The 71,205-nt window shown below is 34.1% G+C and overlaps 8 protein-coding genes across 9 annotated transcripts in view; 5 read left to right on the top strand and 3 right to left on the bottom strand.

Moving 5' to 3' along the window:
- The window catches only part of LOC131603262 (probable serine/threonine-protein kinase At1g54610), a 3,305-nt gene extending 2,091 nt beyond the window's left edge, over window positions 1-1,214 (bottom strand). The window contains exons 1-2 of the mRNA XM_058875564.1: window positions 441-1,214; window positions 1-100 (exon numbers count right to left, since the gene is read on the bottom strand). The exon at window positions 1-100 is cut by the window's left edge and continues 185 nt beyond it. Of these exons, the coding sequence (XP_058731547.1) occupies window positions 1-100; window positions 441-767 (427 nt within the window). The 5' untranslated portion in view covers window positions 768-1,214. The remainder of the gene's footprint in view (window positions 101-440) is intronic.
- A 15,721-nt stretch (window positions 1,215-16,935) lies between these two features.
- Window positions 16,936-18,420, top strand: LOC131631831 (uncharacterized). Of its 2 annotated transcripts, none has more exons than XM_058902610.1 (4): window positions 16,936-17,131; window positions 17,247-17,342; window positions 17,539-17,787; window positions 17,924-18,420. In XM_058902610.1, the coding sequence occupies exons 1-4, from the start codon at window positions 17,060-17,062 to the stop codon at window positions 18,254-18,256; spliced, it is 750 nt and encodes a 249-aa protein (XP_058758593.1). In that variant the 5' UTR covers window positions 16,936-17,059; the 3' UTR covers window positions 18,257-18,420. The 2 variants fall into 2 exon arrangements, with proteins under 2 accessions (XP_058758593.1, XP_058758588.1); XM_058902605.1 differs by having other exon boundaries at window positions 16,938-17,131; window positions 17,211-17,342.
- A 1,119-nt stretch (window positions 18,421-19,539) lies between these two features.
- LOC131631844 (uncharacterized) lies at window positions 19,540-21,180 on the top strand. The gene is made up of 4 exons (XM_058902623.1): window positions 19,540-19,815; window positions 19,903-20,034; window positions 20,347-20,595; window positions 20,679-21,180. Exons 1-4 carry the CDS (start codon window positions 19,744-19,746, stop codon window positions 20,946-20,948), a joined length of 723 nt encoding a protein of 240 aa, XP_058758606.1. The 5' UTR covers window positions 19,540-19,743; the 3' UTR covers window positions 20,949-21,180.
- A 386-nt stretch (window positions 21,181-21,566) lies between these two features.
- On the bottom strand, window positions 21,567-23,071 carry LOC131631850 (CASP-like protein 1D2). Its single transcript, XM_058902626.1, has 3 exons — window positions 22,764-23,071; window positions 22,088-22,214; window positions 21,567-22,005 (listed from the first exon to the last, which is right to left on the bottom strand). The coding sequence occupies exons 1-3, from the start codon at window positions 22,976-22,978 to the stop codon at window positions 21,781-21,783; spliced, it is 567 nt and encodes a 188-aa protein (XP_058758609.1). The 5' UTR covers window positions 22,979-23,071; the 3' UTR covers window positions 21,567-21,780.
- A 14,772-nt stretch (window positions 23,072-37,843) lies between these two features.
- Window positions 37,844-40,395, top strand: LOC131603253 (uncharacterized). Its single transcript, XM_058875556.1, has 4 exons — window positions 37,844-38,013; window positions 38,100-38,378; window positions 38,466-38,567; window positions 39,701-40,395. The coding sequence occupies exons 2-4, from the start codon at window positions 38,136-38,138 to the stop codon at window positions 40,136-40,138; spliced, it is 783 nt and encodes a 260-aa protein (XP_058731539.1). The 5' UTR covers window positions 37,844-38,013; window positions 38,100-38,135; the 3' UTR covers window positions 40,139-40,395.
- Window positions 40,396-53,223: 12,828 nt separating this feature from the next.
- On the top strand, window positions 53,224-54,221 carry LOC131603242 (CASP-like protein 1E1). The gene is made up of 2 exons (XM_058875544.1): window positions 53,224-53,534; window positions 53,777-54,221. Exons 1-2 carry the CDS (start codon window positions 53,305-53,307, stop codon window positions 54,117-54,119), a joined length of 573 nt encoding a protein of 190 aa, XP_058731527.1. The 5' UTR covers window positions 53,224-53,304; the 3' UTR covers window positions 54,120-54,221.
- A 722-nt stretch (window positions 54,222-54,943) lies between these two features.
- Window positions 54,944-56,520, top strand: LOC131631822 (uncharacterized). The gene is made up of 2 exons (XM_058902597.1): window positions 54,944-55,735; window positions 55,829-56,520. The coding sequence occupies exons 1-2, from the start codon at window positions 55,556-55,558 to the stop codon at window positions 56,210-56,212; spliced, it is 564 nt and encodes a 187-aa protein (XP_058758580.1). The 5' UTR covers window positions 54,944-55,555; the 3' UTR covers window positions 56,213-56,520.
- A 1,531-nt stretch (window positions 56,521-58,051) lies between these two features.
- Window positions 58,052-62,506, bottom strand: LOC131631816 (uncharacterized). The gene is made up of 10 exons (XM_058902588.1): window positions 62,241-62,506; window positions 61,995-62,149; window positions 61,808-61,901; window positions 60,988-61,058; window positions 60,798-60,904; window positions 60,183-60,304; window positions 59,486-59,574; window positions 59,103-59,162; window positions 58,618-58,722; window positions 58,052-58,519 (listed from the first exon to the last, which is right to left on the bottom strand). Exons 1-10 carry the CDS (start codon window positions 62,395-62,397, stop codon window positions 58,403-58,405), a joined length of 1,077 nt encoding a protein of 358 aa, XP_058758571.1. The 5' UTR covers window positions 62,398-62,506; the 3' UTR covers window positions 58,052-58,402.
- Between the last annotated feature and the right edge of the window lie 8,699 nt (window positions 62,507-71,205).

The following is a 71,205-nucleotide window of genomic DNA, read 5'->3' as shown; positions in this document are numbered from 1 at the left end:
CCGGCTCTAAATTGTCGAAACGGACCTTCTTTAATGCAACAATTTTCCCAGTTAAAGTATCCTTAGCTTTGTAAACATTGCTATATGTACCTTGTCCAATCTAATTGAAAGTAGTACAAAAGTAAAAGATTCAATCTCAATCATAGTTTACAACAAAACATCATTAGAATCTCCATGTCTTAAATCCATATTACATAGCCCCGTTAAGCCAGCCCAGTCAATAGTTGTGCAGGGACATCCGACTACAGGCAGGTTCGAACCTGCGATATCCCACTTATTCGCCTTTAAGAGGTGAAATTTCAGCCACTAACTGACTATATACCAAAAAATTAAAAATCCATATTACTTATGGCCCCCCTCGGCATAACCAACAATAATAAACAATAAATTTTATAAAATTCAAATGAAGATAACAAAAACAAACCAAGGCATTGGCATACCTTATCAATCTTGTGAAAACTATCGGCCCTTCGAGGCATCAATCCATGTATAGCTTCTCCAGCAACCTTGGAGAGCCAAGAAGGCCACCCTGCAGCCACTTGCTCACCATGTATATAGTTAGGTGGATTGCTCAATCTCGGATTCGCCTTCAAAGATCGTCTCCTCTCCCTCCTTTCCCTTTGTCTCCTCCTCTTCTCCTCCTCCTCCTCTCCATTCTCACTCTCACCATTTTGAATTTGAACCTCACACACAACCTCCTCTACCTTACCAACTTCCACTTCCTCTTTCCTCCTCTGTGAAGCCTCTTTCCCAAACACACACCCCATTTCTCACAACACTCATTTACTCAACTTCTACCAACCACATTTTCCCTCATGCAATTGCAAACACCACCAGTCCAGCACCCCAATATCATAAATCTCAAAAAACCTAATAATAGCTTTTCCCACTGATTTTCAAAAGCTGAAAGTGGTAACATGAAATGGTAGTAGTAATTCAAAAGATCATAACTTTACCAGACAAAAGTGATAAAGCAATGATTTTGCAGACACCCAATAAACAGTGTGGTGCAGTGAAAGAAAATGAGTTAATATCAGTCACACAGAGAGATAAAAAAAAGAAAGCTGAAAACAAAAGCAGTAAAATAAGACTAGTTTTTTTTAACCCTTGTGATGTGAAGTTTCTTTTTGTTCTTGTTTTTGCTTTACTTTTGGAGTTCAATTCTGGAATGGGGATTTGTGTGTTTGTGAAGGAAGATCAAAGTTGAAAAAACAGTAATAGTACTTAGTACTTTGGAGCCACCGAAATCAAATGTTTGTGTAGCCAAAAACATTTAAAGTGGGTAATTCAAAAGTAAGTAAGTTTAAAACTCAATTTGTTATTATTATTTTTTTAATAGAAAATGTTTGGTGATAAATTGAATCTGTGTATGGAATTTAAGGGTGTCCAAATATAAAAGTTGTTTTGTAATAATAAAAACCAATTAAGTATTAAATAAAAACTCTAATGTAATTAATCGATATTAATAAACATTGTCATGAGCAAATCAACAACCCAATAAGATCGGGTCAATTTAAATACTCGATTTAATTATTAGCACTCACTCAACTGACGAAGAGGTACCGTATTAGAGCAAGATCTCGCTTGTGTCTCGCATTATATCCATCATTGATAGTTTTAATTCGTATCCGTATATAAGCGCAACTTTGCGTCACATTCAGGCATTATTCGTTTATACACTTGCAAGTCTCACCTCTCTCATTTTGTTGACTTGAGTATTAAAGTGTTAACCTTGCAAGTACGAACCTCCACCTCTTTGTGGTCAAAGACATCTACCACTAAGCCAAAAACCTTTCCACGGTGATCATCATCGATCGATCGACTACTCATTTTTCCCACTACGGAATAATGACACCCTATGTGAGAATCAACTTTTGATTCTCATGAATTACCATCACGTTCTCTCAATCTCCTTTGTTGTACCAGCACAACTATTTTCTGTTAGTCGTTTTAGGCACCATAACTATTTTTGTTACCAAGTTTCGATCACTATTAACCTCTCAAAAATCGTTTCCGATAATCATCTTCAATGGTATGATCCAAGAAAACTCGATCCACCACTCACTATAACACAATTCTCGCGCATGACATTTGATCAACTATTCAAAAGCTTCAATACACTATCATGTCATTTCTTACTCTTATAACACAAGAACCACATTCGTGCCAAGATGCTTCGATCTTGATCACTTCACTAGTCGTGTAATGCGCCAAAGTATAATTTCTCATATAGTTAGTCGACTCTCTAACCTTTGCTAATTTAGTATAATTTCTCATATGGTTAGTCGACTCTCTAACCCTTGCTAGTCTAGTAAAATATCTTGTTTCATCCTTTACAACAACCATTTTTACTCCACCACTCCATTCTTCTGAGCCAGATTTGTCACGAAGTCTCCAACAATTCCAAGTGACATTATGAATGAACGATGCAAACAAACTCGTGACAAATATCAACAACTTAGTGAAACAACAAGAGGTGAATCTCCTTAGTGAATTACTCTTTGTATAGAAAAGAATCAGCAGAAAATTCCTTCTCAAACTGTAACTCTTCTAAAGGTGATGCAACACGATCACTTCGGATTTTCCTTGAGGGACGTTCTTGTCGACGTCACGTCGCATCCAAAAATAGTGTCAAAGTTGTCTTAAAAATGTCATTTTTGCCACCACAATCATAATTCTTCTCCTTATGACTCTGGAGGCAACGATAACAACCATACTCCACCCGAGGAAGCCTCCATCATATCGTTCTAAGAGTGGAAATAGCCACGATGCTACTCATCATGCCTCTTCTCACCACAAAAAAAAAATCTATTCACCAAGCACATTATTGACTAGATAATTATGAAATTCTTAGAAAACCCACTGAAGTTGGACAATTACAAGGAAACTTGAGACCCTGATGAGCACATTGAGCATGTAGAAATTATGCTTGATTATCACCAAGCTAGGATTGTAATGAAGGGCAATTTGCTTGCATTGACTGATGTGGTTCACAACCTCGACAGACAGTTCCATTAACTCTTGGATGAAGAGTACAATAAATTTACTTCACAATTTACTACACAAATATATAAACCAAATACGGCGGCAGTCCTCAGTGGAATCCACCAATTACATGTCATTCACAGTGAAATTCAAGAAAAATTAGTCGAAACTATACAACAACAATTGCATGATCAAATAAATCACAATTTATATCCTTAAGGAAAATTTAAATCACTCAAGGTTATCAATATACCCAATCATTTTAAGTACATAGACCTACATGGTTTTATTCTTAGTGTTTGGTTTGGAAAAAGGTTTTAGAATCTTCAAACAAATCTTTCTTTTATTGTTATTCATAGATCATCTTAAGGTGTTTGGTCATATCAAACCCTTCTATGTTTCCAAGTTGCTCCTAATGGTCAAAGTTCATGGTAGCCAACTTGAAACCTCTAACTTTCAAGGCATCAACTCAATGCTTTTTATAAGCATTCCTTTTAGTCCTAGAAATGGAAGAAGGCGACGACTCTTTAGGAAAAACTTTTTGAGAATACACAACTTTTTTATTTGTTTGAGGACAATCCTTATGTTTCAATGTCAGTCTAAAATTTTGTTCTAGACAATTTATCCCTCTCAAATATTAATTAGAAAATATTATTCGAAGTGTTTGATGCCATGGTAACATACATTGTAAGAAATATGCATAAAATAAGTATCATGTAATAAACATAATTAATTAGATATTAAATTAAATACATTCCCACTATTTTATTTGAACCAATGATCATCAACATTTGATTTATAAAATCTCTTTGAAACACTCATACCTAGGCAACCCGTGAAGGTTCAATGAAACAGAAGAAAGAGGGAGATTTGAATTGGGTTTTAGGATTAAAACTTTTTTGAGCATCCAAACACAAACACAAAAATAAAAATGATAAAGGAACACAAGTATTTTTATCTGGGATTACCTCTCAACTAGGTTACCTTCAGTCCACCCGCCAAGGTGATTTTGCCTTCTCAACAAGGACTTAAACCAGTAATAAAAAAAATTAATTACAACCTCAAAGACCGCATTCAATGTCTTCTCAAGGATTTTGATTATACCCTAGTCCCTTAAGAAAATCAACAAAACAGGTTAAGATTACAAGGTTTTGTGTTTATAAAGTGCTTCTAAGAAAGCTGATAAACAAAGTTTCAATACAACAAGATTTCTTTACAAAGAATGAAAGATATAAAGCTTTTAGAATAACAACCACTTTCTTATTTACGTAGTGATTCTTAGAATATTTTTCTCAGTGCTTCTCATTTGATTTTTCTCTACATCGTTGCTTTTCCATACTTCAAATACTCCTTTAAATAGATGAAGAATAAATCCATTGGAGGGTGAAGTTGGAGTTTCATAATATCATAGCTGCATGAAGATGTTTATTTGCATAGTAGTAGAGTGACGCTTGAAGCATAAAGTGAGGAAGGATGAGACATGTTAAAAAAGTTGGTACAACAGTACAATTCTTTATCTTGTTTTACAGGGTAGTGGATAAGATATATGATTTTGTATTGTTATAATATTACCATAATATATTGCTTAATATTTAAACATATTAAATCAGAGACTTCGAATTTAAGTTGTTAAAGCTTGATCAGAGTTGGTATTCAAATCTTGAAAATGTTGAGACAACGTCATTCTGAATATATTTTTTCAAGAGTTTACTTGATACTTTCAGATGCAGATTGGCTTATAAACACATCTTTGTATTCTTACATGGTTCAGAGTTTGTTTGATGTTCGGAGTTCAGAGTTTCTCGTTCAGAGTCCAGAACTTCACTTATGCAAAGTCCAAAACTTACTAGCCCAGAGTCTAGAGTCTATATATTAGAATCCACACACTTAATAAACCATTAGAGTACAAACTTATTCTCTATATATTGTATACTTTGTTATCATTAAAGCTCAAGGATTAGTTGCAGAACCAAACTTGTTTCAACAACCCGCACATATCAAATTGGATACAGAAATTATTCTAGGCCGACTATAAGACCAAATACGAGAGACCCAAAATGAGCGCTATTGAGAACCACTCAATAGAAAGAATGATATTCTTACTCTCGAGCATAGGAAATCCTATTCTCTAGCTCATCACACACCACCTAGATCTATCATATAGTTCCAAACACAATATACTACACTTCACATGAAGCGGTTATAACCATGTTTACTATATAAAGAGAAGGTGCCATTTTACAATTAATTTAAATTCATATATACTATTCACTATTTCTCATTCTCTCACTGACTTAGACATTAGAGTGTTAATATTGCATACATACTAATAGAAAAACACTTAGAAAGGGGGGGGGGGGTTGAATAAGTGCAGCTTTAAAAACTAGTAAGATAAAAACTATTTGCACAATGATTTTTATCCTGGTTCGTTGTTAACTAAACTACTCCAGTCCACCCCCTTGGAGTGATTTACCTCACCTGAGGATTTAATCCACTAATCACACTTGATTACAATGGTTTTCCACTTAGCCAACTGCTAAGTCTTCTAGGGTATCCTGATCACAACCTGATCACTCTAGGAACAAACTGCTTAGACAACTTCTAAGACTTGCTAGAGTATACTGATCAACAACCTGATCACTCTAGAACTTACAAATTAATGTAAACAAATTCTTTTAAGAGTTACAATGCTTCTTATAAAGCTATTATCACAACTGTGATTTTCTCTTAAGTTTAAGCTTAAATCTCACTAAGATATTACAACAGCAATGTAGTGAGCTTGATGATGAAGTTTGAGAGCTTTTGAATTTGACAGTGTTTCAGTTTAATGCGCAAGTGTTGTATTTAGAATTCGTAACGTAGCTTCTCATCAGAACTTCATATTTATAGGCACTTGAGAAGATGACCGTTGGGAGCATTTAATGCTTTGCGTAATCCGTACAGCATTGCATTTAATGTTTCACTCTTTTGTCAACTACCTCGAGCCTTGTTTCCGCTGTGTCTACTGACGTTGCCTTTAATAGCTTCTAACGTTCCTTTTGTCAGTCAACGTAGCCTGCCAGTCTAGTACTTGCTTCTGATCTGATGTTTGTGTAAACAACGTTTGAATATCATCAGAGTCAAACAGCTTGGTGCAGAGCATCTTCTTGTCTTCTGACCTTGAAGAGCTTCTGAGCGTGATACCATGAGAACTTCAGTGCTTCTGCTTCTGATCTCAAGTTCTTCTGATACTTCCATAGACCCATGTTCTGATTCTACTTGACCATCTTCTGATGTCTTGCCAGACCATGTTCTGATGTTGCATGCTGAACCTTCTGAGTCAGTGCTTCTTGCGCTGATTTTGTGCATACTCTTTATATAATTCCTGAAACGGAAATTGCATAGTATTAGAGTACCACATTATCTCATACAAAATTCATATGCTTGTTATCATCAAAACTAAGAATATTGATCAGAACAAATCTTGTTCTAACAATCTCCCCCTTTTTGATGATGACAAAAACATACATAAATGATATGAATTTGCGATCTGAATATCAGACGGCTAAAGACAATTACACAGCTATATCATAAGCATATAAACATAGTGTGTGAATATGTCTCCCCCTGAGATTAACAATCTCCCCCTGAGATAAATAATCTCCCCCTGAAATAAATACTAGAAGAATTTTATAAATAAAAGACTTCCCTGTGTATTTCAGTTGAGACGTTCACATATGCTTAGATCTTCAGAACATTCGCAGCTTCTGATTCTTGCTTCCATAGGACAGCTTCAGAACTTGAATTTCCTAGATCTTCAGAATATTCATAGCTTCTGATTCTTGCTTCCATTGGACAGCTTCAGAGCTTGAATTTCTTCTTGAGTCATTGCATGCTAGATTGTATCAGAACATTGTTGAATGTACCAGAGCATCATCAGAGCATCGTTACATCCTGAAATGTTACAGAACAAACTAAACGACAAAAGTCAGCATGAATGAATCAGAACATAAAATATGTATCAGAACATATAATTATGTATCAGAGCACACAAACATAATGTTGCAGAGCATATTTTGTAACTAAAAACATGCATCAGAACATATAAGGAATAAGAACGAAAGCATATTCTATCATCAGAATATCAGAACATTCTTCTTTCTTGCTTCTGATTCTTGAGGCTTTATAGCACTCAGCTTGCTTCAGTTTCCATGAGCTTGATTCTTTATAGAATTGCTTTTCCCCATGTCTTTGCTTCTCATGTTGAGCTTTAAAGAGGATCTTCAATTCCTGCAAAACAACACTCAAAGACATAGAACTCTGCAAGTTCTGTTAGAAATGTGGAGCCTTTCTCCCAGCAACTGATAAAATAAATCAGATCATTTATCACATTTTTCTCCCCCTTTTTGTCATAACATCAAAAACATAAAAGATTCAGATGAAAAACAAGACAAACACATAGAATAAAAGGATAATTTTCATTAAGCACGGAGAAAAGGTTCAGAAGTACAATAGGGCAAGGAAAGATGCATAGAAAAACAGATGCAGCAAAGCAAAAGAAAACAATCAAAGACTCAATGACTAAGATGATCCTAGTTTTGACATGATCTTGGCCAGCATATCATGAATCCCATTGTTGCTCTCATTCTGCCTCTCCATGAAAGCACGAAACTCAGCGTTGATCGATCTCTGCTCATCCTGGTTCTTCTGAATCACTTCCAGAGTCCTTGCGAGACGAGAAGGTTCATCAGAAGAAGCTTCACAACTTCTTTCCAGAGGGATGGCATTCTGATCCGTAGCTTCCATAGTCAGATCATTTGCAGGATTTTCCTCAACAGGAATGGTTTCAGCAACATGATCTTCAACATCTGCTTCTTCCATAGAAGCATCTCCATACTCTGCAGCAGGAACCTCAGAATCTCCATTCTCAAGTGCCTGAAGAATGGCAGCAAGATTCCTAGGAGCAGAAGGACCTTCAACTTCTGGTGGGTCAACAACTTCTGGAATGACCAAGCTTGGATCTTCCTCAGAAGGGTCTTCCCTCAGAAATTCAAAGAGAGTCCTGAAACCTCCGAGCAGAATAGGATATTGAGGTCTCCAAACCACAATCTCCCTGCAAGGGTTAGCTTCCATTGCAGCAGCAATTCTTGCTTCTTCCAGCTCATCCACAAACCTCTTCTCCTCAACAGCAACCGTGTTTCTGAGGGGATGATAGTAGATACCATTATCACCCTCCAGAACATATCCAGCACAACCAGGGGCAGCAGCCACTAGTCTCTTCTGTACTCCCATAGCTCCTACTTGAAAATCCTAGCGAAAGCTTCTCCAGAGGTTTCTCGTAGAAACATCATCAAGACCATTGAAGAAAGCATCCTTTAGAAGGTCAAGCCTCCTAATCACTTCATTTCTGAACAGCTCCAGGTAGATATGGGGTTCAGGTTCAGGTGGGTTGAAGGTGAATTTGTAGTCAGGGTAGAGAAGGCAGTAAGGGTTGGATTTTCTGGTAGTTAGGGTATGGGATATAGAAGGTGGAGGTGCGGTGTTTGAGGAAGATGGGATATATGTGGGAATGATTGAGGATGAAGGGATATCTGTGATTGGAGTAGGTGAAGAAGGAATAATTATAATGGGGGTTGATGAGGATGGCTTATCAGAAGGAGTTGGAGGAAGAATATTTAGTGGTGTAGGGTTTAAGACAGGAGTAGAAAGAGAAGGTGGAAGAGGATTTGGTATAGTGAAGGTGTTTTGTGGTTCAGAAGGAGGTGGTTGGGTAGAAGATTGAGGTACAGAAGGAGGAGTAAAAACATGCCTGGAGACAATTGCAGAAGGAGCATTTGCAGATCTGGGAGTACGAAAGGAATCTCTAATTTTCTTCTGCCGATATTCTGGAGTGTTTACCTTGTTAGGATCATAGGTGATCCTCTGCTTCTTAGCTTGCTTGGCCTCATCTTCTTGAGCCTTTCTTTTTAGCCTAGCCTGTTGTTTCTTCTGATCATTCTTCTGAAGATCAGCTTTTGACAGAAGCACTCTACCACGGATCCACGCAGGATCAACTTCAGATTGTTTCCTAACAGAATCTTCCAAGTGGTGCTTGACAGCCTTGTGAAGTTCTAAATGAAACAAAGTGGCAAAACCTTCAACAGGAACTCTCCTGGACAGAATATCCGGAAAGCTTGTACCAACAGAAGATACCTTCTGGATGAGATCAAGTCTGAACAGATCAACGCCGTTGAAGATAGGTCCTTGAACAACTCCAAGAAATTGGGACGCTCCAAGGGTCCTAATAGAATCCAACAGATTACTTTCCGTCAGAATATCAGATATCATTCTGGTGAAAGGAATAGTGTTTCTTGGAATATGAGGACTCTTCGCCCTTTCTTCTTCTCTAGACTCAACAATGGAAGTCTTCAGATTCTCAAATAGAATGTGAGAGATGTTGAGTTCTATCTTTCTGCCAATGCAGAAGAGAGTGTACTTGTGATCAGGACTAATGTAGGCAGAGGAGGAGAATAACTGCTTCCTGTGGTGAAGAGAACCCAGGATAATCTCAGCCCACACTTGATAAAAACAGCCTTACCAGTTTTATGAGATTCAAGCCCAATAGCATGAGAGATTTGTGTTTTAACCTAATACCAGTTAACCCTTCCAGGTTGAGGACCGGTGCAACCTTCTTCATCATCCAGGTTGTAGAGCTTCCTGATGAGCTTTTCAGTAATAACCACTTCATGCCCTAGCACGAAGGAAATGATGGCAGTTGGGGTAACCGTGGCATGTACCCAGAAATCCTTCACCAGTTCAGGAGAAATTGCTCCAACCAATCTATCGAGATAGTTTGACCATCCCTGTGCTAAAATCCTTGCATCACATTGGAAGCCATTTGTTCTTAGATTGTTGAAGTCCACAGCGGACTCACAGAGAACTTCTAGTTCTTCAGTGGGAATCATGCAGGTTTTCAGAGGAGCATACCCATATTTGCGTAAAAGAATCTGAGTAGAAGAAAGTCTTTCTGCAGGGCTTGATGAACTTGAAGATGAATACATGATGATTATGCTTGGTTTCAGATCAGAAACTAGGGTTTGAAGGAAACGAATGCAAAGAGAGAGATACACAAATGGAGAGAGAGTGAAAAAGATGAAATGAAGATGAAGCGGGTTATTTAAACGGTTTGAAAAAGAAAATAAAATAAAGTAAAAAGAAAACTGTTTAAAAGAAATGATTACAAAAAAAATGACATCAATATGCATTTAATGAGAAATGACGTTAGGAGAGATAAAGTGACAAAATGAAATGATTTGCACAGTTACCTAGGGCGGCGTCTCCTCAACTGCACGCATGCTTGTCCAAAAATAGTGAACACGTGTTCATTTTCTGGAAAGACTGGTGACAGCTGTTTTATTATAAAAGAGCTTCTGAATCAACTTAGATAATGAAACGTTAGTAATAACAGAATCAGAACTTCTAATTGATCATTATCAGAACTTCTTATAGCTGCTTAGTCTTAACACATTTCAGAAGTTATTCATACACAGATCTTCTCATCTTCTCATTCTGGGCATAAGTCCATACTGATATTCTTCAGAATGAACTTAAACCTATCTTCAGCAAGGGGTTTTGTAAAGATATCAGCCCATTGATGGTCTGTATCCACAAAGTTCAAAGAAAGAACACCCTTCTGAACATAGTCCCTCATAAAATGATGTTTAATCTCAATATGTTTTAGCTTTGGAATGTAAGATAGGATTCTTAGATAAACATATAGCATAAGTATTACCACAGAAAATAGGAATGTTACTCTCATATATCTGATAATCTTCTAGCTGACTCTTCATCCAGAGCATTTGAGTGCTACACCCAGCAGCAACAACATATTCTGCTTCTGTAGTTGAGAGAGCTATGGTAGCTTGCTTCTTGCTGTACCAGGAGATCAAATGACTTCCAAGAAATGGACAACTTCCAGAAGTACTCTTCCTTTCAATTCTATCTCCAGCATAGTCAGCGTCACAGAATCCTACTAAGTTGTATTCTTTAGATCTTCTGTAGACTAAACCAACGTTAGTAGTACCTTTCAGATACCTCAGAATTCTCTTAACAACAGTTAAGTGAGATTCTCTAAGATCTGATTGGAATCTAGCACACAAACAAATACTGAATAGAATGTCAGGTCTAGAAGCAGTTAAGTATAGAAGAGATCCAATCATACCTCTGTACAACTTCTGATCTACCTTCTTACTTACCTCATCCTTACCTAGAACACATGTTGGATGCATAGGAGTTTTGGCTTCTTTGCTTTCAGAGAGATTAAAATTCTTCAGAAGTTCTTTCACATACTTCGTTTGATGAACATAAGTTCCATCAGAAGTTTGGTTGATTTGAATCCCAAGGAAATACTTAAGCTCACCCATCATACTCATTTCAAATTCAGCGTGCATAGACTTAGCAAACTCCTTTCCAAGTGAAGCATTAGATGTTCCAAAGATAATATCATCAACATAAATTTGACAAATTAAAATATCCTTCTTAGATGTTTTACAGAAAAGAGTCGTGTCCACTTGTCCTCTAGTGAAACCATTGTTCAGAAGGAAAGAACTTAATCTTTCATACCAAGCTCTGGGAGCTTGCTTCAACCCATACAATGATTTCTTAAGTTTGAAAACATGTTCTGGAGACTTAGAGTCTTCAAAACCTGGAGGTTGGTGGACATAGACTTCCTCATCTATATAGCCATTTAAGAAGGCACTCTTAACATCCATCTGATACAGAGTGATGTTATGTTGAGTGGCAAAAGAAATCAATAAGCGAATAGATTCTAACCTGGCCACTGGTGCAAAGGTTTCTGTATAGTCAATCCCTTCTTGCTGACTATATCCCTGAGCCACCAGTCTGGCTTTGTTTCTTACCACATCTCCCTTCTCACTGAGCTTGTTTCTGAACACCCACTTTGTACCAATGATGTTGAATCCTTTAGGTCTAGGAACCAAATCCCATACATCATTCCTTGTAAACTGATTTAGTTCTTCTTGCATGGCAATTATCCAGTCTGGATCTTCTAGAGCTTGATCAACAGAAGTTGGCTCGATCAAAGAAACAAGACCTAATTGACATTCTGCATTGTTCTTAAGGAATGCTTTTGTTCTGATGGGATCATCTTTCTTTCCAAGGATCACATCTTCTGAGTGAGCAGAGGTGAGTCTAGAAGATCTTCTGACTGTTGGCTCTTCAGAAATTCTGAGATTCTCTAAAGATGCAGCAACTTGATCTTCTGATTCTTTGCTTCTTAGACTTTCAGCTTCTGGAGCTTTGCTTCTTGGTTCTACAACTTCTGATATGTCAATATCTATATCTGCAAAATTCTCAAACTGCTTTGGTTTTTCAAGACCAAGCTTATCATCAAACCTGATATTGATTGATTCTTCTACAACCAATGTTTCAGTATTGTATACTCTGTAGCCTTTAGAGCGTTCAGAATATCCAAGAAGAAAACATTTTTGTGCCTTAGAATCAAACTTACCAAGATGATCTTTAGTATTCAGAATAAAACACACACATCCAAAAGGATGAAAATATGAAATGTTGGGCTTTCTGTTCTTCCACAATTCATAAGGAGTCTTATTTAGAATAGGTCTTATAGAGATTCTATTTTGAATATAACATGTAGTGTTTATTGCTTCTGCCCAGAAGTGCTTAGCCATATTGGTCTCATTGATCATGGTTCTGGCCATTTCTTGCAGAGTCCTATTCTTTCGCTCTACAACTCCATTTTACTGTGGAGTTCTAGGGCAAGAGAAATCATGGGCAATACCATTTTTTTGAAGAACTCCTCAAAGAATCTGTTCTCAAATTCGCCACCATGATCACTTCTGACCTTCATGATTTTGCATTCCTTCTCAGATTGGATCTGAGTGCAGAATTCAAAGAACACTGAATGTGACTCATCCTTGTGTTTTAAGAACTTTACCCATGTCCAACGGCTATAATCATCTACGATGACTAATCCATATTTCTTCCCTCTGACAGATGTTGTTTTGACTGGTCCAAACAGATCAATATGCAGAAGTTCTAACGGCCTTGAGGAAGAGACAACATTCTTAGATTTGAATGCAGGTTTGGAGAACTTGCCCTTCTGACATGCTTCACAGAGAGCATCTGATTTATATTTCAGATTTGGGAGACCTCTGACCAGATTTAGTTTGTTAATCTGAGAAATCTTTCTCAAACTAGCATGTCCTAATTTTCTGTGCCAGACCCATTGCTCTTCAGAAACAGACATAAGGCAAGTCACCTTCTACTTCTCAAGATCAGAAAGATCAATCTTATAAATGTTGTTCTTTCTCTTGCCTGTAAATAGGATTGAGCCATCCTTCTGACTTACAGCCTTGCAAGACTTTTGATTGAAGATTATGTCATAACCATTGTCACTTAATTGACTTATGGACAATAAGTTATGCGCTAATCCTTCTACAAGAAGTACATTAGTTATGGAAGGAGAGTTACCAATACTTATGGTTCCAGAGCCAATAATCTTGCCCTTCTGATCTCCTCCAAACTTGACTTCTCCACCAGATTTAAGCACCAGGTCTTGGAACGTAGACCTTCTTCCCGTCAGGTGTCGCGAGCACCCAGAGTCCAGGTACTATGACATTTTGTGCTTTGCCTTCTTTGCTGCTAAGGATATCTCTTCAGAATCTGATTCTGATGTAGATTCTGATCCATCATCCACTGTAGCCATCAGTGCAAAGTTGGCTTGCTTTCCTTCAGAGTCTGATTCTGATTCAGATTCAGAATCATCCCATGTTGCCATAAGACCTTTCTTCTTATGAAACTTCTTCTTAGGATTCTCCTTCTGAAGTTTTGGACATTCATTCTTGAAGTGTCCAGGCTCATTGCACTCATAGCAGACGACCTTCTTCTTGTCAGATCTTCTGCCACCAGAAGATTCTCCTCGTTCAAACTTCTTTGAACTTCTGAAGCTTTTGAACTTCCTTTGTTTGCTCTTCCAGAGTTGGTTTACCCTTCTGGAGATCATGGACAGTTCATCTTCTTCTTCTTCTTCTTCTGATTCTTCAGAATCTACTTCTTCAGCCTGAAAAGCGTTAGTGCATTTTTTAATATTAGATTTTAATGCAATAGACTTACCTTTCTTCTGAGGCTCATTTGCATCCAGCTCTATCTCATGGCTTCTCAAGGCACTGATTAGCTCTTCCAAAGAAACCTCATTCAAATTCTTTGCAATCTTGAATGCAGTCACCATTGGACCCCATCTTCTGGGCAAGCTTCTGATGATTTTCTTTACATGACCAGCCTTGGTGTAGCCTTTGTCCAGAACTCTCAATCCAGCAGTTAGTGTTTGAAATCTTGAGAACATCTTCTCAATATCTTCATCGTCCTCCATCTTGAAGGCTTCATATTTCTGGATTAGAGCAAGAGCTTTGGTCTCCTTGACTTGAGCATTTCCTTCATGGGTCATTTTCAATGACTCATATATATCATGGGCAGTTTCCCTGTTAGATATCTTCTCATACTCAGCATGAGAGATAACATTCAGCAAAACAGTCCTACATTTATGATGATTTTTGAAAAGCTTCTTTTGATCATCATTCATTTCTTGTCTTGTAAGCCTTACGACAGTAGCATTCACTGGATGTTCGTAACCATCCACCAGAAGATCCCATAAGTCACAATCTAGACCAAGGAAGTAACTTTCCAGTTTATCTTTCCAGTATTCAAAGTTTTCACCATCAAATACTGGTGGTCTAGTATAACCATTGTTACCATTTCCATTGTATTGCTCAGCAGAGCCATATGTAGATGTAGGTGTGTTTGTTGGAATTTCACCAGCCATCTTTTACTGAAGCGTTTTTCTCTTCCTGAATCTTTTCTAAACACGGTTAAGTGCTTGCACCTTAGAACCGACGCTCTGATACCAATTGAAGGATAGAAAAACACTTAGAAAGGGGGGGGGGGGGTTTGAATAAGTGTAGCTTTAAAAACTAGTAAGATAAAAACTATTTGCACAATGATTTTTATCCTGGTTCGTTGTTAACTAAACTACTCCAGTCCACCCCCTTGGAGTGATTTACCTCACCTGAGGATTTAATCCACTAATCACACTTGATTACAATGGTTTTCCACTTAGCCAACTGCTAAGTCTTCTAGAGTATCCTGATCACAACCTGATCACTCTAGGAACAAACTGCTTAGACAACTTCTAAGACTTGCTAGAGTATACTGATGAACAACCTGATCACTCTAGAACTTACAAATTAATGTAAACAAATTCTTTTAAGAGTTACAATGCTTCTTATAAAGCTATTATCACAACTGTGATTTTCTCTTAAGTTTAAGCTTAAATCTCACTAAGATATTACAACAGCAATATAGTGAGCTTGATGATGAAGTTTGAGAGCTTTTGAATTTGACAGTGTTTCAGTTTAATGCGCAAGTGTTGTATTCATAATTCGTAACGTAGCTTCTCATCAGAACTTCATATTTATAGGCACTTGAGAAGATGACCGTTGGGAGCATTTAATGCTTTGCGTAATCCGTACAGCATTGCATTTAATGTTTCACTCTTTTGTCAACTACCTCGAGCCTTGTTTCCGCTGTGTCTACTGACGTTGCCTTTAATAGCTTCTAACGTTCCTTTTGTCAGTCAGTGTAGCCTCCCAGTCTAGTACTTGCTTCTGATCTGATGTTTGTGTAAACAACGTTTGAATATCATCAGAGTCAAACAGCTTGGTGCAGAGCATCTTATTGAAAACTACACAAATTTCGATTTCCTTCAAACTAGACTATTTTGTCTAGGGGTGATCAAAACCAAACCAACCCAATAAAAAACCGCAAATCAAACCAAACCAAATCGAAACCGCAAAAAACCGCATTTGGTTCGGATTAGTTTGGGTCATCTTTTAACAAAACCGCACGGTTCGGTTCGGTTTGCGGTTTGTATTTTGTAAACCGAACCAAACCGAATCAAACCGCATTATGTTACAACCTAACTTTTACTTAATTCACATCCAACCCAAACTTAAATCTATTATACCTTAACCTTATGATTACGAATAATTTTCTCATCCTTACACATATGATTTTAGTCCTGATCTTCTCAAATCTCTAATAGCATTATCACACCTTCTTTGCCACATACATCTTCCTTCTTTTTCTATAATCTCTACTCTCTTATATTCTTTCTTTTTCACCTTCTCATTTTTATGCAAATGTTCCCTATTTCAATTTCATTTTTATCGCACATCTTCTTTTCTAATCTCTCAACTCTTTTGTTTTTTCTTTTTCACCTTCACTAATCTCTCGTCTCTTCTACTTTTTTGTTTCAGTCTAATAATTTTCATATTGTTTTATACTATTATTTTATGTTTATTATTCCACTTTTGAGTAATTTAATTTTTACATATTAAATAGAAAGTTGTTGTCAAAATATGACGAGTTTTTTTGTTATCTGATAGTGTATGAATGTCTAAATACAAAGTTATGTTATCATCTATATGTATATGTATGGTTCAATAAAATATTTGTAAAAAACCGAACCAACCGAACCGAACCAAACCGCATTAGTTTGGTTTGGTTTGGTTCGGATTTTTTTTAAAAGCCAACCGAACCAAACCAAACCGCACGATCTTTTCTCTTGCGGTTCGGATGATTTTTTTCGTCAAAACCGCCCAAACCGCACCGCGAACACCCCTAATTTTGGCATCAATCATTGAGACCATAGATGATATAAATGATTACATCGCAGAACTTCTCATATTAACGACTGCTTTAATGACCAAATTTTAAGTTTTTTCATTGTTAATTAGACGAAAATGACCAACAAGACACGTTTTGAAACTAATATGAAAATTTTGAAGTTAAGGGACTAAAATTAACAAATTTATTTTTAAATAAAACTTAAAAAAAAGACCATAAAACTTAAAATAATAGACAAAGAAACTAGTAATCAAAACATTGTCAACAGAAAATAGCAAAACATAAACACCAACACAACACTCAACTGAACCATCGCATGAGATAATCAAAGAAAAATAAACAACACTACAAATTCAACACAACACTCATCCTTTTTTCTTTCATTTGCAAAGATATGGTGAATTCTATTTCATTCTTCACCTCTCTTCCAGAAGATATCAACTTCAAAATTGCTTCACTTCTTCAGGTTCCAGTTTTTCTATATTTTCACTTTACCAATATCATCATCCTACAACTTTGATTTTACTTATTTTACGTTTTGTTAGGTGCGGGATTTGTGTGCTTTGGGTTGCAGTTCAAAGTTGTGGAGACAAGTCTGCTTCTCTGATTCCATTTGGCATGTTCTTCTCACTAACAGATGGCCCTTATTCCATTCTCCTCTCTCTCCCAATCTCAAGGTACTCACTCATTTTCTTATTTTGCCAAAGTTTGTCACTTTTTTCGAATTGGGATTCTGGGTATTTATCAAAACCCTATATTTATTCCTGTCAAAGAAGTTAATTGATATCATCCATTATCGGCAATATTGGGCCGGTTCGGTTTAAGAAGTGTTATTTAATGTTATGTGGTAATTATTTGGAATTTGGATTGCAGACATGGAGAAGATTGTATTTCGAGAGGCACATTGAGTTGGGACTTAGAGCAGGGTCTGTTGAAAGGTTTTTGAAAGCCTGTTCGCGTAAAGAATCACTAGAGGTTGGGGACTATCTGCAAGCCTTTGAGATCATTAATGGTGCAAGGTTTGGTTTTGAAGATATCCAAAGGTTCCTGTTTAAACCTGAAATGAATGTGTTGGTTAACTTGGTTGGTGTGCATTATTGCATAACAAACCTTGGGATTCAGGTATTCCATCCCTTTTCACACTCCTTTATGTACATTTTTAGAGAAGACAAAATGGAACATTATCGCATTGAGCTAACCTTTTGAAGAATTAGATGAGAGTGATATGTATTTCATATGCAAGTGTTTCTGTTTGCAGGGTGATAATCTTGTTGAAGTCCTGCGGACCTGTGAGATCTCAAATCGGCATGTATGCGTCAAGTGGTGGAAACTTGGTAGGTGGATCTATGGCTACCGCGGGAGAGATGAGCTACTTTTTCGTTGGGTCTCTCTGGCAGATTTGACAGCAGAAGAAAATGAGTTTGTTTTGGGAGTGCTTCGTCGAGGTACTGTTCTCGAGGTTTTACGTGTTCAGATCTCTGCTGTTGGTCATAAATCAATCAATACCTTGGTCCTATCGGGATGCCCAGTGATTGGAATAGCTGAAGGGAAATCAACTATACATGTTAATATCTATCAGCATCAACTATAAATGTCAATATTTATCAGCATGAGTATGTATATAATTATAGTATTTGTCAATATATATTACTATCTGTTAGTATGTGTATAATTGTAGTTTATAAAATTCTGCAGTAATAATACTGCTAACAAAGTCAGGGCAGTGATAAATAATAATGCTTATTATCTTCTTCACATGGCATGTTTGAAATTCATATCTCAACGTCTGTAGCTTACAGTTAACCGACTTAAATTTTGGTAACACCTTGTAAAATGAAGAGAAGGAATAAACATTTAGGTGATGTAACTTGTTAAGCACGTCTACTAGTTCTGTTGTTATATGTATACGCTTACACTGCTCTTAGATGTTTCTTGCGAATGAGATCATTGATCATCATTTCTTCAACATTTTCAACCCTTTAGCATATGAGAGATGTCCAAGGAGTGTTTAAGGTGTGCGTAGTTAGGGGGTGTAATCGGATTGTTTTGAACTGGTTTTTGGTAAAAAAAAAAAAGTTTGAACCAATAATATCTCTATTGATTTTGTTTGGTTTGGTTTTTAACATTTTTTTCAAAATGGAACCGAACCAAGGTTCGGTTTAGTTTGTTTCGGTTGATCAATATTTAATGGTTTTTCAAGTATTATATTTATCAATGTATTCTCCACTATCATATTTTTTGGTGTATTTTATGTTATTATTTTATAAAATAATACATTTCATGTCATTTATTTCTTGCTCTGTTTTTTCAAACAACTTATAAGTTACTCTTGATCCATATGAAACAATGACATGGTTTCATTGCATCATGAAATAAATTCATTATAAAATATAAAAGTTGAAACTGTATCAGAATGTTGAAAATATATTTGAAAGCTTAACAAATATAAACACAGAAAATCACACATCAATTATATTTTCAACATGCTGATACCAAGGGTGTGGCTGCTTAGTTCTCATACTGATACAAATTACCAGAAAGTTCTCTCTTCATCCATCATCCATGGTTTAATGCATTGCTCGTGTGGGGAAAACACTCATTTTATGGTTAAAATTTTTAAAGCTGTAATTTTTTTTTTCATTGCTTTAGAAGTTAGAACCTTACTAGGTGTGTTCTAAAATGGATCTCTAAAATCTAAAAATATTATTGTATTTTTAGGAGGATGTGATAATAATCTGTAAGGTGCGTTAAGTATTTCCCTAATATCAATATTCTATAATTGAATTAGATGTTACTAAGAAAAAATGTTCATTTTCTCTTGTTGGTTTGCTATTTGTTTACGTAGACAAACAAACTACCAATCAAATAACTAAGAATAGAATATAGTCTAAACACAACACAACACTCCAAATGAGATAATCAAAGAAAAGAGAGAACATAGATAATCCCCCACGCTTCTTCTCACTTAACACGGATTAAAGAATTTTACACTAGAAATTCAACGCAACAGTGATCCTTTTTCCTTCATTCCCAAGTTACAACTCCATCATCATCATCATCATCATCGTGTGTAAAGATATGGTGGATTCTATTCCATTCTTCAACTCTCTTCCTGAAGATATCAACAACAAAATTGCTTCACTTCTTCAGGTTCCAATTTTGTAATTTTCACTTTACTAATATCATCATTCTTGATTATTCTTTCTTGATACTTTTACTTGTTATATGTTTTCCAAGGTGCGGGATTTGTGTGCTTTGGGTTGCTGTTCAAAGTTCTGGAAACAACTCTGCTTCTCTGATTCCATTTGGCAATCTCTTCTCACTAACAGATGGCCCTTACTCCAATCACCTCTCTCTCCCAATCTCAAGGTACCCTATCATATAGGTGCTTATTACAAACTATTACTAAAAGAAAAGATAAAATAAAGTCAACCAATTTTCATATAATCTATATGTTGTTTTTGATAAACTATCCTAAAATAGCTTATGCAAAAACAGCTGAAAACAACTTATGGACATGTTATAAGTTGTTTCCTTAAGTTCTTTCATGCAGTTTTGTAAGTGCTTATCTCAATAGGGAAGCTCAAATAAGTCAATCCAAACAAGTCTTGAGTATCATGTTTGGAATTGAGAAGTGATGTTGCTGTTATGTGGTAATTTACTTTTGAGTTTGGATTGCAGACATGGAGAAGATTGTATTTTGAGAGGCACATCGATTTGGGACTTAGAGCAGTGTCTGTGGAGAGGTTTTTGAAAGCCTGTTCGCGTAATGAAGCACTTGAGGTTGACGACTATCTGCAAGCCTTTGAAATTGTTAACGATGCAAGGTTTGGTTTTGAAGACATCCAAAGGTTTTTGTTTAAACCTGAGATGAGTGTGTTGGTTAACTTGATTGGTGTGCATTATTGCATAACAAACCTCGGGATTCCGGTATTTCATCCCTTTTCACGCTCCTTTATTTAATTTTAGATCAGAGTGTTATGAATTTCATATGCAAGTGTTTCTGTTTGCAGGGTGATAATCTCGTAGAAGTCCTTCGGACTAGTGAGATCTCAAATCGGCATGTATGCGTCAAGTGGTGGAAACTTGGTAGGTGGATATATGGCTACCGCGGTAGAGATGAGTTACTTTTTCGATGGGTTTCTTTGGCAGATTTGGCAACAGAAGAAAATGAGTTTGTTTTGGGAGTGCTTCGTCGAGGCACTGTTCTTGAGGTTTTACGCGTTCAGATCTCAGCTGTTGATCATAAATCATTACCTTGGTCTTATCAGGATAACCAGTGATTGGAATTTCTGCAGGGAAATAAAATCAGCTAAAAATGTTCATATCTATCAGCATCAACTATAGCTGTCAATATTTATAAGCATGAAAATGTGTATAATTATAGTAGGTGTCAATATCTACTAGTATGTGTATAGTTATGGTTTATAAAATTCTGCAGTAATGATACATGTGTTGTATATGTCAATAAAAACATTGCAGTAATGAATAAGAATGCTTATTATCTTCTTCTCATGGCATGTTTAAAATTCATCTCTCTGTCTATTACTATTTACTGCTTCCACACATCTTTAACTTTCTAAAAGTGTCTTAGATATGTCTAAGGATTCATTAAGGTGTGTTGTAGCAAAGACAGAACACTGGTCTAACATGTGTCATACGAATGTAAAGAACAATGGTCTAATATGTGTCGCACGAATGTGACGGGTGTCATCGAACACTGAAACATGCCTAAATTTCAAAGGTGTCTACGCTTCAAACTACATAATGCTAGATCGAGATTAGGACTAAAGACGTTTGTTTGCCTTAACCCAGACCTTTAAACAACCCAAATCATTAATCATATGAACATTTTCTTAGCTAATTTCTTACTCTATTTATAGATTTTTGTGGGATCAAAATAACCAAAAATAATTTGACATTAATTAATAAATATAAAATACAAGTATTCTCCTTGGTAGAAAACACACATTTACAAAAACAATGAACAATTCAACACCATTCACAAACATAGAAATCAAATACACATTAACAAATTACAGAACACACTAACTAATCACTTCATAAACAATTTAACAATGAAAATCTTTAAATAATCCACAACATTCTTCAAATCTACTTGGAAACTCTGCTATGAATGCTGTAAGCTGAAATCCAAATGAGCAAAAGTACGACGATGCTACCAAACAATCCCACTGCAACAGATGCACCAACATGCCTACAGAATTTGTCATATATGTTGCAGATTTTATTCCAATTAGTATGTTTGTTTCCCTTCAAACCCAAATACGCCATACTTCCTGCCGTGCCTGTTGCCGAGGCCAATATCCCCAACATCACCTGCAACAAAATCATCAGTAATCTATGAAACACAAACACAGACACGGATATTGACACTAAGGTTAATTAATTGATTAATTACCGCGTCCCAGAAGATTAATTGAAGGAGAAGTTTGGTTTTGAGGTTTGGCTTTCGGATTGCTGTGAGTGATACAAGAGTTGTAATGATACTGTAAAGTCCAGAAACTGAGAATGCAGCCACAAAATATCTGTGTGGATTCACAAATATATAATAATGTTAAATTAATTACAAATTGATAAAAACAATTAATATCAATAAGAGTAAAGTATTATTAGTATGGTGGGAATTCAAAAACATAAAGTGGTCTTTAAACAAAGTCATCAAAGATGAATTTTCTTCCTTATAGCCTTCAAAAAAATAGTTGCTTAGTTCACAACTAGTCAAGTTTGAAATGCTAGCATGTTCAACAAAATAAAATAAATTTATAGCTAAAGAAAGCTTTAGAAGCTGTTCAAAACTTTCTTGCATATGTAACACTGACACCTCTAAAAAGGTTTGTGATGTCAGTATTACATTTAGTTTGTTTATCTTTTCAAATTTTTACTGGTGTCGATGTGTCTGTACTGGTATCATGTTTCTGTGCTGGTGTCACGTTTCTGGTGTCCGTGTTTGATAACTTGCATGTTCATATGAAAAAGTACATAGAGAAAACAAAGTAAAACAAATCAAATATGGGGTGTGTTTGGATCTTATAGAAATAATTTGAAATTAGAAAAACTATACTCATGCAACTTACACAAAAGCTGGTGAGTATCTGAACTTGGCTGGGATTGGTATCGGAAGATATTCAGTTTGATTGCCAGTAACCATCACCAAAACTGCTGCCAATGATGCTGCAAACAACAGAAACCTTAGAATCACGTCAAACTTAAAGTAATCAGCACCACCGGAACCCGAAACTGGAACCGGAGTAGAAGATGATTTGTACTCAGGATCACCAGTAGAAGCCATATCTTAACAACTGGTTATATGAGTATGCTTTCAATATATCAGATATATTTATAGAATTGGTGGCTATGTAGTAGCTAAGGATAAGGATAGTTGAACAATGAACAAGTTTACAAATATATATATAGATAGATATGGACATGTAGGGTATGATGAAAAAACAAGAAAGGTGTATAAACATGCAATTTAATTAAGTAGGAATTCTCTAGACGCTAGAGTTGATTTTGATTTTTGAAGTTTGAATACAATTGTGTTAGTTGACGTGTGTGTATGTATGTGAATGTGTTATGTATTTTTTTTATGTTAGAATATATTAGTATATGATATGCGTAATCTGTAGGATATATATATTATATGGGGGTTTACTTTATTTCGAAGGTTCACACATGTGATATTTTTGGGAGCTAGCTTTATGATTTGGGTTGGTGTGATCTTGTTCAATTTGGATTTGGATGGATGACATGGGGTGAGATGGAGAGAAAATTATTTAGGTAACGTCCATTATTTACCTTTTGATATGCTTATTAAAGTCATTTGGAGGGCTTTTTTGGCTTTGTTCCTAACTTCTTGTTGGAAAATATGATTGAAATTTGTCTTATATGGCATTGATATAAAAGAACAGAAAGAGGAAGTATGTAATTTTGTACTTGAAGTCGTAGGATTATATCAACTTTGTTCTATATTTTAAAAAATTTAAAATGATTTTTGAAACTTCAAAATGTTAATCAAATGAATTTATTAAATATTATTTAAAACTATTATAATGATATAAATGGTTGTAATTGTTGGGGAGTCTAGAGTAGTCGGGAGCACTAACGGGATCAATGCTTCAGAATCACAAGAGAGAGACGCCACATTTCACTCATACATAAAGAATGTGAGGCTTTAATCACTCACACATGCACCAAACATTCTACCTCACAAGTGTGAGTCCTCCCACATTCTATAAAGGATCCAACACCGGATCCAACTCCCGTTTCCACCACCAAGCCGAACGACGACTCTGATACCACTGTTGGGGAGTCTGGGGTAGTCGGGAGCAACGATACCAATGCTTCAGGACCACAAGAGAGAGACACCACATCTCCACCTAAAATTTTAGGTGAATATGTGGTGTCTCTCACATTTGTTTGGGAGAGTCTTTGATATTTAGGTGAGTGTTTGATCCAATGTGAATGCTTCCTCCTATGTAATTTGGTAATTGATATCGTAGAACCATATCAAATTTGTTCTATATTTTCAAAATTTTAAAATGATTTTTGAAAGTTCAAATATAGAAAGTTGCAACCTTCACATGATGATAAGGCTATTATTCCTTGCTTCTTTGACCTCCATGAGATTGAAGCTGCTCCAATCATGGACAAGTAACCAGGGTTACTCTTCATGTCATCTTGATCTCCTCCTCAATTTGAGTCAGAGTATCCATGAGCATTTGCCTTCATTTTTGCATTCTTCTATTATGACATGAGTATATCATAATTTGTAGTACCTTCAACGTATCTAAAAAATTTCTTCGCTCCAAATAAATGACATGATATTGGTTTCTTCATTAATCTGTGTGAGATATTGGATCGAACTCTAGTATTGTCGAAGGGTAGCTTCTTGGTTCGACAGTTCGACAGAGTTAAGCATGAAGTCGAAGGATTGTTCACATGCTGGTGTCGAAGTGTGCATGCTGTAGTCGAAGATGGGTCTAGCATGCAGATGTCGAAGATGCTAGGGTTGTTAGCATGTTAAATTAGGTTTTAGTGTTTAAACCCTAATTTGTTAAGTTAGCTTGTTTATTAAGTTGGCTTGTGTAATGGGCCTTGCTGAAAAAGCCCATTAGTTAGTATGTTAGGTTTTATTATAAATAGCATACTAGTCTCTCATCATTGCTAAGCTGCAAATCCTAATTTAGGGTGAGAGAGGTTATTTGTTATTCTTGTAAACTTGTAATCTTGTTCTAAGAGAAAGTGAAAGAATAGCAGTTATAACCAATTCTTGTGTTCCTCTTCTTCCTTGTCCTTTATTCTTCTCTTGTATTATAGTTTGTTCTTGGCATTGAATTCACAACAAATTGGTGCGGTGAGCGTGGAGAAGATGCCTTCAACAAAGTATGAGATTGAAAAGTTCACCGGAGTGAATGATTTCGGTCTGTGGCGCTTGAAGATGAAAGCTCTACTGGTTCAGCAGGGTTGTTTGGAAGCGTTGAAGGGAGAGGCAGCCATGAATGCAGAATTGACGGCAGCGGAGAAGACGAATATGATCGAGAAAGCACACAGCGCAATTTTGTTGAGCCTTGGTGATAAGGTTCTCCGGCAGGTATCAAAGGAGACGACGGCATCAGGGTTATGGGTGAAACTTGAAAGTTTGTATATGACCAAATCGCTGGTAAATCGACTCTACCTGAAGCAAGCTTTGTATTCATTCAAGATGATTGAAGACAAAGTATTGGCTGAGCAGTTGGATATGTTCAACAAGCTGATTCTTGATCTTGAAAATATTGATGTGAAGATCGATGATGAAGATCAAGCGCTGTTACTATTGTGTTCTTTGCCTCGATCACATGCTCACTTCAAAGAAACTCTCTTGTATGGAAGGGAGTCCCTGACGTTTGAAGAAGTTCAATTAGCCTTTTACTCTAAGGACTTGAATGAACGAAAGGAGCATAAACCTTCGACTGTTGGCGGAAGGTTTGGCCGTTAAAGGAAAACTCTTACGAAAGGATGGTAAGTTCGACAAGAAGAAAGGAAAAAGCCAGTCGAAGACTTACAGTGGCGAAGCATCTGGCATTCGATGCTACCATTGTAAGAAGGAGGGTCACACAAGAAAGGTGTGCCCTGAACGCTTGAAATATCATGGAGGTAAGGATAATGGCAACGCTGCCATTGTTCAAGATGATTTCGAATCATCTGATGTTCTTGTGGTTTCAAGCAGTGACTCTAAGAAGGAGTGGATTATGGATTCAGGTTGCACTTGGCACATGACTCCAAACAAAGACTTGTTCGAGCAATTATGTGATCAAGATGGTGGATCAGTATTGCTGGGAAACAACAAGGCTTGCAAGATTGCAGGTGTTGGATCTGTGAGATTCAAGCTCCATGATGAGTCAATAAGGTTGTTGACTGAAGTCAGGTATGTTCCTGATTTGAAGAGAAATCTGCTTTCTCTTGGTGAATTCGACAAGAAAGGATATGTTTTCCAAGGAGAGAAAAGTATCCTAAGAGTCATGAAGGGTTCGAAGGAAGTCTTGAGAGGCGTGAAGAAACAAGGCTTGTATACCCTTGAGGCTGAAGTTGTAAGTGGTTCGACAAATGTTGCATCCACGAAACCTTTGTCGAAAACAGAAATCTGGCACATGATATTGGGCCATGTCAGTGAAAGGGGTCTTAGGGAAACAAAATCTGCTTGGTGGAGACAAAGTCGAAAAGCTGAAGTTTTGTGAACCCTGTGTACTTGGAAAATCTTGCAGAGTGAAGTTCAACAAAGGAAAACAAAGAACACATGGATCCCTTGATTACATCCATGCTGATCTTTGGGGGCCTGCAAGGTGTCCATCACATTCAGGAGCAAGGTATTTTCTATCCATAGTAGATGATTATTCCAGAAAATTATGGGTATTCATCCAGAAGACTAAGGCTGAAACTTTTGAGAATTTCAAAAGTTGGAAGACTCTGGTTGAAAATCAAACTGGCAGAAAGGTCAAGAGGTTGAGAACCGACAATGGCCTTGAATTTTGCAATGAGGCATTCGACAGTTTTTGTGCTGCCTCTGGTATTGCAAGGCATAGAACTACTGCAGGTACTCCACAGCAAAATGGTTTGGCTGAAAGGTTTAATCGAACTATTTTGGAGAGAGTCAGATGCATGTTGACTAGTGCGGGGTTAACAAAGGTGTTCTGGGCTGAGGCTGTTTCGACAGCAACATATCTGATAAACAGATGTCCTTCGACAGCGTTAGATATGAAGACACCTGAAGAAGTTTGGTCGGGACATCCACCAGATCTCGACAAACTGAGAGTATTTGGCTGCGTAGCCTATGCTCACATTAGGCAAGACAAGGTCGAACCTAGAGCTCTGAAATGCATGTTCATGGGATACCCTGAAGGAGTCAAAGCTTATAGGCTATGGTGCCTAGAGCCAGGTCACAGGAGGTGTATCACCAGTCGAGATTTAGTTTTCAATGAAGCTGAAATGGCTTTTAAGAAAACTGATGATGTTGGTCGAAGTACAGAAGCATCTGACGAAGAGCTGGAACAAGTAGAGATTCTTGTTGAGGTGGAGCATGTTGATGTTGAATTGCATATCCCACATGAAGTCGAAGAAGAAGCAGAAGATGCTGAGGAAATTGAGGAAACTGTCGATGACTACCTATTATCAAGAGATAGGTCGAGAAGAGCCCTCAAGCCACCTCAGATACTTGGATATGTAGATCTTATAGCTTATGCCTTAATCTCTGCAAGTGAGGTTCTAGACGAAGAACCTAGAGACTATAAGGAAGTTATGAGGAGTCGAAATAAGACTAAATGGCTGAAGGCCATGGATGATGAGATGAAATCTCTTCATGATAATCATACTTGGGAACTGATCAAGAAACCTGTTGGGGCAAGGTTAGTCAGCTGTAAATGGATTTTCAAAGTTAAGGAAGGAATTGAAGGAGTGACGTCGAAAAGATACAAGGCAAGGTTAGTTGCAAGGGGTTTCACTCAGAAAGAAGGTGTCGACTTCAATGATGTGTTTTCTCCTGTTGTGAAGCATAGGTCCATTCGAATGTTGCTTGCCATGGTGGCACAGTTCGATCTTGAACTGGAACAGATGGATGTGAAGACTGCGTTCTTGTATGGTGATCTAGATGAAACGATCCTGATGAGGCAACCTGAAGGGTATGTCGAAAAGGGGAAGGAAGATTATGTGTGCAAGTTAAAGAGATCTTTGTATAGGCTGAAACAATCTCCTCGACAGTGGAATAGGAGATTCGACAAGTTCATGGCACGCATAAGTTTCATTAGAAGTCAGTTCGACCACTGCGTTTACTTCAGATTTCGACCTGCTAATTCATTTGTTATTTTGTTGCTTTATGTGGATGATATTCTCATAGCAAGCAACAATGTTGAAGATGTGATGAGGGTGAAGGCTGAACTCAATAAGGAGTTCGATATGAAGGATCTGGGAGCTGCTTCCAGGATTCTTGGAATTGACATTCGAAGAGATAGAAAGAAGTCGAAGTTATGTCTATCTCAAGAGGCATATCTACGGAAGATTCTTGAAAAGTTTGGTATGTCGAATTCGAAGCCAGTTGTGACTCCAACAAACCCTCAATTCAAGCTGAGTATTAATCAGTGTCCCAGTACTGATGTCGAAAGAGCCTATATGAATAGCATCCCATATGCTAATATAGTTGGTTCTTTGATGTATGCTATGGTCTGTACTAGACCGGACATAGCATACGCAGTAAGTCTTGTAAGCAGGTACATGGCGAATCTTGGAAAGGCTCACTGGCAAACATTGAAGTGGATTCTAAGGTACATAAATGGATCTCTAAACAGAGTCTTAATTTATGGTGGAGCCTTGGGTGAAAATAGTAAAGCAGCAATAGAAGGATATGTCGACTCTGATTATGCAGGTTGTATGGATTCTAGAAAGTCTATTTCTGGATATGTTTTCACTATGTTTGGCACAACAATTAGTTGGAAAGCAACTCTTCAGAAGGTTGTTGCTCTATCAACCACTGAAGCGGAATATATTTCTCTCACTGAAGCTGTGAAAGAAGCATTGTGGCTTGAAGGTTTTGCGAAGGAGCTGAAACTTCAAGGTCGAGGTATCATTGTTAAATGTGATAGTCAAAGTGCAATACACCTGTCAAAGAATTCAGCCTATCATGAGCGAACTAAGCACATTGATGTGAGGCTGCATTTCGTCAGAGGAGTAATCGAGCGTGGAGAAGTCCAAGTGCTGAAGGTTTCGACTGAAGACAATGCTGTTGATATGATCACCAAGACATTGCCGAGTTGCAAGTTTTTCCACTGTATGCAGTTGATAAAGCTGCGTGAAGAAAGCTAGTCTGTTCCTTGACATTGTAGAGTTAGGTCCAAGGTGGAGATTTGTGAGATATTGGATCGAACTCTAGTATTGTCGAAGGGTAGCTTCTTGGTTCGACAGTTCGACAGAGTTAAGCATGAAGTCGAAGGATTGTTCACATGCTGGTGTCGAAGTGTGCATGCTGTAGTCGAAGATGGGTCTAGCATGCAGATGTCGAAGATGCTAGGGTTGTTAGCATGTTAAATTAGGTTTTAGTGTTTAAACCCTAATTTGTTAAGTTAGCTTGTTTATTAAGTTGGCTTGTGTAATGGGCCTTGCTGAAAAAGCCCATTAGTTAGTATGTTAGGTTTTATTATAAATAGCATACTAGTCTCTCATCATTGCTAAGCTGCAAATCCTAATTTAGGGTGAGAGAGGTTATTTGTTATTCTTGTAAACTTGTAATCTTGTTCTAAGAGAAAGTGAAAGAATAGCAGTTATAACCAATTCTTGTGTTCCTCTTCTTCCTTGTCCTTTATTCTTCTCTTGTATTATACTTTGTTCTTGGCATTGAATTCACAACAATCTGTTTACCAATATGACAAATATTAAGTCTAGTGTTGCATAATATCTTAATGAACCAATTATCTGCTTCTACAAAGTCCCACCTACAAGTTCATCATCTGAGCCCTTCTTCAATTTGATATTTGTTTCCATAAGAGTAATTGTTGGGGTGCAATTTCTCATATTGAATTTTTTTAGGACATCTTCTACATATTTCTTCTAGTGCAAGAAAAATCCAAACTTTGTATTCACAACTTTCATTCCTAGAAAATAGTCAATGTTTCCTAGAGCTGGCATTTCAAATTCATTCTCCGTGTTGGCTTTGAGCCTTGTCAATTCAATTTCATTTGAACCCGTGACTAATAGATTATTCACTTACATATATAATATAATGTAACCTTGCTCATTTGAACCTTCCATATACACTCCTTGTTCTGATGTGCACTTGTTGAATCCTAACTTGATTAAAAAGATGTCAATTCTTTTGTTTCATGCTATATGTGCCTGCTTTAATCCATAAAATTCCTTTTCTTCTTGCCATTTGACCTCAAAACCCTGTAGTTGTTTGAAATAAACCTCTTGCTTTAGTGATCCATTGAGGAGGTTGTCTTCAAATCCAGCTACTGCATTTTCTACCCTTATATGTTGCAACGACCACCATAATTATTATTGTTTCAAGCTTGAAAACTTGTGCATATAACTCATTGAAGTCAATTTTAGATCTGTGATTGCAATTTCACCATTTTGCTTGAGCTTGAACTTGTAAACCAATTTTACATTTATATCTTTCTTGTCTGAATATTTGAGCGATCCCAGAGTCTGATTCTTCTTAATTTCATTGATTTCTCCCTTCATAGTCTCTTTCTAATTTCTATCCTTCACAGCTTGATTGAGGTTTGTTAGCTTACATTCCGCTATCATTGATTCTTCAATCAAGTCACTGTCTTCACCTATGGCTGGTTAAGAAATCTTTCATAATCACTAGTCTACCTGATTGAGTTATGACCCTTGTTGATCTTATCACCTTCTGAGTTTGTGCTACTTCAATTACTTAGTCATCTTGTAAAGTAGTGCTTATGTGGTTTGAGACTTCAACATTTTTCATTTGATTGTTTGAAAATTTCAATCAGCTCCATCCTTTTCTCTTATTAAATTTCACATTGTTGAAGCGGTAAAGCAGCAAGCAACAAAAGTTTTGAAAATATTTATCCGGGAAATTATCGTGTCCACGGAGATTAGTGATATCGAACTGTCATTCAACAATTTATGCAATTGCAAGATTTGTGAGGTATATGTCTATAACAATCCAAATCCAAACATAAAGAAAAAAGATTAAGGAAGACATCAATGATGATTTGTAAAGCAAACTTTATACAACACCATGATCAACAAATATACATGAGTTCAAAGTAAAATCATATACAAAACCCAACCAAAGAGAAATACACAAAGAAGAAGAAAAATGAACCGAAAATCTCTCGGTTTGTCAGCTCCGATTGATGATCAATCCACCTCCGGTCATCCGTATGCAACATCCAAAGTTGGTTTCTAAGCTAATCTACCTAAAAAATGTTTGGTGATGGAGTGGGAGCAAAAAATACCCAACCCATAACCTAAAAAAAATGTGCTTTTGGCCCTTAAAACGTGTTTCTGTCCAGACCGCTTCGCCCGGCGGCTCAACACAGCAACTTTTTCACGTTTTTTGGTCAGTCAGGCTCGCCCGGCGAGCCCAAAATTCGCCCGGAGAATTACTCCAGAGACAGCATAAAATTCTGCATTGTTTCGGCCATAACATGAGAACCGTAACTCCGATTTGCATCCGGTTCGAAGCGTTGGAAAGCTTATTAAATTATCTATCTAACTATGAATAAATATCTATTTTTGAATACCTATAAAAATGAGATGAAAACAATTAAACTCAATGATATTTACACGATAACGCAATATATACACTATAACATAAATATACCAAATATTGGTTAAAGTTGAGGTTTATTGATGTAAAACAAATGAATTAAGCCGATGAGTGCTAATTATTCACACTCAAATTTACAACAATTTATCACTCATCACACATATCTACTTATCATTACCTTATTCTCATTTGATGAGAATAGTTTGTATCCACCTGTTGATTGATAGCCAACTAGAATCATGACTTAACTTATATCATGTAGTTTCCTTTTAAGTTTCTAATTAAGGCACATGCATGTAGCAGAGGGAGCCAAATATTTTGAAGTGTTTAACATTGTGTTTCAGGCATGTCCAATCTTAATAGGGCCTCTTGTTGCTCAATTTCTTTGTTGGACATCTATTAATGATTTGGATTATAGTTGAAGTTGTCTCCCCTTAATAATGGTTTGGTAGTTGTCTGCTTTAAGCATGCTTTTTTCTATGTTCAATATGCTTATATTCTTTCTTTCAGCAATGTCATTGTGCCAAGGTCTATAGCATGCTATAACCTTATGCCCAATTCCTTCTTTCTCACAAAATTTTGCAAATTCAATTGATGTATACTCACCACCTCCATCAATTCTCAAACTTTCAATGTTATACTCAAACTATTTTTTAGCCAACAACTTAAATCTTTTGAAATTTGTGAATACTTCACTTTTATTATCCATCCATTAAATCCACTTATATATGGTGAATTCATCTATCAAGATTAGGAAATAACAATTACCTCCTAATGACTTTACTTCAAATGGGCCACAAACATTTAAGTTCACAATCGCCAATTTTTGCTTTGAATTCATGAGCAATTTATGCTTGAATGACTTTCTTGTCTTCTTGGCTATACAACACTCTTCACATAATTATTTTGGCATTTTTATTTTAGGTAGACCAAACACCATTTTCTTGAAGTGTGTCATGCTAAGACTCCTACAATTGAGATGGCCACATCTCTAATGCCAAAGTTAGTTTTGATCTTCAGTGTTGGTTAGTGCAAGATATTGATGGTCAAGCATATTAATCATAATCTTGAATGTTCTCTTGCTGGACAGAGGTGCTTTCAGGATTAGTTCAGAACTTGCATTAAACACCTTCAATTTCTTGTCTTATAATCTCATGGCATAGTTCTTGTCAAGCAGTTGACCCAAACTTATCATGTTGTTTTCTATTGAAGGAACATATAGAACATCACATATGATTGCTTCTTATTCATCCTTCTTCTTCACAAGAATATTTCTTATACCCTCATATGTAACTATGCTATTATCTGCAAATCTAATGGACATTCGTTCTGATTTATCATGCTTGATAAACTAGTCTTTGTTGATTGACATATGGTTGTTGCAGCATATGTCAAGATACCACATATTGACTTTATGTTGTGCCAATTCTGTGTTTTTCCATTAATATGACCTCCTCGAAATTACTATTGCCCGCATGTGCAAAGTGTGCTTCCTCTTTTTCATTATCCCACACATCCTTAATTGTTTCTTCCTCAATTATTTTCTCTAAGATGTTTGATTCCATACATTGATGGATAAAGAACAAACATTTTTCATCTTTTACGCTCAATTCATAATAAACATCTTTTAAACTTCTGTTGACTTTCCAATGTTGAGAACTCATCATTGACGGTTTCAAACACATCTTAAAATTTTAATATGACCTTTATTTAAATATTCCATCTATCATAATATTCCCCTTTAAACAAAAATAAATGCGTAAGAAATTGATTACAAATTGTGCTTTTATTTTTCATTAATGGGAGCTTTGATTGAACTGATACTCTTTATACTAATTTGTTATAGTAGCTTAACACACGAGACAATGAGCATAAAGAGAGATGGATGAATTGAGAGTAGACTTCAAGATACAAATAATATTTTTCGAAAAATATTGTCTAATAAAAAAAATACTTACATCGGCAAAAGAACAAAAGTTTGGGGATTAATTTTAAACTATGTGAATAATGTTAATATGTTTTCTGTCTTATCCAATACCACTTGCCAAAAGAGAGAAATGATCCAATAATATGTTCAATCAATCATAAAAACAAAAAACCAAAATGTTGTTTTTAGTAAACCATATCTGTGGTTGCAAATTAAAAATGAAATCTAATCCACATAATGAAGCTCAACTTAAGGTTACATATATACGTAGTGCATGATGCCGTAGGGTACTAGTGGGATAATTAAGTTCTGTTTTCATACATATATTTTGACATTTTTCTCGTCACAGTTGAACGACAATGCAATTATGTTGAATAATCGTTTATTGTCTTAATCAGACAAACGACCAAGTCTAGTTCCTATCTTAAACAATCATTTGTTCGATACAAATTAAATTATTTTGTTAGGCAAGAAATATGACCATGGACTTTTATTCAATTTCATTTTGTTTGAATATTTGGGTTGTATATCTATGTAAGAAAAAGAAACAAGCTTATGTAATTTCGCTTTCAGTACAAGAGAAACGACTTTGTGATAACATTTATTATTTTTAAAACAAGAATAATTTATAATTATTGAATTCTGCAACAATTTAACTAGCAATGTATCATTCCATTGTTATAGTGGTGTGTGATATATGCATGTTCTTTTTACATTAGAATAGTTTGGACAGATAGAATTTTGGAGCTAACCTTGCTCCGGTAATGAATTTGAGGACATTAATCATATTGTTAACAAAATTTTAGTTGAGTGGCTGGAAATAATAATATTTAAACTTTACAGGGAGGATTACTCTTTCGGTCGTCAGCAATCACCATGATTCGCTATGTAGTATGTTAAGATTCCAATGTCATATGCGATAAGATTGATAAAATTTAGTGTGGTTTTGGTGAAAAGTCTATTGTAATTTGTATGTCATTTAATGCTATATTTGGTAAAATAAAATCCTAGATTAGGACACTTTCGCCTAATTGGGCTGTTCAGACAGAATCTAAGGGATTCGTCTGAGAGATTTCTCGAACGGGAAGTCAAGTAAGAGGGAAGTCAAGTAAGAAAGAGCCCCCACTTATTCCTAAAAAATAGGCTGTCAATAACCTCCCCTAGTCAAAGAGCGGTTAAGATCATGTAAAGGAGCCGAAAGCCTTAGGTCCTAGATACCTCTATAAATACATCACATTTCAAAGGGAAAAAAGACATACTCTAAGTCACACACGTTCTTCACTAGTCAAATAGCATTACGCTCCCCGTAACCCTAACACATTATCAACCTTACCGTCCGTCTGCAACTTAGCATCGCCAGCCACCAACAGTGCCTCTCACCTCATGTGAGCTAGTCCCTTAAACAGCCTCAAAAGCCACCGCACAGGGCTTCTCGCCGCCATGAGTAAGTCCCCACTACCTAAACCTGTTATATACCTACAAAGGCCTCTAAGTTTCCCTGCCCTTATAAGGGGAACACGCACACCTGTGCTTTTTAACCACCACAGTGGCGTCCTCCGTAGGCCCCGACAAAATAATGGAGCAGTTAATAGTAAAGGCGATTAATATAAATACGTCCACTAGGGACGTCGTTGTCCAAAATAATTACAAAAGCCTCCAGAGGGGTAAAGAGGATTACAACCAAAAATAAAATAAAAAAAAGGAGAAAAGGAATTATTCTTCGTCCACTAGCTCCCCCATCTAGGACTACCTTAAAATGGTCCATGAAGCTCAAATCCAGATGGGGATAAAGGAGGATTACCCGCTTTCTCACTTCCTCAAAGTGAAAAATGGAGGCCTTCACGAAGTCATCCATAAGTTGTGAGATCCGCTCCTTTGTACTTTCAAGAGTACCTTGAGCTTCCTCGAGCAACTTCCTTAAGCCATCCACCTCTGCATGCTGAGCATGTGCCTGACACTACAAGAAAAACATGTTTTAGCTGCAACAATTTAGCGTCGGCCCCGACTCTCACGCTAATAGCGTTGCTTATACGTCTGTCAAGACCGACGCTAACCAAGCGTTTTAGATATCAGTTGGGAAATTAATTTTAGCGTCGGCCTCGGCCTTGGCTACATATGAAAATGCATTTTATTATTTTATTAATTGAATAAATAAAATATTAGCGGCGGCTCCCGCCGAAGCTACCTTTGGTGCAAATTTTTTTCATTTTCCCTCCTTATTTCGTTTGCCTCCTTTTTATAAATTGGTGAAAATAATAATAGTTTTTAACTATAGCGGCGGTTGTAGCCGATGCAAACTTTGGTGTGAAATTTTTTTTGTTTCCCACCACAAATTTCCTTTGCCTCCTTAGTTATCATAAATTTTAAATATTTATTTATTTAAGTTTAGCGGCGGCTACAACCGACACTTATGTTGGTGCGAAATTTTTTTCATTTCCCCCACAAATTTCGTTTGCCTCATTATATATATTATATATTAGCGACGGTGTTAGCCGACACTCATGTTGGTGCGAAATTTATTTCATTTCCCCCCACAAATTTCATTTCCCTCCACAAATTAGTATATTATTATATATATATATATTATATATATATATATATATATATATATTTATATATATATATATATATAATATATATATACTATATATATATATATATATATATATATTAATATATATATATAATATTAATAATATATATTATTTATATTATATATATTATATATATATATATATATATAATTATATATTTTAAACATCAAACTAAATAAATAAAATAAAACTAAATAAACAATAAATTGTAACTTAACAATAAATCAGTAAAATAAAACTAAATAAATATCAAACTATAACTTAATAATAAATTAAAAATAAAGGGTTTCTCAGTCTCAGTACCTCTCTCTCACAAAGAAAACGAAGAAGGGTTTCTCGAAGGCAAACGAACGGCGCATTGGAAAACGAAGAAGGGTTTCTTGCAGTTCTTGAAGGAACGACGACGCATTGGAAAACGAAGAAGGAAAATGAAGAAGGAAAACGAAGAAGGGTTTCTCGAAGTTTCCCCTGTCTGAGTTCATACTTCATCACGAAAAGTTTCTTGAAGCTCTTCTTCTCAGTCTAATTTCCTCCGTCTAATTTCCAATTGTAAGTTTGTTGAATCTATTTCTTGAATCTTGTTGAGGATGGGGAAAGGATTAGGGATTTTGTGTTTAGGATTAGTTTATTGAATCTTGTTGAGGATTAGGGGTCGAAATGGTTAATACCAAATTTAGAGATTATGTTTGACCGATTTCACCCTTTTGCTTCTATTTTCGTCTGAGTATGGTATTGTATTCTATTAGTTTTTCTTTCTGTGAACTCTATAAGTATTGCTTAGTCTTTTTGATTTCTTAGTCTTTCTGTGAACTCTGATTTCGTCTGATTTCTTTGTGTTTTAAGGAGAAGATGATGGTGTGGAAAATGTTGCTGAGCAGCAACTTATTTATAATGTTATTAGTTTTTCGTTGGACATTGTTAGTGGATCAAGGTTTAGTTAGAAATAGTTGTGTCTTGTGTTTTGATGTTGTTTATGTTTTTAGTTCAGGTTGTTTTGTTTTGAAGATTCTGGTTTGTGTTTTTTCTTTGGCATTGGTGATTGAATGGATGATGGTTGAAAGGAGTTTTCCTTCCTGGACTTCAATCACTTGGTTGTAATTTCAGTTTGATACTAGCAATTGGATTTTAGTTTCGTATCGTTGAACCAAAAGTGTCTGCATAGTAGCTTCTAATATCCATTGAGGCAAGCACAAATTTAACACTATTTGTTGATATCATGTTTTGTTTTGTAGATCATGTATTTGAAATGTTGACGTTAGTTAGAACCCTAGCTAAAATTGTTTAGTTATTTTATTGTTGAACTTGAAGACAAATAAACAAACACTCCAGGTTTTGTTATGTACTTAGTCACTAAGTAGATCTTGCGTTTCCTTTTTCAACAATTCAATAGTAAATATGACACTTTATAAAGAACATGAAACTGCTAAATGTTATATATAGTGATACTGATAGTGGTAACTTAACTCACTTTCTATTAGGTATAGAGCAAAAAGATCCATCATATCCTTATAAGTATAAAAACAGTTTCACCAATCATATTAACTTTTTAACAACTATTGAATGTGATTATATATCTAGTTCTTATAGCAAAAATGAGAAGCATCTTTCTTGTATTATGTAAGACAGAGTGATAGAATTTTAAATATAAGCAACATTTCTTGAATAAAAAACGAGTTGTGTTGTGAATATCAATTGATACTATTCTATCAATGTACTATTGCTGAAAGTATTAGCATTCTGCAGAAGTTTACAATTTACTTGTAATTAACAAATGATGCAACTAGAACATTACTATGCTGAAGAACTTATTTGATACAACCTGTTACTATGCTAATCATCATTGACTGTTAAGGCATTGTCATCACCTTGCTATAACCTTTACTTGATTTCTGTTTTACAGGTTAACTCCAAGCGGTGTTGTTGCTGAAATTATTAGAAAAGTTTTTATAAAACTTTATCGTGGAAAATTCTTGCGGTATAGTGAGCTTAAAGTATACAATAGAAGACATGAGAGAGAGGCATACTTTAACCTTTTTAAAGTAAGACATGTAATTTCTTTTTTACTATAGTATGATAACAATGCATATTTTTTACAGTTTAATCAACAATGCTTCTTTTTTGGCAGTCTCTTGTTCAGTGGGAGTCGTGTGATGAAAGAAAAATGAAAAGTTTGTTTCATAGAGCTTGTGGTAAAAGAATAGCTGATATGTTTGGTAAGATTAGGAAAAAGGGGACAAAGCCGGACTGGATGGGTGAAAAGGTTTATGCGTATCTTCTTGACGGGTGGAAAAGCGATGAATTTAAAAAGACCTCTCAACAAAATAAGACTAATCGAGCATCAACCAGAGGTGGGGCGGTCCATACTACAGGACGTAAAGCTCATCACGATGTTGCTAAAGAAATGGTGTGTATTCTATTTGTAATTACAATGCATCTAGATATTTAAATTTGATATTCATTGTAACCATATATATTTTGTATTTATTTATAGGAGAAGAAGTTAGGCCGACCACCAAATCCTGATGAGCTATTCATGGCCACTCACAAAAAGAGGAATGGGCAGTGGGTTGACCGTCGTGCAGAAAAAACACATGTAAGGCCAACCATTCCATATGAATTATATGTGAAGTATTTATCATATATCTGTCCCATATAGTTGCATGTGCCTTAGCTACCAAACTCATTGAAATGCAATCCCATAAATTGTCTTCTTGTTTAGCTATGAAGCATTGACAGACACCGACACTAACACATTGACATTAGTAATAGTTATTAATTAATTGTAGAAAATATTAAAGCAAGAACCAGAATGAACTGATCAACTTACAGAATCTTGCTAAAGTGCCAATTGTTCATTTTTAGCTAATTTGGCAGCATTCTTTCTAAACACAGAACAACTAATTTGGTATCACTTTAACTAATTTGGCAGCATTCTTTCTAAACACATAAGAACTAAAATCTCTAAGAACTCTTGTGGAGAATTCATAGCTAGCAACTTTTCTCTGCTGCTTCCATTTTTCACCATCAACAACAAAAATCCCCCCACCCAGAAGATCAGTCACAATCTGTTGATTATACTTACCTTTAGCATATTTATCAAAGTTGGTTTTCAATACATGTTCTATATTTCTGACATCTATGGTATACAACTCACTTAAATATGGTAATCATGGATTTTCCTTTGAAGATTGTCCTCGCTGTTTTCTTGTGTTTTTGTTGTTAAAAGAAGAAGAACTGTGATGATAGAAAAGGATGTTATAGTGTAATTTGTCTTTATTTGGTGAGGATTGGGAGTGAGGTCTGATACAACAGCTGAATAATGGAATGAGTGATATATTTGTGAGTTTGTGTAGTAAAATGTCCTTGAAATTTTAAAATTTTGTATTGTAGTCTTTTATGAGCCTTTTGATGTCTTTGTTTGGATTCAATTTATACTAATGGGTCTGCAATGTTTATGTAAATTGCAATGTTTGAGTGAAAGACAAATCTTGATGTTTATGTTAATGGTGGTTCTGTTAAATGGTGTGAGATTTTTGTTTGAATTAGGAACTTTAATTCATGTCATAGCAACCTTAGGTAAATGGATGGACGTTTATTTGAACTATATATAGCTGCAAGTGGATTGATTATATATGCAAACAATAATAATGTGGCTGCAGGTGGATTTGAACTATATATGGCTACAAGCTGACATGTTTTTACTGATCATTACTCTTTATTGTACAGGAAGATTATGTGAATCGTTTGACACAAGCCACACAAAATGATAATAATGTGGATGGATCAGAAAAGATACAATTATGGAAAGAAGCTGCCGGCGGTAAGTCACGAGGCCGGTGTTATGGAACTGGCCTAATGGCGGTTAATGTACAATATGGAGTGTCTTGCTTGACAGAAGTGACAGTTTCAAAACCGAATAGAGAAGTGGATAGCCAAGCCATCGAGGCGGCTAAAGCTGAGGCTTGTAAAGCACGTGAAGAGGCTGCATTAGCTAACGCACGTGCAGACAAAGCTATAGCCGAGACAGCAGATTTGAAAAGGCAATTTGAAGAATTTCAGAAACAGCTGTGGGCTTTGCAATCGAGTCAGACAGGTCCTTCTCATGGCCATTACGATGATGATAATGATTCATTGGATCTAGAGGAAATGAGTGATGGATGTTGACTCATATACATTGTCGTTTTCTTAGTTTTATAACTTGTTCAACTTATTGTGGATTTTAACAAGTTTGATATTTTGTGTTGGTATTTTGATGTAACTATTTATGTATCAATACTGTGGATTGATGGGCACAAGTTAAGTGTATTGTGTCAATATTTTGATGTATTGTGTCAATACTGTGGATGGGCACAAGTTTGGTGTATTGTGTTAATATTTTGATGTATAACTTTGACATCTAAATTAATGTAGCAACTTTGTTATCTTGTGTTGAAATAATTTTGATGAGATAATAACAAATGAATGGATAGTTTGAAATTTTAAACAGGTTTTGATAAATTTCATGTGCCAAATAAATTTGGTGTTAAACAGGTTTAAATTTAAAAAACAAAAAAAAAAAAAAAACAAAAAAAGCTAGCGTCGGCTAGGGCCGCCGCTTACACACGAAGTTATGTAGGTATGTAGCGTTCATCAAAACCGACGCTAACTAATTTCCCCAAACCCAGTGTCCCTAATAACCGACGCTACATTGTAATTTATTGAAGGTATGTAGCGTTCAACAAAGCCGACGGTAACTAATTTCCCATATTTTAGTGTCTCTCATAGCCGACGCTACAAATTTAATATATTGATGGTATGTAGCGTTTAACAAAGCCGACGCTGCACAGTAGCGTGGCGTTAGCGTTTTCCGAAACCGACGCTAATCGTAGCGGCGGTTCGTCGCTATGCTTTGCTTCCACGTTTAGGGTGTCCGCCCCGACACCGACGCTAAACCGACGCTAACACACAGTAGCGTCGGCTTTTCCCCATTTAGAGAGGGCTTTTGGCCGACGCTATAACGCTGTTTTCTTGTAGTGTGAGTAGCCACTCCTTTGGTTAATACCTTTAGATCATCCCTTCTCACCTTCATCTGCTTTAGCGCCACCCCTTCTTTTCAAGTACGCTTTTCAGATTAACCGTCCCTAACAGCATTCTCCCCAAGGTATTAAAGTGTTTTTCTCGTAGCATTATACCTACCAAGAAACATCTCGTAAGTTGGGCCTCCAACAAGGAAGATAGTTGGGTGGGATACATGGCGAAAAACATCTAATAATCACCGGGAAATTCTTAGGGAAGGAAAAGAAATGATGGGGAAAATATATGGCATTAAAAGAGTCTTTCAACAAAGAATGTTTAGAAGGGATTAGAGGGTCCATTAATATCTCTACCTCGGGCTCCGTCTCTTGGTTTCCCGATGGCTCAGAAGAAATCTCTTCCTTCCTAGGAACCTTAGGAGGATGAATCTCTGTCGCCCTATAAGTTTCACCTTGCGCTGTCCCCCAGGCGTCAACGGTGTCACGAGCAAAAGACATCATCGCCCGCTGCCGAGCCTCCTGCATCTTCACCAAGCGCCCCTGTAACACCCCATTTTCAATCATTCATTTTATCAAATTATTTGTGAATTATGTGTAATTGTATGTGTCTTAATGGGTTAGAATTATTGTGACAGTTAAATAATATGAGTAATTGTTTAATTAAGTGAATATTTGTTAGACTAATAAAATATTAAGGAAAATAAAGTGTGTATAGAAATTAAGGGTAAGAGATGAGTTGGGGGTAGAAGGGAGAAAACATAATTAAGAGGAATATATTTATTAGAAAAAGAGAGAGAAGTGGAGAAAGGGCCGGTTTTGCACAGTATGTGAAAACCTAGAAGAGAAACAAAAAAAAGGCTAGGGCGAGAGGAAGGAGGCACTTAGGTGCAGGATTTTGATATCTAGGCGAGCACACTAATATAAAATCCTAAAAATCATTTATTTCTCTATTCTCTCATAATAAGTAGAAGATCGCAATCTTTCACACTAACACTCATTCGCAAAACTAACTAAATGGGCCGCATTGAGTACAATGCATGTGAGGGTGCTAATACTTTCCCCTTGAATGACGGACTCCCAAATTATTTTTTGGTTATGACGGCCGTGTTTTCATTCTTCTTGAATTTTATCAATATTTTCCCTTTCCTTTTGGAATAAATAAAGTTCGGTGACGACTCTGTTGTATTTTGAGCGTGTGATACACTCGGGTATTTTTCGCGTCGCGACAAGCGGCATAAATAAAGAAAGAATATTGATATTAAAAGAGATATGCCACTGAAATAACATAATTAGTGGAAAATAAAGAGAGAAAAGATATAGATAATGCATCATAGTTTTATATAGGTTTCGCTTGATAATTGAATACCTTGAGTTTGTGAGTTTTTGTAATGATTTTGACACCCTAAATTCTAACACTAGAACTCCTATTATACTAATACAAGGTTAAACTATCTTCAACAACTTTCTCCATTGAGGTCGACACGTCTTCGATGCATGCATTTTTCCCTTGGATTTGTTTCCACGTCTACTTTTAGATAAGACTAAAAACTAGTTATCTTGCTCTTCTCCCTGCCAATCCGCTATTGTCGAAGACTTATGCCACCTTTCCCTCATAATCTTGACTGCATCGTTATTCGAAATCCTTGGATAATTACTCATGTGGAAAATGCTAAGTCCACACTTCTATCTTATGCTTGAAACTTCGACTTCTTGGTTTGAAGGGGTTACATCAAGATACTTCTCCCATCCTTCAGATTTCTCTTAGTTTTCATTTGATCTTCTCTTTTCACCCACTGAGCTCACTGTGATCAAAAGTCCAGGCTAACACCTAACCACTTGGCCTACTACTATCCCTAAAAGTTTTCCCTTGAGAGTTCCACTAAACACACTTGAGATGTTTACAGGATTTTCCCATGAATCTTCAACAATAGACAAATAGAGCTTCTACACTAGCTAAACTCAAGAACCAACTGATAGAAATTTTACACAAGCTTTGGTCAAGAGTATTTAGATAGAAATTTTACACAAGTCAATCTCAAGAACCTACAAATAGAGCTTTTATACAAAGGTCAAGCTTAAGAACCTACAACCAATCTTTTATCCGGTTTAGGTTGCAACTTTTACTAAATAATTCCATTGAAGAATCACACTCTTGAATACAAAAAATTAAAGCACAACACTGATTACAATAAAAATCACAAGGGCTTTTCGGTCTTTTAAATTTCTGGCACTTCTTATGAAAAGCAAATATAAAAACAAAGAGAGTAGAATAAAGATATAAGGATTTCTATGTAGAATGTCGGTGTTAAATGAAATGAAGAGAAGCATTCTTTATATAAGAAAATTTTGGCTCCAACAGGAAATGCTTCAGTATTTCAAGACATGTTGTTGAACTTTTAAATTTTAACTAATCACTCTAAGATTCTAAGATCATGATTAGATAAGATTTCACACTTTCACTACTTCAGATCTTCAAGTTCCCTTTCTTGATACAACAATGGCTAAACACTTTAACTAGAACTTAAATATTCTAACTAGTAATGTTTGAGATATCATCTTGAGCAGGCGCCATCATCAAAAGCTTTACTTAAAAATTTAAAATTAACTCCCTGTGTTACACCTATTTGAAACCGTTAAATGTTAATGATGAAGTCCTTAATGATCTCTGGTCAAGCAATCTCTAATAACGGTATCTATCAAAGAAGTTATATCAAGCCTCATCAGTTAGAATAGCCAAGCCTCAAATGAAGTGTTGAATCAATGATGAATTAAGAAAGGGATATTGAAGCTTCAAATATTATGAAAAAGAGGAATTATGATAGTTCGCATGATTCGTGTCTAAGCGATCAATGTATTCTAAAGGTATACGAATAACTCTCGAATTACTAAAGCAACTCACACTCATCTAAAAATTGTTTTAAACTTCTCTGTATTTGCTAAAACACCTTAAAACCTGTGGAAGAACTATCATGATGCATGTGGAATTGACCAAGAGAGTTACTAATTATATAGGAAGCATTTGTACATTTCCTAATTGATTAGGGACTCAATCCAATCTATTAGAGCAAAGAAAAAGACTCCTTAATCATTCAGTCCATATAATTGTTGTAGGGTTTCCATTTTTGGATTAGAATTATCGTCATTTTGAAGCTTGAAATCGATTAACCCTAGTACTTAATTTATTAGATCATTAAAAGGCTTGTGGGTCTTTTTCCTTTTTGAGCCAAAATTTTCTCCTATAAATAGAGGTTTTATCTCATTTTAAAACACACTAGAAAGTGTATTTTAATCAAACTTTCTCACTTTCTACTCTTTACTTCATTTCTTTCTTTTTCTTCACAAAGTTGCCTTAGTGTCTTAAGAGTGAAAAATATCTGAGTTTTCTTGTTATTCTTATGCTGTGAGAATATTGTAAGTTACTCAAGATGGTTGTCTCTTGTGTAATATCTTTGAAAGGAGCTATTATTTGGTTTTTGAGCTAAACCAGCTATAAGCTCTATTTGACTTTTAAGATTAGTCAGGTAAAATCTCTATTGGTTCTGAGCTTAGCCTGTTAAAGCTTCTGTTTGGTTGAGTTTAGCCTTGAAAATATTTGTTTGGTTCTTGATATCAACCTGGTGTAAAATCTTTGTCCGGTTTGGAGATTAGCCCAGTGTAAAATCTCTCGGTTGATTTATGAAATAGCCAGCGTAAAATCTCTTGTTTGATTGTACAAAGGTTCGTGGGTATAACCTTTGAAAAACTCAGATTTCACAGTCAAAACTCTCAAGAAGAAATTCTAGGGGAACAAGAGTAAATCAAATGGTTAAGTCGAATCTTTATAAATCTCTCGTGTATTTCTCTCCTCTTAAGTTAAGTGGTTTGGTTCTTTATTTCTTTCCAGTGTATTTTCATGTCTTTGTTTTTATTTCTTTTAATTATTTTTCTACCTGCTCTTTGTTTGATTTATAAAATTTAATTAAATCTTTTTATAAGTTTTTATTATTAGACATCATCTTTTAAATCCACACCCCCTTATTGTATTTAAAGTCACTTGCTCAACACCATCAACTTGGTCTTATATGTTTGTGTTATCATTACACGCATCAATATATTACTTTTCAATGTCTATGCACAATTTTTTTAAATCAAAATTACTTGCATTTTCACTTTTCACAATTCAAAATCATTGTCTCAAAAAAATTTAAATCTCACTTGATATGTACATGGTATTTGCTTGAAATATTGACCCATATTACACCAAGGTGGGTGCCACTTATCATGTGTGTTCGAAATTAACATTTATGTTGAAGCCAATAGAAAGAATAGTGTGTTTAGAGAAATAGAAATGGAAGCCAAACTAAAATTGCCTCAAGAAATAGTAGTAACCTGGAGACCGGAGAAACAACATGTCCACAAAAGAACAAGATAAACGAGGAAGAGGATAAAACACGTTGATATTTGTTTAACCGATTTAATTGAGATCGATCTATGTTTAAAGGAGAAAGCATATCTATGATCCAATCAAAATATTAATTCTAAAAGTTATAAAAGTTAAAAAAAGTCGATTGCCATGCTCTTCAAGAATAATCTCTAATTTCTGCTTCTTACTCTTTTGGCACAACCTATAAGAATATCCTAAGAGAGATCAAGCTTAAATCATTTCTCCAATAAACTTCACTACCCAAGTTGTACCTAAAAAATATTTTAGCACTTGCTTTGTTGCTTCTACTAGCCGCCTTGCGAGTGTGGCAGTGATACCCGGACAAATCCAATCCTCATCTTTTCCAATAGAAGAGATTTTAAAGAATACATGCCTAATGAAAATTGTTGAGAAATCAAAAAGAGAAAAAAATTCTACATAAATGAAAGCACATCTCAAATATCTCTACACAAATGGAAGTATGTCACACAAAAAAATCTCTACACAAATGGAAAATATTTTTTTTTGCAAATAAATCACTTAGGACATGTTGGGTTAGGGGTAGATGGAGGAGAGAGAAAATTTATAATTAAATATATTTGTTCAATTTTTAGGAGAAGAGGAGAAGGAAGAAGAGTGGAAAAAAATCTCTCCAAACTCACATTTTTCGGATCCCTCTGAATTAGAAGGATTTGAAGGAATTAGAAATTAGAAGGATTTAAATTATTTTATAAGCTAATTAAATAATAAAATCTATTAAGTAATTATAATAATGATTGAAGATATGTATTGTATAATTAGTTAATTTAAAAGTTAATATTGTTTAAAGTTTTTGGAGATTATGTGTAGGTTTACCATAATTTAATTGTGGAAAATAATGTTTAAAAAATAAAAACTACGGAAAATAAAGAAGCTCTATTTTGTTATTGTTTAACCATAATCAATATTTTTAGACTCTTTTTAACCACGCCTTAATCATGAAAAATTTTAAGCATGATAACCCGCTTCTCAAAGACAATCTTATTAAAAATCATACTTATAAATAATAAACTTTTAAGTTCTCCTGCATAAAAAGAAGAGAGCAATTTTTCTATCCATCACAAAAAATTGAATAGTGTATCTTCCACAAATTACATTCCATCATTTAATTTCATTCTATTTAATTTTTTTTATTGTTTTCAAAGCATTTTAAACTAAGGGTAACTCTACCCAACTTTTTTTGTTGGGTAGATAAAAATTCACATAAAAAGAATACTTGAATTAAGATTTTTTCAAAGAAATTTAGTAATATTTTTTCGATTACGATAATTTTAAATAATAAGAAAAGTGTTAGATGTATTGATTTTATTATCAATAAAAAGAAAATATTAAATAAAATTGATTAGAACAATTTAACGATTTTACATTTAAAAAAATCTAAAATTAAAACATATTAATCTAAAATATTTTTATCATATTAAAATATTTAATTTAAAGTTTCGCCTCAGGCCTCAAGATGTGTGGGACCGATCTAGGGATGAAATATGAGTTTTGATATTTGAAAAATTAATATATTTATTAAACATCCTTAATTTTATTTTATTATTTAAAAATTATTCATTTTCTTTTATATCACTGCTTCTCTTGTGTGTGATTTTTCTCGATTGCTTTCATCAATTTATTATAATTGTTTTTCACCTTCAAATTATTTTTAAAATTTTTGTACTTAATATAAATTATATATTGCATTTTTTGTTTTTTTATAATTTTTTATGTTTATTTATGTTATTTTTTTCCTTCTAATTTTGTAATGTATACTATCATTTTTTTATATAAATTTTTAAACTATTTTTTATTTTTTATTCACTTTATTAAAAAATTTAAACCATTAATATTTAATAATAAGTTCTTTTATGTACTTGTTTTGTTAGATGATTTATCATGATTTAAAAATTGTTATCAACATATAATTTAATTTATGTCAGAGAATTATAATTTGAATCAAATGTACTCAATTTTTTAACGTTATGTCATTTATGTGGTAAATTATAATTTTTTAGTCATTCGATATTAGAAATTTTACTACTAAAAAAATATGTATAAATTTTTCACATTTGAATATCATACCACTTATATAAGATAATAAAGATAAGAATATAAATTATTAATAAAACTCATCCTCTATCCTTATGAATCAAACATATTTTTAATTAAAATTCATCATTTTTTTCTCCCCACCCCTCTTTTGATCCAAACACTTATCTCATTAAAAAACATATCACCTCCCTTCCTCTTCCTTTTCCTCCATTAAAATCTCTCATAATCTCTCATCCTCGTTTGAACCAAAGAGACTCTTATTATGGAAGAGATAGATTAAAATTTACAGGAAGGTTATGAATATTGTAGAGGTGTTATATTATTATTTATTACTATTTTTCAAATAATATTTTGATTTTTACTACGATTTCAGCTATTACCTTTATAAATTATTTTTCAATTATAAAAATGTACTCAAAACTATTTTTTTAATAAAAAGCAAATTATTAAATAAAAAAGAAAAATAAAAATGATGAGACATAAAATCTAATTCATCAAATAGCTAGCAAATAGTTAGACATGTTCAACATATTTTTCAAAACCATTCAAAACATAAATAGAAAGTGAATTTCATCAAGTGTTACCATTAACCAAAATATATGCATTAATTTATTTATTTGTATACTCTTTTTAAAAATATGAGATATCTTAAATCTAAAGGAATAACATGTAGTGTGTGAAATATTCTTTTATTTAATTAGAAAATTTCAATGAATAATATTCACATTTAAAAATGCATTAATGATTAATATTTGATCAATTTCAAATATTTGTCTAATTTCTTATGTTAACATATTTGATAGCAAGTATGGTTTAAATAATTCAATTTAAAATAAGATGCAGACTCCAATTTTAACTGAGAAAAACTATTTTAATATAAAATAATTTTGAAATTTCTTTTCCTTAAAATTAATATTTCAAGTAAAAAGTTTATTGATATTTATTTACAATAATAAAAGTTGAAATAATATTATTCTCCCTCATTTATCACATTTAATAAATTAAATTAAAATCAAATAAACTTATTTTTAAAATATATTAAAAGGAGTTTCTCATTAAAAAAACATTCTGTGTAAAATCTTATTAGTTTAAAAGATGTGACCTTTAAATTTTATAATTTGAGCTCTTTGTCTTTGGTTTCAATTAAAGTAGCAAATTTGAAGATATTGTCATGGTTGTAGCATCCAAGTAAAACAGAACAATTTTCTTTGTTGATTGACACATAGTGAGAAATTTGAGTTCACACCCACCGCTAATTAATGGTTATAAAGAAAATAAATGTTTAAAATACGTAATATTTTATCTCTTGATTTCTCCATAGAAATTGACAACATTTTCAAATAAAATAGAAATTTGTAGATAATGAGTTGTGAATTGAATGATATAGTTGACTATATGTATGGTTAGCAAGTAAGAGAGTTTATCAAGCAATGGGCAGGATGAGCATTCACATTGTCAGTTGGCAGTTGCCTGCAGATTCCATATCTCGTCTATTAATTACTTGTTCACAACTTGCCGTCTACAACTCTAGGATCGTTTATATGCATTCCACGTTAAGCCTTCATTTGTTTTGGGTTAAAACAATGAGAAATATTATCATCTTACTCTTTTAAAAGAAATTAAACCAACTTGTGCTTATGTATTCATCCGTAAATATTCCATTCAAATTTTACAATGAGTTAATCTTTTGTTGAGTATGACTCATATTAAGATAAAGAGAAATACAACATATAAAAATTTCAAAAAGATTTTGTCTAATTGTTTGTTGTGGATGAGCGACTAAGAGTGTGGAGGCAGCAGTCGATGTGATACGGTTCATGAGTATTATTGAAAATTGAATTATAATATTGTATATATTGTTTTGAACACTATAACCCTAATTATTAGACAGAAATCAAGAGAATTTCAACTGCTCTATAGTCGCAGAGGTATGCATCAATGGCCGAACTGTGTTAACAAAGATCAATTGTGTTAATTATCTTTTACTTTCGCTTTTATTTAATCTTCTATATCAGTTGCTACTCTAATAATTGATATCAAATGCCAATTAATCTTGGTGCGAAATTCGATGTGACAAGGTTCGACAGGACATGTAACTTCGGATTAGGGCAAAGGAGGGTTAAAGATTTCTTGACTCAGCAATGTTTATAGAAGATGAGGTTATGTGAGATGCAGACGACCAACACGGAGAATATTAATTGGGAAGATATGAAGGAGAAGATCATGGAATTGATTCACGTATGTGTTTTAGAAGAGATGATGTATCATACTCTGGACTTAACAACTCCGAAGGAGGTTTGGGACAAATTGAAGAGTCAGTATATGTCAAGGAAGCTGATGAACAAATTGTTTGCAAAGTAGCGACTATAAAATCTAAAGATACGGGAAGAATATGATTTGCAACATGTCAATCTCTTCAACAATATAATCACTGATATGGTGAGGCTTAACAAGCAAGGGAAGATTGATGACGAAGATAAGGCAAATATATTGTTATGCTCGTTACCAAGTTATTATGATCACTTAGCGACTACTCTTACCTACCAGAAAGACATTGTCAATCTTGATGTGACTCTTGCTACACTTTTGCCTCATCCTCAAATGAGACCAAGTGTAGAAGAAGGAACTCAAGGTCATGGTATGTATGTTATGGGAGTCAATATCTTGAGTGGAACAAGGGTGAAGGAGGTTCTAGAAAGAAGAGGTCAAAATTCAAGAATCATAAGAAAAAAAACTTGGTGTTATAGTTGCAAACATATTAGACAATGGAAGAGGGATTGTCTAAAAAAATGCAGGGTTCATCCAGTTATGCAAATATTATTCAAACTGATGATTCTAGCAGTAAAGCAGATATAGTGTGTGTTTCATCTAGCAAATGCACAAATGCGTGAACTCTTGACCTTGGCTGTTATTATCATATTATGTCGCATAGGAAATGATTCTCTATATTCAGGTTAGGTAATTTTGGATTTATTTATCTCGGTGATGATAAATCATGTACTATTACTATAATGGGACAAATTAAAATGGTTATGGAAGATGGTGGGGTGTGAACATTGAATGATGTTTGATATATTCCAGAATTGAGGAAGAATTTGATTTCCCTAGACACTATACAAGAAAATGATTTCTCCTACATGTATGATGGAGATAGGGATATTATGATGGTTAGCAAGGTTGCCTTGACTGTGTTGAGAGCAAGGAGGAATGCAGGTAACTTCCATTAACTATTAGGGAATATTATTGTAGGTGATGTTACATCAATTGAGTCTGATAATGATGCAACCAAGCTCTAGCAAATGTGTCTAGATCATCTCAGTGAGCGTGGTATGATGGAACTTCATAAAAGAAATCTATTGAAGGGTGTCTACAGTTGCAACATGGATTTATGCAAATATTATGTACTTGGGAAATACTGTCGTGTTTGGTTCAACAACATAAATCACAAAACGAATGAAATTTTAGACTATGTGTATTTTGATGTGTGGTGGTCTACCAAAGAAGTTTGCATAGGTGATTCCAGGTATTTTGTGACTTTCGCCAATGATTTTTCTCGGAAGACTAGTGTGTATTTCTTGAAGCGGAAATCTGAAGTCCTTGCCAAATTCAAGTCATGGAAGGTAGAGATAGAGAACCAAATAGGTAGAAAAATCAAGTATTTGCGGTTAGATAAAGGGACATAGTACACTGGTTCGAATTTCAATATTTTCTATGAAGAACACGGTATTCAAAGGCATTTCTCAGCTAAATTGTGTGTTATAGAGAATAAATAGGTCTCTAACTGAAAGGGCAAGATGTCTCTTGTCAAATGATGGATAGTGAAAAATTTTATAGGCAGAGGCAATTAACATGGCATGATTTTTTATCAACAAGTTATAACAGACTTTTTTGGAAAAAAAGGTTTCAAATGAGGTATGGATAGGTAATCATAAAGATCTTAACAATGTAAGGATTTTTTTTGTGTTCGGCTTATGTGCAGATATCCAGTGAATATTGATCCAAACTTAATCCAAAGTCAAAGAAATGTGTCTTCTTTTAGGTTACGCAAAAGGTGTGAAGGGGTTTGAGTTATGGAATTCGATTAAAAAGAAGATGGTGATCTGCAGAGATGTTGTTTTTTATGAGAAATTAATGTTGAAGTGGTCACTTGAAACATATGTGTCGACATCTAAAGGAGAAACTTCTAACAAACAGGTGATTCAGGTGGATGTTGATCCACCACCATTCAACAACATGTATGTATTTCCTAACCCCAAGAGAAACTAGACTCCGATAATGAAATTGACCATGGAACTGAACTTTTAGGTGGAGTACAAGATTATATTCATGTACGTGATAGAGAGCACCATTCAACCAAGCCAACAGAAAAAATATGGGTATGAAGGCTTGGTAGTCTATAAACTTCTTACTAGTTATGGAGACCCTTTCACCTTTCGAGAGGTTATAGCTAGCCATAAGAAAGATAGGTGGATGGGTGAAATGGTGGAGGAGATGGATTCTTTGAAGAAAAATAGTACATGAGAGCTTGTTTAGCTTCCTAAAGGGAAAAAGGGCCATTTGTTATAAGTGGGTGTTCAAGAAAAAACCAGTAATAAGGCTCGTCTTCTAGCTAAGGGATACTCACAACAAAAAGGGAGTGACTATGATGAGATTTTCTCTCTAGTCACCAGACATAATCCTATCAGGTCAGTGTTAGCCTTAGTATTCAATCGTGGCAAGCATTTAAATCAGATAAATGTGAAGAAAACTTTTATTCGCGGCAATCTAGATGAGTAAATTTACATGGAGCAACTAGAGGGTTCAGTTCAGCAACACTGAACATGGAAGATTAGTCCGTAAATTGAAGAGGTATGTTTATGACTTAAAGCAATCTCCAATGCAACGTTACAAACGCTTTGATTCATGCATGCTTCATATTGGCTATAGTTTGTGTGACTATGAATGTTGTGTTTATATTAGGAGTCTTAATGATGACTCTTTATTTTGGTGTTACTATATGTTGATGATATGTTGATTATTGGTAATCATTTATATGACGTAAATGAAATGGAATCATGTTAGGAAAGGATTTTGACATGAAAGACTTAGGTGTTGTTAAGAAGGTTCTTGATATGGAAATTCACAAGGATAGGAGAGCTAGAAAATTATGGCTCTCAGAAAAGCTATGTTAAAAATGTGTTAGACAAGTTTGACATGAATAATTTGAAGGTTGTGAGTACTCCATTGGTGAATCATGTTAAGTTCTCATTGGATAAATGTCTAAAGACAGATGCAGAAGTTAAGTATATGTCAAAGGTTTTTTATGTCATTGGATGTTGGTTGTTTAATGTATGTTATGATCTCAACTAGTCCAGACTTGGCACAAGCTGTAAGTCAACAGACAAGCATCATTGAGACACAGTCAAATGAATTTTCAAGTACTCTAGAAATACCGATTAAAATATTTAAGAATCAAAGTTAATAAGTACTCTTGAGACAATACTGATTAAAAAATTTAAATAAAAAATAATGCTTTAAAGTTAAATAATACTTAATACATTAAGAAATTAAATTCCAGACAATGCAGTCAGTAAGTAGATATGGATTATTTTTCCCGGTTTAAGAAATTGCATTTATTTTAACCCTGTAAAATTACCTAAAACATTAATTTATATTCTACAAAAATCACCGCTAAACAAAAAAAAAACATATGAACATAAAATATTCGTCAACAATATTTGCGGCTTTCGTATTAAATACAAACTTTCCCTATTCCAAGTTCCATCACTATTTAAGACATACACTAACCTTCTTCTGTGAAAACCCACTTCAACATAATTAAGCTCTGTGTTCTTGTTACAATGGAGAACCAGAGTAAGGCTATCTTTGCTGGTACAGAAGAGAAAAAATCTCCTAAGAGTGGTTCTTGTGAATTGATTCTTAGACTTCTGGCCTTTGTTCTCACCCTTGCTGCTGCTATAGTTATTGGGACCGATAAGCAAACCAAAGTTGTTCCTATTAAGATTGCTGATTCTTTGCCTCCTTTCAATGTTCCTGTTTCTGCTAAGTGGCATTACCTCTCTGCCTTTGTGTAAGTTCCTATTATACTCTTCCTAATTATATTGTTTACAGAAATCCTACAACATATAATATAGGGTCGTCCGTCTTTAAGAGCGTACAAGACAGACTATCGTACAAGACCTAAATATTTGTCAGGATTAAATTGTGATAACATAGAATTTTTATTTATTTTGTCACAGTTAAACTGTGATTAATTTACACGAAATTTCTGAAAATTTAAAAAGTGAGTAACACTTTTTTCTCTTGTTGAAGCTACTTTATGGTGGCAAATGCAATAGCATGTGCATATGGAGCCATCTCTATGTTACTCACCTTCTTAAATAGAGGTAATAGCAAAGTGTTATTGGGAACATTGATCACTATGCTTGACACATTGATGGTGGCTTTGCTATTTTCCGGCAACGGTGCCGCCGCCGCAGTGGGTCTTCTTGGCTACAACGGAAACTCTCATGTAAGATGGAGCAAAGTGTGTGATGTGTTTGATAAGTTTTGTCATCAAGTGGCTGCCTCAATTATTTTGTCTCTGCTTGGATCACTTGCATTTCTATTGCTAATAGTGATTCTTCCCATCTTGAGGTTTCAAAGGAGAACTTAGTTAAAAATTTAATCATAATGTTATATTTCTTTACTTTATAGTAGTTTGTTATATTTTTTACTTTTCATTTTCACACTTAAATTTTATGTAATCTATTTGGTGCAATCTATTATGTGTCATTTTAAAAGCTTCTCTTCAAGTTGATTTAAATTTAGTGTAGATTTACATTTTTCATCTTTAATTTTTTCCTCTATGTTTTACCTTTACATTTTGTGTATGTTAATTTAAACATAAAACATAAGTCTTTTCTTTTCAATCATAAAACTTAACCAAACATTCACACACAATAAAGTCGTTTAACTTACCATTGTCCATATTCACACTAATTAAAAAATTATTTGTGTTGGGAGAACTTGTTTCACAAATTAATGGACATAAAAGATGACAGTTAAAATTAGAGAGGGTTAGAAACTTAGAATAGAATTAGAATGAAGATAGTTTTTTTCAATTGATCTTAGTGGATTGCAGTGAATGGAGAGAGAGTGTATATAGTTAGAAAATTAACTATAGGACAAAAATACAAAATGACAATTTGTTTAGTCACTTATTAAAAAAACCACTACAGCTCAATTATATTGTCAATACTCCTGATTCATATCAACTAATCTTCTCGTCTCCATCAATTCTTCCAGACTTTCAAATCTTATTTTCTTTAATAGTTTAGTTAAAATATCTACAAGATATATATATTTCAGTCTTGCAATATTCGATCTTCAATTTTTTCTTACAGATTTCGTTTCAAATGGTATGTTGGTACGTGACAATATTGGTGGAAAAAAATTGAGGTAGAATAATCAAAACTCCTATAAATAGTAGGGGTAAAAATACCTTTAACCTTAATTTTAATTATCAATTGTTAAACCGGTCTCTGAATGGGTCATTAAATTGTATATTTTTAACAAATGAACCAAAAAAAAGTGAAGATCAACATAATACTATTAGATAAGCACAAGTATAATGCAAAGATAAAATTTCTGACACCTAAACTAATGTAATGTAAACAAACTTTCTTTTGCTTCCATTGCATTAATTCCAAAACAAACTCACCTTTTTCTTCCACTTTTTGTTGTTGATCATTGTGTGGGGTCCAATAATGATCCAACTCATTCCTTGTGCAACAAACAACACGGTTATTTTCATCGCACCTCTTTTTTCCTTACAAAACGATTCTTATCATTTAATCATTTCTAACTAACAATAAAAAAAACTTTAAAATGTTCAAAATTTTATATGCATATGATTGGTCAGAGGAATCAAATCTTTTTTTTTTTTTTATTCTTCTCCTACAAAAGTACCATTATGCCTAATCCTAACCGTTTTTGACCCCAAACAAAATCTCACTAACTTTTTTCTCTTTCTTTCACAATTCACAAAAATGCAAAACCGTTTTGTATATAAATCATGAGTTTGTTATTCATCCATCATTTTCACTAGTCATGGAAAACCCTTCACCTTCTTCAACAACCATAATGGGTAACACAAAACGTGCTCGAGAATTGGGTGCTAGTGCTACTACAAAACCCGAAGAAGTTCTTAAAGTTGAACGTGGACGAAGGAAGAAAATGTCTCAAATGTTCACTCAACTTGTCACCACTGTCCCTGCTCTCTTACCTACAGTTAAGATCGTTCATTCTTTCTTTCTTTTTCTTCATAGTTGAATTTTTCAATGTTGAATTCTGAAATGGGTTTTTATTTCTTTGTTTTTTAAGGCTACTAGGGAAGTGATTATAAACGAAACAATTGGGTACATTAAGGAACTCGAGAGCAAGAAGAAAATGTTGGAGGAGATTAAGGAATCCAAAGTTGAAGGGAGTTTCAATTTGTTGGTTCCGTGTCGGAATAGAAATTGCTCTGTTTCTGTTACGGTTTCGAACAATGTGGCTTTCTTTGGGATTGAATCGGTGGCGAAACCAGGTTTGGTTATTGTGATTTTGGAGGTATTTTTTAAGAATCAAGCGGAGATTTTAGCCGCGAATGTTTCTGTTAATGATGGAAAGTTGAGATTGGCGATTACTGCGTTGGTTCAAGATGGTATTGATCATGGTAACAGTGGGCGTATTGAGAAGATTAAGAGAGAGATTATGGGTTTGTAGGTTGCATTAATGAATCATTAGTTTCATGTTTTGTTTATTTGGTAATTATTTATGTGATTGATATTGGGAATTTAGGACCATGACCAAGTGGCATGGATTATAGTATACATGTATGGATATTGATAGTGATGAATGTTTTGAGTAAATGAATTAATTGGTGTTGAAATGGTTTTTGTGGATTTTATTGTTGGTCGAGAATTAGGAGACCAATTTTGATTGTTTTTTACTATGGAAGGAAAGTATCAAAGTTGGTTAGAGAAAGAAGAAAGACGCGCTTCATTATCCCAATCATTGCATGCAGTGGGATGGGATGGATGGACCACGTGAATATAACATCGAATGTTGTTGTTCATTTTTTATTCTAATTATGTTTACCAAGCATTGCAAAGATTTATCATAAAATGCAGAAAATTCTGGATAGGGAATATGTTTTCAAGTTTTTGGTGTGAAAATGTGAGTCATAAATAGTAGTGTGTTATTTCCTTCTACTTATTTGCCTTGCACTTTTTTATAGGATTTTATTCACCTTTTTTTTGGGCTCTTTAGTACCAATATACTCCGTCCCAAATTATAAGAGAAAAAAACAAAATCACGCTTATTAACAAAATCACCCTAAAAACACAATCATTTAATTTATAGTTTTTTTGAAATAAAGTGGCTTTGGAAGATGTAAAAAAAATTCTAATTGGTTGTTGGTTATAGAAATGATGAGAGAGAATGTAAGTTAAATGCAATTTGCATTTAATTTTACCTTGAAAGAAATAAAAGATGATTTTTTCTCTTATATTTTGGGACAAGAAAAATGCATTTTTTTCTCTTATATTTTGGGACGGAGGGAGTAAGCAATATATTTAGAAAAGGAGTTAAATAGTTATGCACCTATATTATAAAACAGTTTTACACCCTCGGCCAATAAAAATACATCGTTCAACCATGTTATATCATTGATAATTTAAAAATTACAGTTTGATTTGAAAGGATATATATTAATGAAAGGATATATATTAATGATTGATTGACAATATAAAATTATTTTACACAGTCAATGCATCACTCATTTTCTCTTAAAAAAGTACATTCTTTGTGTAAGTAATTAAAACAAAAAATTAATTGAAATATTTGTAAAAAAAATTATACCGTCAATTAATTACAACCATTGACTAATTTGAAATGTTTGACTTTTAATTTAATTTATTTTAAAGTAATACAATTGAAATTGAATGGTTGTGATGGTGTAAAAGAATTTACACCGCCCGAGAGTGAATAGCAATTACACTCTTAAAACTAAGACAAAATTATTCCTATTAATGATAGAAAAACCAACCAAACTTACCCAAAAAAAAATCATTTTTTAAATATTACATGTACCTTTATACTTTATTTAATCATTTCAAATATGAAATTCGCTCATAAGGCTAATAAAGTTTAGGTGTTCTGATTGATCCTGTTTAAGATCACAAAACTATAAAGTTTGACATTCTCTTTCAATGGGTATCCCTTGGATGCAAAATGTTTATTAGAATAGTTTTTCATCAAATGTTTATTAGAATAGTTTATTTATCAAAGAAAAAAAAAACAAATATTAAATGAAGATAAACTCAAAGTTTGTTTTACAAGTTATAGAATTTAATCATCATGCACACACTATCAATGTAAAAAAAAAAATTACATTATTAATACATCACATTCATTTATAGACATTGACTTTAAAGATTTCAATAATCAAAGTCAATCATCTCTTATGATTTAAGAATGACTTAGTAGAAAAACTTATATTGTGAAGTTCATGAAAATAAATTAACAACAATTTATGTGAGTGTTACATAAAACCAGCGAGGGTAAAAGGACAAGATTGCATCCTCACTTGTATTTGTAGAAATGAATTGTTTGCACCTTTATAGTAGAAGGCTAGAAGCACATGCCACGTTATTTTTGTTTACACATACTGACATCTAGACTTCAGTTCTTGAAAAAACATGCTAAATGCCACCAATATGCTACATAAACCTTGAGCACTTGGGGAGAAGAATGGAAGCAAAAAAGTAATAATCATATTCCATGTAGTAATCAACATTTGCTATGATCGGATAATTTGTAGCTAACTAAGGATATGCCGTCGCATCTTGATAAAGAGACCCTCCTCAAACAAGCATATTCTAAAACCTCGAGTCATCAAATCTTGAACCCATGCTATTGTGGAATGCTTTCTCTTCGGTTTAGGTCTTCCAAACTTATGTTAGCCTCAAGTCCCGTGTCCAAATTATTAACCATGTCAAGGATGTCAGATTTCAAAGAGGCTGCTAAAGTCTGTCGATAAAGCAGAAAAAACATGTTACTGTCTTTAGAGAGACATGATAGAACTAAAATGAGAACATAGAAATTTCTTTGCAATTAAAACAGTGTACCTTTCTTTCCTCTTCTTTTTTGTGCTTAAGAACTTCCAAAGGCCACTCCGATACAAGTTTCTGAAGTTCATCCTTCATGCCTGACTTTTTGGCCTCAGACAAAGTCTAGCAACAATAAAATCAATAAAACTAAGAGTTAAACAAGACTATCCAGAGACAGACATATATGACCTCCCACTCAGTTTACTACACTCATTCATATCATATCATTACCAAGAAAAAGTGTTCTAACAAATGCAATCAATGATATAACTATAATTTTTCATCCTCAGCAATTGATGAGGAACTAATTTGACTCTGAACTGAAATATCAATACAAAAGCTATAACTTTTGCCACAATTCCAAAACCATTCTTATATAAACAGATTTGTACTTTGACCAATCTTTCCAGGGTAATAACATTACAATTTCATCTAGCGCTGTATTATTTCTATTTGAGAATCATTTCTTTGTTTCACTCATCGGTGAAGAAATTTATCCATACCTGATTTAGAACTTGAATGATGGCAACGGCGTCCCTAGGTTTACGTTCCAATAGAAGGCCCTGCAAAATCATAAAAACAGGCTTAGCTTGCTATCAAAGTGGAACACAGCTATAACACAATCAAGCAACTGGGAAGTCGAAGCACGTATCAGCATTGAGAACATATGTGATGCAAAATCATATTAGGTAAGGATTCTCAAATTGGGAAAATTATAAATATTCTTCTTTTATTTTTCTTTCAAAAAAACAATTGATCTCTTTTTAAAAAACAGATTGGTGAATACGAACATGTCTTAAAAGCAAAATAATTATGTATAATATTAAGCAAAACTGAAGGATATCACACAATAAACTACACACACATGTGTGAATGGATTTGCTACCTTGGCGCAAGAAAACCCAGTTGCCAAAGTGTGCGGCTTCATTGAATCAGATCTCAACTTTTCTATTTTCCATAGTGACTCAGTGTCTCCTACAAATATGAAAATTAAAGGTATAAGTTAGTTCATCATAAGCAGAAAAATATTTTAAAAAGCCCAGAAAAATCATTTATGGCATGGTCTTGAAATCACATGATACGGCTAATGTACTATATGTAATCATTGCCATCAAATTAGTTAAGAGGTTATTAATATAGTTGAACTAACTTATTTCAAAAATGACATAGACGGAGCAAGTCAAGGCACATTAGTCACGGTAATCTTTTCTTAGCATGATTCCTCAGTCCAAAATGCAAGAGTGCAAAATGATCAACAGTATAAACAAATTCACAAATCTGGTTTTATTGTTTTATGTGAAATTATATTCAAAAAAGTGTGTATGTGATTATAGTCTCCCTTTTGGGTTTCTTTCAATTTCCTAAGAGCTGAGAAAACACAGCTTGCCAACATTGGGGAAGATGCAAGTTCGGAGAGAAAGAAAAGCCAAAAGCCAGTAAATACTAGGCAAATTATTATCTCCATAGTTTTATGAATAGTTTAGTGTTCAATTTAGGAATAGGAATCCTCTTTAACAAACTTCTGTTGAAGTTCAATAGCAGCTTATAGAATTAGGCAGACAAAAGACATCATGTATGAGCACCTCTTTTGGCAGCAAATCTCATCCATGTTTCAAATGAGGTTTGTCTTAGTTTTACACCAGCCTTGACAAACCTCTTTGCGTACTTATTAATTAACTCCCATTCATCTGTATTGTAACAAATGCTGCAAATGATTGATCCAGGTAACAGGTCAGAAAAACATACTACAGAGAACAGAAGCAGCATAACAAGACAATACTAAAATAAACCTTTAGATGCATCAAAAAAAGGCTAGATTCTTCATTCTTTTTAATCCTGATTTGCTCTACTTTCAGATTCAAGGAGTGGTTTTTTGGGTGCCAATACATGTTATATTACACTGCATCTAAACATTTCGCAAGCTAAGAAAATCAAACAAACTAACAGCATTATAGGCTTGTAGCCTAATGCACAAAGAAGCACCAAATTGCCTTCATACAATCAAATAGAGCTTTGGGGGGACTAACAACAGAGCATGATTTGAAAATGAAGCATGTCAGCCAGTGCAAAGGGAACAGCCATTAAATCAACAAAAAATTCAGCAACAGCTTTTAAAGGTAGACACCATATTCAAATCTTATTCACAGAAGACCCTTTGTACCAAGCAAAACAGTGAAAATGCAAAAACAATAACAGACCTGAAAACTATATCTGCTGTGCCTGGTTGCAATGGTAAATCATTCCTCTTCAAAAGTTTCATTACTTCCACCAATAGATTAGTATCATTGTGATTCTTAGCATATGTCTGCAATAAATTAACAGTCACTTACCAATTGCAAACAGGAGGCAAAATCAAAGAAATTAGAACATTAGAACGTCAAACAATACCAATATATGGTGTGCAGATGCAACACTTGGCTCCAATCCATAGACATTATGCTTCCACAAAGCCTTCTTCCCTGCTCACACATTTTAAAATCAAATAACCTTAAAATGCCATTTCATATCTTCAAATTTCACAAATAAAACAGCAAAACAACAACAACCAAGCCTTATCCCACTAAGCGGAGTCGGCTACATGGATCAACTTCTACCATAATGCTATATTGAGGATCATTCTTCTATCCAAATTGTTAACCTCGAAATCTTTCCTAATAACTTCTCTTAGGCTGTGTTTGCGAGTTTTGAGTGAAGGGGAGGGGAAGGTTTCCGAAAACGATAATTTAAAAAATATAGGAAAATATTTGACATTTTTTGAAAAAATAATTTTGTTTAGAATGATAAAAGAGTCATTATCATTACTATATTTTTAATTTTCAGAATATTATAACAGCCTAAAAAATATTTGGATATGTAAGCCCTCCAAAACCCTCCTTCAATACAATTTTTGAGTTCCCCATATTATGGGGTTTTTGGTGTTATGAATAAAATCAAATCCTCCAAAACCCTCCTACCCAAAATCTTTCTATTCTTTTCACCCAATCCTTCTTATTTTTCAAAGCCCTCTCCTCCCTTCCCCTCCAAACTCGCAAACAAAGCCTTATAATTTTTCTAGGTTTTCCTCTATATATATAGTTGTTTGACTCCTCTTCATCTGATCTACTATCATTATCAAAGAATCTATAGGCCTTCTCTCTACATACCCAATCCACATAAATCTATTTTCCACCGATTAAAAATAACAAAATGCAAACACAATAAAGCATACCAAAATCAAGTGCCCCAGCATGAACACATGCTTTAGTAACTTCCCGGCAGAGACTGCAGTTAAAGTCATCATGTATGCGAAGATTCGACAACCTCTGCTCACATAAAACAAAAATTAAACTCATCACCATATCAAAGAGACTGAATCAACATATAGATAGAGGTTCTGCAAAAGAATAAAAACTAACGAATCTGCGGAGGTTCTGCAAAACATCAAAGAGAAGACTAATATCCTGACTGTGTTTACAATTCGCAATCATTGACCACAACCAAGCATTTGGAGGCATGGATCGTTTAACATTCACAGACTGAAGCATTTTATCATAAAGATCCTTCACAGCTTCTACATTGAAAAATTCAACAATACATATCAATGAACATCACAAAATTGAAATTTGAAAAAGGAATTTACAGGTAACAAATGAATGAAGAACCTGTTGGAGTTTCTTCAACATTATCAACTTCAGAACTGTAATTGCGTTGTGCGGGCCCCGAGAGAAACGGTTGTTCGGTGCTTCGAAGATGAAATGAACGGAAAATCGGAGATTGCAAGAGCCGAGAGACTCGGCGAGCATTTGACACCGCTTGCATGATCTGAGAAGGAGCGAGTTACAACTCGGGTGTCGCCTCCGGGTGAACTCGGTAGATTTGAAGAAGAAGGAGAAGCTTAAGCCTCGTCTCAGGGTTTACGACACATGGAGAGTGAGGGGGGCAATTTGGTGCGAAACACCCTACATTTGTTGGCATGGTCTTCCATTTTTGACGGCCTGGATTCTCCCTTGACAATTTATCATTTAATTAATTCAATTTAAATTATATTAGTATTAATTAAGAACTAAATATGAAAAAAAATTCTTATGATGTGTTTGTTTTAAGTTATAAAATTACATTCTTAAGAATTATATTTCCGGGATTATTATTCTTAGGAATAATATTCTTATTTATGTGTTTGACCAAAAGTTAGATTTTCAAGGAATGTTTACAAATTTAATATAATTAAAAAATTATAAAAATTAAAAATTAAATTAAATGTGAGTCTTAGTGAGAAGTTAGAGTTAGTTGGATTTTATTCTCATAGAAATATTGGGTTCCCACCCTTTAACATGAGAATAAACAAGGAAGAAATCATGTGTAAAATAACTTCCTGAGAATAAAAAATATCCGGAAATAATTTTCAAAAACTAGAAACAAACATGGGATTATTGCATTTCTAATATCATATTCTCAATAATCTTATTTTGTAGCTGGAAGGAAACACACCCTTAGAAATTGTGCATTATTGTAATTAAAAGTTGGTAATTAATGTATGTGTTACGTTTTCCAATACAAATTTCTATCTTTATATTTTTGTTAACATGTGCCCTTGTGGCACATGTTAGCTTTATCCATTATTAATAATATAGTGAAGAGACTGTCGAGATTTTAGATATTGAAAAAATGTGAATTTGATCAAAATATTCAATAACAAACCTACAAGAACACTAACCTCAAATCAAATTACACATTTAACATAAATTACACATGTCAAGTACATACGGGTACTCATCTGAATCTTACTCGAATTTGATGGAAAAAATTGTTTTTATTGAGTTTTGGTTTGGGTTAGGATTTTTTTCAATTACAAAACATGAGAATGAATTAGTATTCACTCTGAATTCATCCTCAAACCTGACATGTTTATTGCATTATGTGATTTATTGATTAGTTTTGATAATTTAGAACATTAAATATGTTATCAAAGTTGTAATATTTTGATTTGTATTTATTATTTGAAATATATGTATGGAACTTTTTAGATTGTTTTATTTTATTATTTGTAATAGAATTTCATGTTGGAAAAATAAATAGCTTTTATTAAAAAAATTGATTTCACCATATTGACGATGGTGGGGCGGGGATATTCAAACATAACTCGAACCCGTTTGGGCGAATTTGGTTTTAATTTTTCATTTTAGTAGGATATCAGGGCGGAGAATGAAAATTGTTTGGAGATTCGAGTTTCGATTTGAAGGAGGTAAAAATTGTCTCCGGTCCATGCCTACCTTGAATACAATTTATCTATTATTGCGTTCTCATTAAATGAGTTCATATGTAAATCGCATGGATTTATGTTTGAAATGAAGACAAAAATCCTTGTAAAATATGGAAGAAGCCCTAACAAAATGTGGAATGAGAGAATATATGCATCTTTATGGATGAAAGAATACAATATTCATTTCTTGAGGTATATTGAAGTTGCGTGTCTCATATACATTAAGGAGGGCCTCTATGTGGTTTTGTTGTTTGTCTCTTAAACTTTACTCTCTTCTTCAATCACGCATCTTTAAGGATCGAGTTATGGATTCGTTCTTTGGCATACATAATTCAAACTGTTTGTATTTGAGTTTGAACATTATACTTTAAGTCAATTAGTCGAGTTTTTGGAACAAGAACCATAATTGAGGTTAGTTTAAGTCATTTCAAAAGTAGAATTTCAAAACATTTTCAATAACTTTAAAATATAAGAATTCAGATGTCTAATTCAAATCACATAATCCCTTAAGTCGATTCAAAGTGAAATGAAAGGAACGGAAAGTTGTGTGAATCTGTGAGTTGAATCACAACTTTAACATGAGAGAGACGGGGGGAGAGAAATTTTGGAAATTAATTTTAAACAAGTGATTTTATAAATAAAAAAGGATTTATATTTCTCACAATTTTAAATTCTTCGGTTGCTGTTAAATTATTCTAAAATAGGTATTTGTAAATTATTCTAAAAAAGGATTTATATAACTTGACTGTTATTTTTCTTCCATGGTCTACTTAAAAACCATTAGAGATATGTTAGAACTAAGTACTAGTACCAAATTGTTGGTTGATCTTCACGAACCAAAAGTGGGTTTTTTTATGAAGGTAAAACTCACAAACCAAACAGAGACTTCCTAGGACAATCCTTAATACAAACAAGAGCTTTTAATGGTCTAGCTTGTAACCAAACAACGACTTCTTATGGAAGAATATTTTACACAAGAGATAATTTATTATTGGTAAATTACAAATAAGTCCACACCCAAAATAAAGATTCTCATTTAGACTAAAAAATACTCTTGAAGTATTATGACTAAATATATGCTAGAAAATTGAGAGTTTTAAAGAAATGATGATAAGAATGAGATAAATAAGCTCTCTATTTATAAGACAATGCATGGTCTAAATTTGGAAACAAATCATGGACCAATTCAAAATCATAACCGATTAGGCTAATCGCTTAGACACTCAAAATAATCGATTTGTTAAGATCACGAATGAAATATTTTTATATATAGGTGTTACCAATCATTAAGATAAAGTCTTATAGATTTTAGACTCAATCAAGCATTGTCTAATCGATTAGGTTCGTAATCTATTTGATTATTCAGTTAGAAAGAGTCTTCTAATAAATCAGACATTTCCTTAACCAACTGGCTAGGCCTCAAAAACATTTTTAGGTGGTTTAAATAAAATATGAGAGGCTTCTTAAATGTTTTGTGTATGTGCGTGTATGTATGGTATTCAACCATAACATTTCTAAAAATACCCTTGTGTCTTTATAAGACATTGGTCACTCAGATGAACACGTCCAGACAAGCTTTCACACATATTCTCTTTCATAACTCCGGAGCTTTAGGTTTGGCATCATTATATTTAACTTAACATCGTACAGGAGCCTTGAATATTCTTAACAAGGTTTGAGATATCTTTATGTTAAATATTATCATTTCATAGTTAAAAGGTTAAACCACAGTTGGTCCTAGAAATAAAAGTTTTCACTTGAATGCATTTGACCACAATGTTGACTTCAAATAGATGTCTTGATCTTCAAAAGCATAACTTGGTTTGGGAGGATATCTTATTCAATCATCCTTAGCATTTTTGACTGTTTGAACTATTTTCAATAGATACTAGATTCACTAAGTATATTTTGATATTATATGTTGCAATCATCAATACTAAACAACTGCTTAGTTGTGGCTTAGAACTTTTCTTTATCAATAAACTTTAATGTATTGGATCATCTTGATAATACATGCAAGCACATAGATCTATACTGTCAACTAAACTTGCCATTCGTATATTGAACACCCCCCGAAACTAGACTCCAACACAAATTGGTACCTTAACAGATTTTGCCTAATTGATGACCTATCTTGAAGCAACTACCAAGAGAACAATATAATCTTAGAAGGTGACCTCTTACACATACTATAGAACCCCCTCGAAACCCTACATGACACACATTCCCTGAGACCACACAAAGCCACCAGGTAGTCATAAGTAAAACTGAGCGAAGACCTATAGTTGGGTTTGGGATGTGTTGATGTGCATAAGGTATATCCTCATGCACGGTGCATAAATACTCAAATATTGTTTATATTACTCAAAGTATTATATTTATTACTCAAAATAATATACAGATTACTCAAAATAGTATAAATATTACTCAGAACAATAAATATATTACTCAAAATAGTTAAAATTCGATATTACTCAGAATTGTGTAAATATTACTCAGAATAGTGTACTCATTACTCACAATTAATAATTACTCATAATTAATAGATGTGTACAAATAATACATATATTATTCATGGATTATGATATTATTACTCGTTTCTAACTAAAATGTTACTCGGAACAATTTAAATATTACTCGTACGAGACTTATGCACCGTGCATAAGGATATACCTTATGCACATCAACCTGACCCGTTGGGTTTAACTTCCAAATCCAAACATCTTTCAGGCTTTGCCTACCAACACCTGAAATAAGGTCAACCAAAGCCACAAGGAGCTCATCATCCTGGACTAAAATTGTATGTTTCCCCCTAAAACTCCAAACCCAAACATCTGTGAAACCTTTTTTTAGTACTAGATTTTCTTTTGATGATGACAACTGTGAAGATACTCAGCATGATAAAGATGCAGTATGATGACAACTGTAAAAGATCATAAAAGAAATATAACATTCAAAATAATAAAGATGCAATAATCAACAAAGTCAACCAATGCACTTAGATAATCTACATTAAATTTCTTGTAACTTGTTTTGAATTCCTGTAATTTTAATTTTGCACTTTCCTTTCCTTTTAAATGAAATAAGTATGTTTTTTTCCTTTTTTTATTATGATACTCTTTATTTTTGCATGATATTTTAAAAGGTGTCTTTAAAATAAATGTGAATGTTATAAAAGTTAAATGGATATAACAAATAAATAATTCAGGCATACAATCTTATTTTGCATTTACTAGGCACACCTCACAAATTGTGAACTATAATCCCTTGTAAGACACATTTAAAGAGAAATTTGTTTAAATAGACAAAGTAAATATATTAAGTTTTTCCAATATCAAGATTAGTATGCTACTAGGAAAACTTAAGGTCTCATACCTTAGATACATAGGAAATATGATATCCTCTACCCAAATGTAAATATTACTCCTCACTATGCCATGATGTCCATGTTAAGTATAAAATTGTCGCATATCATGACATGCCTAAATATACATCCTAGGGAACCTTGTTTGTGCACACTTTAGAAAAAGATAAAATATGATGTTTCTCTCATGTATGGCATGATATTTGTGCTAGAAAGCTTCTTATGTTTTCTTGCATACATCAAATGATTGTCATGCTTGTAACACAAGATTGTTGTTAAAACTAATATTTTATGGATTCCATGCCATGTCTAAAAATAATACTTTAGGAAAACTTGCTTCACATATAGGAAATATGTTGTGATACTTTTTATGACTTATACATGTTTGTGATATTTTTACTCATTATACTATGATACTATGTTTGCTAAATGTTTTTTATACATGTCAAATGCATTATGTCATATTATTGCTACATTAGCTTTCAAATGTGATTGCATGAATAAATATATTACTTGTATGCTCATAATTGTCTATCATTCCATAACTAGAAATACATGAGAACTAACTCAGGGGGAGTATTATCACTCAAAAAATATATATTGTTTTGTTTCTTTTATCCCCTCTCGTGAGAGATGGGTTGTCATCATCAAAAATAGGGAGAATGTGAAACCTTGTTTTACAAGTAATAGGTTTTCTTTTGATGATGACAATTGTGAAGATACTCAGCATGATAAAGATGCAACATGATGACAATTGTAAAAGATCAGAAAAGAAATATGACATTCAACATAGTTAAGATGCAACAATCAAGAAAGCCAACCAATGCACTTAGGCGATTAAAGATGTAAGTCATGAGTTTGATAAGGATTGTGACAAAGTAAAAGTCAACTAATGCACTTAAGCGGTTAAAGATGCAAATCATGGGTTCGATAAGGATTGACAAAGTAAAAGTCAACCAATGCACTTAAGTAAGTTAAAGATGCTAGTCGTGGGTTTGATAAAGGAGTGACAAAGTTTCAGATAAAGCTTCAAACATCAATAAAAATTCATACAAGGCAAACAAATATATTACATCAAAAGCCTCAAAATAAATCTCAAGCAAGTGTTAACATAAAAAAATCTATCAGACAAGGCTCGGTGTAGTCAATCTCCCAATTTAGTAAGTGAGTGAAGCATTTGTAAAAGCAGAAGTACTTTCTTTATAAAAGTAGACGACTACAAGCACACCCACACTTAAAGTCTTTTTAAATACTTTTGAAAAGAAAAAACCTTGACAAGTATATATAGAGGTTGCATAGAAAAATGTCGGGAGCATTCAAAAAGGCTGAAAATATTTTTGAGTGAATCTAATCAATTGTGTCAATCAATTAGATTGACGCGCGTTTAAGGAGCAAGACAATTTGAACGCACTCAATCGATTAGCAACAACCATATATTACTTATTTCCTATTTTGGAACTCATAACTGTTATTTTTTAATGAGCTAATCGATTGACTCAATTGATTAGTAACAGTCATGTTGTATTTAATGTTGTTTCCTCTTTTGGAGAATTTCAAGCATATAAATAGAGGTCTCACTCCTCATTTTATTTCATCTAAAACTCAAATTGTATATTGACACACGCGCACTCTCTCTCTCTCTAAGTTTTTATTTTCATGTTCCCTCATTAGTTCTTATAGCCAAATGCTTGTGTGAAGAAGGATCTTTTGTGAATGGGGTGTCCTTGTAATTATGGATAAGTAGCGTCGTATAAGCTCTCTAAGAATATTGTGTATATATCTTGGATGAACACGGTCCATTTAGGGATAAAAATATGTGGTTAGAAGTTAAACCCGTTAAAGGATTTGGTTAGGGATTGTGTGATTAGTTCCTGATATTTATTTAGGTCGAAGATCGTTAATATTGATGAATTTCCCTTAAGGTTAATAGTGAGCCTTGTTCATTTGAAGGATGAAGTTTCTCAATATTGATGAACTTACCATTAGGTTCATGGTTAGCCCGTTTAAAAACATAGGTTAGAAAATCTGCCTGTTAAAATCTCAAGAGATCATTGTTTATCTTGTTAAACCAAATTGAGCTCAGATATTTTATGGGTAGAAGATTAATCACTTTAATCTACATATGGGAAGGAAGTTTGGCCACTTCAGTCTCAATATTTCAATAGAAAAGACACAAACAATCATATCTTCCATCTTGTATTATCATAGTTGTAGGATAACCATCATTTCCTTGTATAAGGGGGTTTATGAGTTTTGCCTAATATAATTTAGGTCTTTATTTTTTTACTGAATATTTATAACTCTTGGTGTTTTTCTTCTTCCCTTAACTCTTTTACTTTTCGCATTTTATTGTTATATTTTGCTGCTTCGAAATAGAAAAATATTTTTAAACTCTGATTTTAATATGAAAAAGTTTTCAAAACCATATTTTTCCAAACCACACAATTCACCCCTTTTGTGTGTGAAGTCTCAAGTCCAACAACATCTTTTCCCAAGCACACGTAGAACCCACCGCCTAATATGTCTGCTGCAAAATGAGAAATAACTTCTCGAAAGGAACACATGGGGTAAACCCAACTAGACATCATACGAAAACCTAATCCTGTACTCATTCCTAACCCTCATCACACCGAGTTCTCTAAAGTTTTTGGAGGCAATGTGTAGGTTAGCTGAAGTTTAATCATGGAAAAATAAATAGAGGTCTCATTTTACCATAATTTGACTTGAATAATACTTTATGAGATCATATTTAGCTACACCTTATGGTCACTATTATAAGTAAATACTCCATCCGTCCCAAATTATAAGAGAAAATCACTTTTTAAATTCATTGAATAATTAATGTATCTGGTCTATATATAGACCAAATACATTAATTATTCAATGAATCTAAAAAATGATTTTCTCTTATAATTTGGGACAAAGGGAGTATTCTGTTTTCAGGTTCACTAAATAGGTATTGTACATAAGTTATTAAATGAACTTGAAAGTGAAATTCTTGCTTATAATAATGACCGAACGATGTACAATTTTATCGTAATAAATTTTAGATCATATGTGGTAGCACGCCTCTCACGCTCTAAAAGATAATATGTCCTCACACACTAAGAAGCAAATCAGTTAGACTTATGTACTCTAGAGAAATTCAAAAAGAAAATTTTTGTCCACCACACTTTCCTAAGACAAATTTCTCTACCTGTATTCATTTATTTTCTAATGAAAGTAGTAGACTTTTAGACCATACTTTAAAAAATCTATATTTGAAATTTTTGCATTATAAGTTGTTTATTTTTTTGGAGTAAATAATACTTTATTACCACAAAAACAATAGAGTTCATGCCGATCAAAGATCCAGGCTACAAAGACAAACCAATACACAAAGAAGCCAAAATATAGTCATTTACTAGATGTCCAGTAAAGCCACATTAGCATTCTCCCTAAGCCTCTTTTGTATCTTGCAACGCACGATAACTACATGTTGTATTTTGGTTGCAAGATCCACGTGCTGGTAGGAAATGTTGTTGAAAACACAGTCATTTCTCAGATGCCAAACATGATTAACGGTTTCAGCCGCAACTATCTTAAGTAAGGTGCGTTTCCCGCCTTTTTTACCGTTTCCTTCTCGAGCCAAATACTTTCCACATCCCACGAACCACAAGTTCGAGTGTAACCAATCTAGTGGATCATTTTTTTCCATTTCTGCCATATACTACGAGTATACCTACAATCAAAAAACAGGTGATTTATTGTCTCAGTCGTGTTGCAGAAACAACATAAACCAGCAGTCATAATCCCAATCTTGTCGAGTCTGTCTTTAGTGGGAAGGCGACCAAGAAAACTCAGCCACAAAGTGAAGCAGGCTCGAGGTCTGGCATGATTCTGGAAGAAGATCTTTCTCCAGTGCACCTGAGTGTTGCTGCCCTTGAGATCGTTGTACATATTTGTTGTGTTGAAATTTCCTTGTTGAGTACATTTATTCCAATAATCACTCTGCAGGATAATG

The sequence above is a fragment of the Vicia villosa genome, linkage group LG1 (genome assembly GCF_029867415.1).
Source record: "Vicia villosa cultivar HV-30 ecotype Madison, WI linkage group LG1, Vvil1.0, whole genome shotgun sequence".
Taxonomy (NCBI): Eukaryota; Viridiplantae; Streptophyta; class Magnoliopsida; order Fabales; family Fabaceae; genus Vicia; species Vicia villosa.
The sequence above is the reverse complement of the archived record's forward strand: the minus strand, read 5'-3'. Positions and strand labels throughout refer to the sequence as shown.

Coding starts and splice junctions, on each gene's coding strand:
- LOC131631831 (XM_058902605.1), top strand. CDS start 17,060: ATGGTGAATTCTATTTCATTCTTCACCTCTCTTCCAGAAGATATCAAC. Junction 17,132..17,210: donor AAATTGCTTCACTTCTTCAG/GTTCCAGTTTTT, acceptor ACGTTTTGTTAG/GTGCGGGATTTGTGTGCTTT. Junction 17,343..17,538: donor CTCTCTCTCCCAATCTCAAG/GTACTCACTCAT, acceptor TTTGGATTGCAG/ACATGGAGAAGATTGTATTT.
- LOC131631844 (XM_058902623.1), top strand. CDS start 19,744: ATGGTGGATTCTATTCCATTCTTCAACTCTCTTCCTGAAGATATCAAC. Junction 19,816..19,902: donor AAATTGCTTCACTTCTTCAG/GTTCCAATTTTG, acceptor ATGTTTTCCAAG/GTGCGGGATTTGTGTGCTTT. Junction 20,035..20,346: donor CTCTCTCTCCCAATCTCAAG/GTACCCTATCAT, acceptor TTTGGATTGCAG/ACATGGAGAAGATTGTATTT.
- LOC131631850 (XM_058902626.1), bottom strand. CDS start 22,978: ATGGCTTCTACTGGTGATCCTGAGTACAAATCATCTTCTACTCCGGTT. Junction 22,215..22,763: donor AGATACTCACCAGCTTTTGT/GTAAGTTGCATG, acceptor GAATCCACACAG/ATATTTTGTGGCTGCATTCT. Junction 22,006..22,087: donor AATTAATCTTCTGGGACGCG/GTAATTAATCAA, acceptor ATTTTGTTGCAG/GTGATGTTGGGGATATTGGC.
- LOC131603253 (XM_058875556.1), top strand. CDS start 38,136: ATGAAAAGTTTGTTTCATAGAGCTTGTGGTAAAAGAATAGCTGATATG. Junction 38,379..38,465: donor ACGATGTTGCTAAAGAAATG/GTGTGTATTCTA, acceptor ATTTATTTATAG/GAGAAGAAGTTAGGCCGACC. Junction 38,568..39,700: donor GTCGTGCAGAAAAAACACAT/GTAAGGCCAACC, acceptor TTTATTGTACAG/GAAGATTATGTGAATCGTTT.
- LOC131603242 (XM_058875544.1), top strand. CDS start 53,305: ATGGAGAACCAGAGTAAGGCTATCTTTGCTGGTACAGAAGAGAAAAAA. Junction 53,535..53,776: donor CATTACCTCTCTGCCTTTGT/GTAAGTTCCTAT, acceptor CTCTTGTTGAAG/CTACTTTATGGTGGCAAATG.
- LOC131631822 (XM_058902597.1), top strand. CDS start 55,556: ATGGAAAACCCTTCACCTTCTTCAACAACCATAATGGGTAACACAAAA. Junction 55,736..55,828: donor TCCCTGCTCTCTTACCTACA/GTTAAGATCGTT, acceptor TTGTTTTTTAAG/GCTACTAGGGAAGTGATTAT.
- LOC131631816 (XM_058902588.1), bottom strand. CDS start 62,397: ATGCAAGCGGTGTCAAATGCTCGCCGAGTCTCTCGGCTCTTGCAATCT. Junction 59,575..60,182: donor GAGATTTGCTGCCAAAAGAG/GTGCTCATACAT, acceptor TCATATTTGTAG/GAGACACTGAGTCACTATGG. Junction 58,723..59,102: donor TCATTCAAGTTCTAAATCAG/GTATGGATAAAT, acceptor TATTGTTGCTAG/ACTTTGTCTGAGGCCAAAAA.